Below are 68,972 nucleotides of genomic sequence, written 5' to 3' on the forward strand. Positions count from 1 at the left end.
CTTATTTTAACTTCCAGGAAGTTAGGGCTGCAGTTCCATACCCTTATTTTGAACTCTCCCCTTTAAAATAAGTTGGTGCATAAAACAGAAAGGACAAGCACAACCCAATACTTTGAGAGGTCTTTTGTCCCTAAACAAAATACTCACCCACTCTAGACCTTGATAAAGCACAGTTAGGGTGTGGCGGGGGTCACCTTTTCATTATGAACCAAAACTTGAAGCAGCTGAGCAGTGAGAGGAGGCAAATAGCACATTTAAAAAAAACAAATTGGCTTTTCTTTGGGACTAAGTGCTGGAGTAGAGGGGTACGCGTTATCACACTGAGATACATAGCAGAGTTTCAGTGGGCAGGATGAAGCAGACAGCACCATCCAGCTCAACAGCTGGCGTTTGGCTAGGCTGCAGTTACAGGGAGAAGACTGTCCAGAGTGCAGGCAAACATGTTGTTGTTTTGTGGTCCTGTCTCATGCAGGCAAGTCTGATGGCCTCTGCTCAGGGCATCCTTGTGTTGGTATGGTCACAAATAAGGACCTCTCTGGCCCTTTACAAGAAAAGGGTTTATGGTGCATTTATTTATTTTAACCATCAGTGGCTTCCACCCATGTGGAACAACAAACACTAGTAAATCAAGTCTGGCTTGTGTTCCACTTCCCCCCCCCCCCATGCCTTAATCTGCAAAGGTTGGAAGATTGCATTGGTTAGCAGGTAGCTTCATATAGAAGAAAAAATGCATGTAGAGAAATACTAAAGTTAGGACTATAACTTGTGTAAAAGATATACTCTTGAGGCCACTGCTGCATGAAGAAACACTTTGTTAAGGAAATAACACCAGTGACAGGAAAGCCTAAATTCCTTGAGTCTATCTACAGGTAAGAACCTATGACGTGCTCTTCTCTGTTAGGGAGAGTTAATGAGTTAGTTAAGAAGAGTTAGTTAAGATTGCTTATTCTGAACACCACAGGTCAGAGTCAGAAGAAGAGGAAAAACGGATCAGAGAGGAGTGGAGTTGATGAATGCAGGCAACAGAGTGGAGGTGTAGGTTTAATTATGAATGAAAGAGCCACAATGCATGTCAGTGTTTATAAATCAGTGTCAGAAAGCCTGTTGTGAATTGTGTGAAAGTATTCTGGTGTGTTCAATGGTTGTAAATGGCCATCGGCAAAGTGCTGTGTAATCTGGAAAAGAACCACCTAATCGCTATTTAAAACATTAGAAACATTTTCAAAATATGCCCTAATGTACTCAGACATCAATTTGTTCTATACAGAAAGTAATTCAGTTGCTGAAATTCTGCTTTTATAGAACTTTATTAATTTTCAAAGTATAGTTAAAATACAAAATATAAAATATAGAAGACAGAATATAGAAATAAAGAAAAAACTATAAAAGTGAAGAATTAGATAGAAAACAGAAAATGAAAGTGACTTCCAACCTTCTCCAACACAGATATAAATGCATATTATATAGATATACTCTCTTACCATTAATTAAATCTTAGAAACATTATTTCTATAAGATCAAACCATTTAATCATCAAAACCCAAAATCAAAACCTCATTTTTTTCAGACACAAGGTTGCCAAGTAGATGCAAATCCAGACATGGTATTTTCTCTTATCAGCATGGTTAACTTTGCCATTTGAGCCAATTCCATTAATTTAACCATCCATTCTTCCATTGTGGGGATTTGTGGATCTTTCCATCTTTGTGCATATAAAAGTCTTGCTGCTGTTATCATATATAAAAGCAAAGTTCCGTACTGTTTCTCAAGCTGTTTATCCATCAGTCCCAAGATAAACAATTCTGGTTTCTTCTGTAGAACCACTTTAAGAATCTTTTGAATGCTAACACCTATTTGATCCCAATTTTTTTTAGCCTTCTCCGGTTGCTGAAATTCTTGTAACCCTTTCCTTTCAATGTATCCTGATAAAGGAGATTGTAAGAATCTTGCTTTGAGTTAACTTCTGTCTGCCAAGAGCCTGACAGAAAATAAGACTCCATAGGTTAGGGATACTTGCACGTGATGCTCCAGTGTAAGTTTTGGGAAAAAATGGTTGTGCAACATCCTGAATAAATGTGGCCTGGGGAAAAACATTTTGTTAGGTGGCATGAATGGATGGGAGATAAGATTACAGAAAAAAAAGTGAGTGTCAGGTGGAGATCCAAGAATGAATGAAAATGGCAACTGCTTGGGGAACATCTGCTTGGAAAAAGTCTGTTTCAAGACCATGATTTAAGCGTAAGTTTGTTGACATGTACACCTGGAAAAGGAATGCATCGAAAGGCATAATTTATTTGATTGCTTATTCTGAAAGAGCAAGAGATTTAGTGAAGGATATAAGACGGATGAAAAGTTCTAAATGTGAGACTGGCCATAATTTGGTAGTATCAAAAATGGATCTTGGGAAAGCATGGATATGGGAGAAAAATATGTGAAAGAACCTACACTGAAGGTGCAATGAATTCAGGAATAGGAAGTATGAGTCCTGTATGAAAGAGTCAGATAGCTCCCAACAAAATAAGGGAAAATGGTCTTTAAAAGGATGTGAAAGCTGCATGGAACAGAGTGAAAAGAATTATGTTACAGGTAGTCCTTGTTTAGTGACCACAATTGGGACTGGCAGCTTGGTCATTAAGTGAAGTGGTTGCTAAGTGAAACCATGACTGTGATTATGATCTTCAGCTTTCTTTTCCTTTCCTTTACAGTGGCTGTGGATGAGAAACCTGGCCACTGAGATGTAGTCAAGAAATCATGAATAAAATAAATCATAGCTTAAATTATACGAACTGAGCCATGGTATGATCAGAAATCCTGCTTTTTGTTTATTCCATTGGAAGTGGAGTTAAATTTTTTTTAATACATTCTAGCTGAACTGTTCTGCAATGAGACTGGTCTTTGTAATTCTTTTTCTCGACGTTAACTACCATGAGTCAGTGACAAAGCATGCTAGTGTTGAAATGATCTCCCACTGTTTTTTTGCACTTCTTGTTGGCTGTTCCTAATATATCCAGTCTCCTATTCCATCATTTACCCTATAATTTGTTGGGCTTTTGGGTGCTGAAACACTTCTAGTGCAAAAAATAAGCATTAAATCTGGCAGAGGGTCTCAGACCTGATAATTAGGCAAGATAAAGTATCTGAGAGGAGAAATAGAATAGTTTGGGACATGCCACCCAAACAATTTCTGTCTGGCCATAACAACCATTCTGTGAAAATGTTTTGATGTAATTGTTTTCATTTCTACCATATAAACTAGGTGTTGACAACATGAGGCTGGGCATTGCCTCTTAATTGCTTTTTTGTGGTTCCTTGAGCAATTTCCAACCACATTTTTCAGAAATTAGTGCTACAGTTTGCCATTGCCTCTATCCATCATGACTTCTACCAATTTTATTCATCTGAAAGTTAACCAACCTGCTCTTCTCTTACATTAATATTCTCATATCTGCCTAGCCTCCAACTGTCCTAATAGCTTTCTTGCATCCATTTCTTCCAATATTTTGCACTGATCCATTTTTCACCCAATTGCTGTGCCGCATGCCATTATTGCTACACTGCCTTTGTAAACCAGATTTTTTTTTTTCCTAAAGAAAATCTGATTAGAATGGAAAATTAGATTTGCCATTTGGAATAAATATAGAAACGAAATGTGAGAAAGTTATCATGAACAGGCTAAGAATTTTGTTGTGATTTTGTAATCTTGCCTTTCCCCGCCCCACTTAATATACTTTTGTAATCTGATATCACCATCACCACCATCACCATGAGTGTGTGATGCATCCTAGAGTGGAGCTTATCCTAGATGCTGCAGTATAGTGAATGTATTGAGTTTGTTACAGCATGGCAGTGAAATCACTTCTGTTCTTGTTTCTCCTGTTCTGGAGTCTGTGGATGCCCTGAAATGCCTTCCATCTGGAACACTGGGGGCAGAACATGGAGGAAGGGAACGGGCCCTGGCAAATCAACATACAGAAGACAGGCTACTTGTTTGTTATGGAAGCTTTGCTTCTCTCTCCCCTGCCCACTAGCATGGTGTCAGCTGCTCTTGCTTTGAAGGGTGAGCAGAAAATGGTGCTGAGAAGAGCTTCCAGCTGAATTTCTAAATTAACTGATTTTCTCTGTTTATTTGAGATCAAGTCAATATAAAGCGTATAATTGCTTGACTTTTATTAATCAATCCAAGCCTTGTTAAGAACCCTGATACAGATAAGAAAAGAAGCTGTGGCTGTTCCCATTGAAAAGAAAAGGGGAGATAGGAGCAGTAGTTAGAAAACACAGAAGCACTGCCAGCAGAAGACCGCACGGTGCAGATCTTTAGAAAATTCCACAAACAAGGGAGAACAAAAGTCATCATTTGGAAGCTGCCATCATCCCAAGAAATGATATTTCTGAGTAAGGGTTTCAAAACAGATCTCCCCATTGTAGAAACCAGTGTCTGGTTTGTAAATAATCCACAATTGCTTGGTTTCACAGAATCTAAGTTTCCAAGTCACAATGACTGGGGTCACAGTCACTTTTCACAAAGCCATAACATGATTGGTTCAGTTTAACTTCATGACCTCTCCAAACCTGCAAGCACCATGGTATCTTCTGCCACCAGTCAGATCATAGCACACCCTTATTATTCTGGATTTGCTTGGTGAAGCTGCTGAAGCCAATCACTTTCTCCTAAATCATCTTGCCCATCTGCCTGCCCACTGTTACAAAGTCTGCTTCCTTTCCTGCAGAGATGGATTTCTGGATCACTGGCTGGGATTGTTTACCCTGAAGCTGAGGATGTACTGAGTCTTTGTTGTATCAAGTACTTAGTTACGGAGATGTTTTGATGCTTTGGGATTTAGGTATTGTGAAAGGGGTGGGTAAAACAAGGAGTACACTTTGTCAAGAGTCAAATCTATCTGGGGAACAGGATCAATATACTAACTAACTAACTAACTAGGTGTTGTTTCTCTGAAAGGCATCCAGAGACAATCCAATGCCTTTTTATAGTCAGAAATGGCACAAAGAATGTCATAGCTGTAAAGGAGAGGTCAAGGAAAGATGAATTATGAAACATGCACAGCAGTGTTGTGATGTAAATTTGGCTTCTTTTGTACATGTGACACAATGTTGCACACAAGTATGTAAGTGAGAGAGAGGTACTGTTGTGGCATCATCACACACCATTTGTCATCCCGTTGTTGGAAGGCCTGGGAAGGTATTTCTAATATTTGCAGAATTATTTTTTTTAATCTTTTTGGGGAGTTTTTTTGTAACTCTCCATAGTTAAGTTAATTTTTCAGCCAAAGCAATTGGCAACCTTAAAGGATAAGTTACAGTACATTAATACCCCAGGTTCACTGCCTTTTCTAGAAAACAAATTAATGTGACTACCTATGTGTCAGCAGTAGATGACATTCTTCAGGTCTACCATCAGGTATCTGCTGACTTTTACTAGCGCTAAATACCAATTCTTACTGTATTTATTTATTCCTGTCTATATTCTAGCAAAGGGAGATCATTTGTAATGTTGTTATCTAACTATATACCCTTGAAAAGTTTTCTATCATTTAAGCCTAAACATCACCCTGCAAGATTAGCCTCTTCATCCTTGAATATGTATCTTTAGAATAACTCAGACAACCCACAATCTGCAGAGAAACATACTATGCCCACAGATGTACAGTAAATCATTTATGACAGTTCTAGCATTCAAATCACCTGCTAATAAAAGATCCTTCTCAGGATCTAAAATCAATTCATCTGGTTATATGGTTTTCTCAAAGTAAAACCTCCTTCAAGTCAAGCCCAACTCCTGGTGACTTCATGGGTATGTTCACATTCTTTTCTTAGCAATAATATTGAAATCCTATTCCCTTCTTCAGAGAGTTGTTTTTTTCCCAACTTCCTAGTCTACTTTACACTCCTGGCATTCCCTGGAGGTACCCCATTCAAATGCTAACCATGTTTAGCTTGCAAAGTCACAGAATCAGCCAAGTGTCCCCACCCAGTGAAAGACTGACTTTTCTAGCTTTTGCCAAATCCCACAAAGATTTGAAGGTTCTGCAGTGGGAAATGGAGTGGTTTGAGACTGAATTATGACTATGGATAACAACTCACAGTCCAGTATGTGGGTGATGACAGAAGCCAGTTTAGCAGGAATATGCTTGAACCATTTTATGATCTGCCTGTCTTATCGCTGAACTTGGCCAAGAATGAACATGCAGTAAAAGCCTTCAAATTAATAGGTCACAGAAGCCAGGTCTCCTGCAACAAAACAATATGAAATTGGGCTAAGCAGTCTCCAAAAGAATTATCTCAAGCTTTCCATGTTCAGCTGGCTATAGTCCATGAGAGAATCAATGATCCCTTTGCACTGTTTGTCCATCCATAAACCTTCAAAGCCTTTTAAAGTTTCTTCTTTAAGGTTTTCCAGAGTCAAACTGCACAGATTCTATGTCCACTATTCCTTGTACAGTCTAACCTGATCACATTTCTTCTCTTCCTAATGATGTGATACTGGTCTTCAGCACTCCATCTGCCTGCAAGCATGGGCTCTTCCCCACATAGATACCCAGCCCAGAGTTCCAATGGACTGTACAATTTTGCTGAACAGGGATTTCAATAGGTGTACTAGAACCTGCACACCTGTCTGATGTCAAACATCGTTGACAAAATATTGCAAGGTCAGAGAATTGCTTTTGGGGCAACCTTTTGGAGACTATTGCTCCATATTCTGTTTTAGGAAGAACAGAATGGATGGTGACTGCCTTTACTATAGGTGCCTTATGCATATGCTCTAAAGAAGCTTCACTAAAGTTCATCTAAGCTTACTAGTATGGAGTGTAGATGTTCTGCTTTGATAAATCACATCTTATCATCAGCAACCCCTGTTGAAGGGAGCCATTTCACTTTCTGGTCTTCACCACTACCTAAATCCATCACATCTTGTCCTCTTTGTGGAAGCCTGAACAATTCTGAAGAAAACTGTTATGGAGTAGCATGGATTCAGGGTCCTGGCTTGGAGTCTCCAAACCCCTTACATCTCAGGTTCCTCAAAATAAATTTTTAAGAAACATCAGTTCAGAGAGTAGTATCGCCATATTGTGAATGGAGGACAGGATGTGCTTTAGCCTTTCCAACCTAGAAATAATCTCTTTGAATTAATGTTGGTTCTCCAAATAAAGGAGAATTAATGAGCTTTCCCTCAGTGAAATCATCAAAGGGTCCTTGGTCATTGTTTGGCAGAGTTTTGTTTCAGATGATTCAAATTCATGTTCTACCGTTACCTCTATCTATCTATCCATCCATCCATCCATCCATCCATCCATCCATCCATCCAATCTATTCATCCATCCATCCATCCATCCATCCATCCATCCATCCATCCATCCAATCTATTCATCCATCCATCCATCCATCCATCCATCCATCCATCCAATCTATTCATCCATCCATCCATCCATCCATCCATCCATCCATCCATCCAATCATCTATTCATCTAAAATTTACCCCGCCCCCTCAGCCTAACAGACTTTCAGCCATTCACAAATATGAACACATAATACAAAACAGCAAAAATAAAATTCACTAATAAGCAGAAAACGTATAACACCAATTATGAGATGAGGCATAATCATGAAGCTAGTGGCCAAACATGAGTTGGTATACTTTGAAATAAGGAAATTTCTCATCTATAGGAACATGAGTGGAATAATAGACTGAATGAAAGGAAGTAATATGTTTTCGGGTACTAGGGAGAGCTGATTCCTTAAAATACCATATATGTGCTTCTGTTCAAGTTCTAATAAAACCATAGAACTACTTTTCACATTGTTTATTGAACTGCCCTATTTCCCTTCTGCCCGTGAACAAATTTTGGAGTTCCTTTTGAAGGGGAACCATGACTTACACCAAACTGAATGTTGAATTAATCTAGACAGGGAGACTGGCAAGTTTTTCTCAAGCGGCTGATAAAGAAATGATTAAAAGTTTTTAAACTTTTATTTATTTTTACAATTCTTTTAACAGCAAAGCTGACTCACTTTTTATTAGACTTTTAAATATTCTAATGTTTCTTCATTATGGTTAGCAATTATTTTACCCAAGTCTTATATCATTGTTACAACTTGCAATCGAAACAATAACAGACTGAATTATAGATAGTAAGACCTGACTGATTTGCAGAGAACAAGCCAGTTTTTTTAGGTTCATTGGTAGCTTGATTCATGTTACTAGAGTACTTCCCTTAGCTGGCAAATGGGTGGAGCAAGTGAAAATGTTTCTGCTCGTCCCTCACTTCAGTAGATCACCCATCTGTGAGCTGATTGGATTGTTTTGCAACAGAACTGGTGGCATAGCCGGCCTACCAAATACTACTGGGTTAACAGTTTGAAGGAATTTTTAAGCTCATTCACATTATTCTTGACTTCAGTAAGCTATTAAAAAATTTTATTAACCATTTGAAGCTGTAACAACCTGATTGGCAACAAAATCTGCTGAAAACCCCTCCTGAGGTATCTTATTGTTCCAATGGTAATATGTTTTGGGGGGGGGATAAATTAAATTCACCATCAAAAGACTAGAATGTCGCAATTAACCATCTGAACCCACATTGTTAAAAAACACCAGGTGTATTTCTTTTCTCTGTTCTTTATCTGAGAATAGCCAGAGCCTGTGTGATTGTTTTCCCCTAAACCCCTCCCTTCAGCCCACTTGAACAAATGCCAAGACATATATACACACCTGCCATCTCTGCTTCCCAACAATGCAGGTGCTGCTCTCAGTCTTCAGGGAATTGGGTTCTGTGTATAAGGAGGGATGTTGATTCCATTCTTCTTAAACTCTCCTAGCATCTATTTTAACTAGGGATCTCCCAAGCTTTGATTGATTACGTGCCATCAAGTTGTTTTCAACTCCTAGTGATCACATAGATAGATTTTCTCCATGATGATCTATCTCTAACCCGTTCTTTCAGGTCTCCATCTCCCAGGCTAGATCACCATATTTTGCCCATGAATGATCATCATAGGACAAAGAATATGGCTCATCAACTGATGATTTACAGGAATATTTTTTGTCTATTTCTGCTTCAAATATGGCAGTGTGCTTCCTGCTTTGCCCCTTGAATAACTTGCAATTACTTGCCAGAATCTTACATGATTGATTTTTTTTGCCAAAACTTGATAACTGGGTGAATAACACTAGATTATCAGTATCTCTGTACAACCTGCAGCTGTTTTTTTTTAAATGCTTATTAAACCAACACTTTGATGCTTGGCACTGAATGTCTTGTTTCTTGCTTTCGTGCTAAGAAAGACAATCTACAATTTGTAGCAGATTTGATACCATAAGAGAGGAACTGTCCTAACAGCCAGGAACCACGCTGAGACAAGGAATAGGTCTCTAGTATTTTATTACTGTAACATAACAGAGAATCCTAACAAACAAACAAAGCGTGGGAAAAACCCAGACATATAAACCCCAAAGGCTAAGGCAGGCCCGATCTGTGTCTCTTTGAATGGCCACCTAATTCCTCAGTGCTACGCATGCGCTTTACAGCCTGGATGGGAGCCCCCTGCTCGCCATCCTCACTCATGACAGGAACTAAGTACAAGCTTTAGGATATATGTGCAATAATTGTCTAATCTCTAGGTCTCTTTTATTCTGCTATATCTTCTTTCAGCCTGCATTGCAAAGGCACTTTAAGATAGATATCCCATTCATAGCTATTCATAAATATCAAACAAAAGAACTAAAGGAAGCTGGTCACTGTATGGTTTACATCCTACCCTCAGAGGTTTCCTTAGTTTAATTCCCTCAATAATCCATTGTGGGTGGTCACACTTCAGACCAAAAGTACATCAATTATTATGCCATGTACAATATAAACTCAGGTCTACTAATTTATCTAACCAGAAACAATTGTAATTTCATTCTTGATTTTTAGACGGACAGCCCAACCCTGGGTCCATACCTTCATGACTAGAAATTATACTCTGGAAGTGTGAATATAGAGACCTAAAATCCATCTAGCTCTGTTCACTATAGTGTTTAATATACAGCATTATTTCTGTTGGCAGCAGAACTTGTGCCTTGCCAGAACCTAGAAGCTAAGCTGAAACAGCTCCTCTTAGCATAAATTTCAGTTTGGGAGTCCATGGATTTGATAATTAATGATTCAGAAGTCTTTCTGTTGTTAGCAAAGATACTCTTCCCCTATTAGCTTTATAACTAAGCAGTTCAGGAGGAATACAGCCTATCTGGTTATTATGGAAACTGCCATAATGACAGTTATTAAAAGATTAGAGTCATGGTTTTAGCTGTTGATTGGCATAGCATTAATTTATGCATATTTCCCTTGGAGGAGAGAATATACATTAATCAACATCAGACTATATCTCTTAAGTTTGATTGATACCATCTGAGCAAGCCAAATACATAATTAAAGGCCAACTACAGAATAGCTTGTAAGTTCTGTTGATATAAAGAAGCTCATACCCCTCTCTGCCCATCCTTTTTTGACTCAAGTCCATCTCAAAGTTGAGTCCATCTCAAAGTTGATGCTTCAGGGACCGGGAGCAAAGCCCTAGTTTTTATTTAAGCATTGTATAAGAATTCATGTTCCAAGGTACTGTTCATATTACAGAATTTAAACTGTAAATTAAAAGAAAATTTTCAGGTGAGGCACCAGCCTTCATTTCCATGCTTTTTATGAACGGTTTTTTTCCCCCTTGCCAATTTACTTTTAAAATATATCTGTATCTATTTCACAATAAATCTGAATTTATACATGGAGTGCTTGGCTAATAATGCACCAATAGAACATACTGAAATGTATTAGAACTTAGCAAGCTTGCAAGCAAGACGCTGATACCTTCTAAAGGAGGACTAATGGTGCCCCTGTGGGGAGGCAGCAGATAATATTTCAGCAGTAACAAAAGTGGACATTTCTGTTTCAGGCGTAGGATAACCCCATGAACTCAAAGCCCAAAAACCTGGGGGCTCACACTACTTCCCAGGACTGCATTACCAGCCTTCACACACTCAGCCAGCTTAGCTCCTGAAAAAAAAGAAAACAAGTGTCAAAATCCACTTCAGTTTAACTAATGCACTACCATCTGCCATATCATCTTCCAATGCCGATAAAGTAAATCTGGGTGCTGTCCATGTATCTGGACTTCAACTCCCAGAACTCTTAGCAATGGCTATGGTGGTTCTGGGAGCTGATTGAGGAAGGCAGCAATAGCTCATCTTCCTTGCCACTAGATGGTCTATGTGCAAATAAAGTATCCTAGCTGTTATTCCCATAGCCAATCTCAAGCACAACTCTTAAAAATATCAGAAGACAAAAACAGCTTAATAGGCATCAACCAAAGTAGAAGGAGATTTAATATATGAGGTTGCCTTAAGAGAAATGAAGCAGTTCACACACTGAGAAACCAAGAAATAGTCAACAGTAAAATGCACTCATTTAGGGTCATCAATCTGGGCTGCAAAACTCCAAGAGCCCACTATATAACAGTAAGTCGTTAAAGTTTTCTGTTTCTCTTTGCAGCCACAGAGGTCCTCTGGATTTTTTTCAAATCAGATCTAATCACCCCAATTAGGGAAGTTCAAGAAAGTAGCAGAGGGAGTTTTTGGAGAATGGGTAAAGGTGGTTCTTTTGATGTCTGCCCAGAGGATAGCAAATAGCTACTCAAGGTAGCACAGATTTATACATTAGGTTTATAAATGGAACTCAAAGTAGTGTACATAATATACACTTGACTAACTGCCCATCACAACAGTTACCCTGTGAAATGAGTTAGGCTGAGAATGAGTGATTGATCTAAATCATCCTGTAAGCTTCCCCAACTGAAGATGGACTTGAATTTGGATGTCTTTAGTTCTACTCCAGCACTATAACCACTAAACCAGTGACTGAAATTGGGGTAGGGTCCAAAGATTAATAAATGTAAAAAAACCACAATGTCAATAAGCCAGAAGGAAACTTCATTTGCAATATACTATTCTCTTCAATGATGAAAAGGGATATTGACTTGTATTACAATTGTACCATTATGTACTGTGATGTGCAAAGAACTAATTTTTCTACTTTCAGATTTACATTCAACTTTCAGATTTACATTCTGTGCAATGCATGGTGTTTGTGTGTCCAAAGAGGTATCCAAAGGATTCCTCAAGGAACTGTGTTCTTAATAAGGGCTTAGATGAACCAGATGCATAGAATTAAATAAGATGAATGGGCACTGCTGTTGGAACCACACTCATCAAAGTGTCTTTTCCATAGGAGGTGAACTGAACTGGTTTCCTGGTGACTCTTGGACACATCCATGTACTTTTCTTGGCAATAGTTTAGAACTGTTCTGACATTCTCTTCTCCTGGGATATTTTTTTGACTACCAGTCTGACTAGCAAACCTAACTGTTTCCCATCCAAGTACAAACCAGGTCTGATACTTAGTTTTTTTTTCATGGTCACTAAAGGGTGCCACAAACCACTATTTCTTATCCCAGCATTGGCTCCTCTTGACCAGCTGCCCACAGTATCTCACCTGCATTCACTTGGAGCCAATGGACAGCTTTTCCTTCCAGCAGCTCCCACTCATCTTTCTGCTCTGCAGCAGTCAAATGAAGCCAGAGAATAGCCAGCACCGTTGCCCATATGTTTGGGTCCACCTGAGAGGGATGGTGTGAGAAGGATATTGAATGAGTCTTACCTACTGTTCCTGTGCAGGTGTGCACAATGTTTGGCCAAATGATGGTTAAAAGTAACTATTCAATAGCTAAATCATATTGTAAATACAGGCTCTTGCACAGAATACAAAACAACATGTTGAAGAAGGTAATGGATACCATGGTTTGCATTAATAACAGTTTAAGTTCTATATTTTCCATTGAATAATACTCAGTTAACGCAACTTTGCTACCTCTCCATCTTTCTATTTATTGGTAACTATCTCTTCCATTCCTGTTCCATTCCATGTCCCACGATAGAGAAAGCTTTGCTTGGTCATCTAAATGCTCTATATTATGTATGAAACCTTGAAATTAAGATTCTACAGGTTTTAGGGAAAGAGGTTGCATAAGTTAGTTCCGCCCTTCCGGTCCCCATCACAACAAAATCAGGGATTAAAGGCAGGGTAAGCATGCAGTGGCCTGTCTCCCCACCTATTTTGACATCTCTCGTGTTCACAAGAATGCTATTTTATACTCTATCAATGTCATGACATTTTTTAGTAACTGCTCACTTAGTTGAGACTCTGGAATTTAGTGTCCTCCAGAACTTCTGGATTACAGTGCATCTGGTTCTAAGATGCCTACCATGGCCCTAATTCTACATTCTATTCCTCCAAACAGTGAAGTAGTACAGCCTTTTCTAACCATAGGCATGCAATCAAATGAATCCCACCTGCGGTGGATACCATAAGATCTCCACAAACGTACATTGGCTAGTGCTTTGTCTGAGATCACAGACTCGCTCAGACCTAGGATCCTGGCTAGGGCAGACCCGTGAGGCCAGGAACCATCTGCATTCTGCAGGGATACCAACTTCAAAAGAGGCGACTCTTCCTCCTTAGGGCTGGAAGGTTCTGACTCTCGGGCTGTCAAGAAGGAGATCTCAATATCACAGCACATTCAGAACCTATCAAAGTTCATACAGTATTCACCTTCAATTTCCTCTTGGCTGATTACTTCACATCGAGCATGTTATCTTAACTGCTCCTCTTACCTCTTGCTGGATTGAGCAATTCTAGCTCGAAATATAGAGGCAAAAATCACAGCTTCAGAGGAGAACGGCTACTTAAGCAAACTCGGGAATCAGTTAGCTTTACCATTTTAGGCCTAAAATCCACATTTATATCCAAAATATATCTTTATAGATCTACTTAACTTTACCATGATCGCTAAGTCAAGTGAAGTAATGTTTAAATAAATCTATCTAATAGAAGAGCTCTCACTGTGCATAAGCATAAATCTTTACTTTTTTTAAACAATGAAATACAGTATATTAATCCAGACTACCTGTGACTGAAACATTACATTTCCAGTTTATTACCCCCAGAGATAAGGCAAGCCCCCACTCTCCTGGCCTTCCGTAAGGGCCTCAAGACATGGCTGTGCCACCTCGCTTGGGGTGGGAGGGGGATAGTTCATCATGGGGGTAGCTGGCACTCTGACGCAGCCTCAGGAAATTTTAACAAGACCGCAATTTCGCCGTCTGGGGTTCATATACTAAATTTTATATCTTACATTTAATATTTTAGAGTTTTTATTATATTTGTATATTTATATTTTTATAATGTATCTTCGTAATTGATACCCAACTGCTATTGTTTTAATTTTTTTGTAAACTGCCCAGAGTCATTTTGAGATGGGCGGTATAAAAATACAATCAATCAATCTATCAATCTGAGTTGAAACCTGGGAATCAAGATCCTTTCTGTATTATTTGGCTACTAATAAGGAACCTTGAAGAGATTTAAAAACACAGTTTTGAGGAGCAAGTTTCTAGATCTCACACTTATCTCACACATTAAACTACTTGTTTCATCCCTGCTTCCATGTCCCTCCCGCCCCCTTAATTTGACTATCTGCAACTTCAGAGATGCGACTTTGGGAGGCACAAATCGCAGGTATCCCCATAAAAGTCCAATGCTGGGCCCCTCCAGTTTTTCCATCTCATTCTCACAAAATCAAAAGGCTGCAATCAGAAGTGGCTACAATATAATCCAAACCAAACATACAGAAACAATATCCAACTTTCCTTATTTTCATTACAAGCTTTGAAGTTATTACTGACACAGGCTAATTCATTCCTTGTCTGACTCTTCCATTCAGTAAACAGTTTGTGTGAATGGCATTATTTCATTAGCTTTGTACAGTGATTCACAGGAATTACCCATCTTGAACCTCGGCGACATGCTGCTCATGGCTGCTGAAAAATCACATCCCTGTGTAGAGAATACTCCTCCCCCAGTTTTTGGCTGTCTTCTTCTATAGCCACCTGCTTCAAAATGAAAATAATCATGGGGGAAAAAGTAAGATAAACTCTTGCAATAGAAACTGTAATATCCAAGATTAATTTTTCCTTCCCTTTCTGTCCATCCATTCCTCTCTGAGCTCTGGTGGTCTAAATTCCAGCAGATGCAGGGCGAGTCAGATGAGAAGTCTGAGGTTGGAATACTAATACTAAACTCCCAAAGAATTATTGATGGCCTGGATTATCTACATTATATCCTAAACTGATCTTAGTCTAAAGATCTCAAAACTTATTAGTAAAATAGAGATGGGCAACCTGCAGCCCCCCAAATCTCTTACTGTGGCAGGGATATCCACAAGGAAGGGGTAAAACAAGTCAAGATGGTGGCTACCATGTGACTGAAGCTCTACCCTTTTTTACATCCATTGTGATGCATGTAAGGAAGGGGTGGGGGCTTTGATTCCATGGTTGTTGACTGCCAGCTTGATTTTTTTGACCCGCCTGACACCTCTGTGTTGTGGCCACCAGATTCCCCCTTTTCTTAGACTTTCTCACCATTCAGCGGGATGAAATACACAAAAGTCACTGCATAAGTACTAAAATAATCACAAAAATCAAGGGACTAGCAAAAATAGCAAAAAAGATAATTTTTAAGTCATATCAGAAAGGTATTTATTAACTTATCTCATTAAAGGAACATAATAAATAACATAATTGGACATAGCTCCCCTTGAAAGTAGGGGAGAATGGGACATGTCAACATACATTTATTTATAATCATTTATATGCTGACTGTTCTCGGGACTAAGGCAGCTTAAAATAAATGGAATAAAATATCCAAATATTAATCATAAAAATATTAAGCAGTTAAGAACACTGAGTACTATTTATAAAAACTGTGGCTACCAATTAGGCCTATCTTCTCAAAAGAAGACTGTCTTCTCACTTTACACAAAGATCCCAGGACAGAGTGACATCTGATTCTAGAGGGTGAGCTATTATCAAGAAAGGATACTACTGCTGAGAACATCATTGTCTGGTACCAAACCCCCAATCTCTTCCAGGATGGGTATCCAGAGCTTTATCTCCCTGCTAGATTGTCTGTGTGTGTGTTGGGGGGGGCAGTAGTTGAAGAAGTTGGTCCCAATGATATAAAGAGCCCAAGCCATAACAGGTTTTATAGGCACTCACCAGCGCCTTTAACTGACTTTGATAGCCAACTGGCACATCCTGCAAAACAAGATCTGTTATTTTGCTAAACTGACTTACAGTGCTTAATAATCTAGCTGCCACATTTAAGGACCGACAGCCTTCAAGTCATCTTCAAAGGCAACCCTATGTAAAATGAATTTCAGTAGTCTAGCTGAGAGATGCCAGTGGCAAGTTATGTCTTAAATGCTGTATTTGTCTTATATGCATTATGTAGCTCTTCTTCAGTGCATTACTAGCCAATTATTTCAGTCCTCCTACACATACACCCCAATTAAATATCACTATTAGCCACTCAGTTTTTCTCTTTCTGCCCTAAAGGAAGGATGCAGGGATGCTCGCAGGGTGTAGTAAAAACAAGTCAAGATGGCGGCCATGTATCAAATGTGGTGATGCACATAAAAAACATGTGGAGCTTTGATCGTACTGTTGCAGCTGTTATCTTGACTTTTTTTTTACTATACCCTGTAGATACCACTGGAGGATGGCAGCTTTTAAGAAACAGATTTACAACTGCCTGCAAGATGAAATTCAAAAGGTCCAGAGAAGTATTGTTTTTCTTCAAGGATTATAGAAAATGCTTACTTCACAGAAGGAAAGAGGAGATGCTCTAAAGCAGTGTTTTTCAACCTTGGCAGCGCTAAGATCCGTGGACTTCAACTCCCAGAATTCCCCAGCCAACATGCTGGAGTTGAAGTCCACACATCTTAAAGTTGCCAGGGTTGAAAACTACAGCAATAAAGTACATATAACTGCTTATAATCAACCAGTCATTGAACAGCAGGTTTCTAGAGCTCATAGTTACTAACTATAAAACTGCCTGTTCCACCCCTGCAATGTCACGATAGTTTAAATTCTGTTATCTGCAACTTCAAAAGCAAGATTTGAGAGGCACAAATGTCAGGCATTCACCAAATGGTCTAATTTTGGACTCAAACAGTTTTTTTCCACCCCAATTCTGCCAGCCTCACAAAATTAACAGGACTGGACATCAGAAGAGGTTACAGCATAACTCAAAATAACCTTATACAAATAATATTCTGCATTTATTTATTTATTGTAATTATTGAAACGAAGTAATGGATCCCATGTTAGAATATAAAGGAAGTTAATAAGAACAGCATTTCTTTTGTTAACTTTACACAACAGCTGACAGGAATTATCTTGTGGGACGTGATGCAAATTTGCCCATAGAGTTGTACCTGGACCTGCAGAGCCGAAGAATGGCACTGAATTTGAAAGTGGTGATGGCATTGCACAGGACATCAATCTTGATGACAAACAGAAACCTGCAGACATTCCAAAGTGAAACAGAGCACAGGAAAAATTCTTGCAATAGGAACTGTAATAAGCCAAGATGAATGTTTCCTTCCTTTTGTGTCCTTCCATTCTTCCCTGAGTACTAGATGTTCCAGATCAGTATTTCTCAACCTTGGCAACTTTAAAAGTTGTGGACTGCAACTCCCAGAATTCCCCAGCCAGGTGAAGTCCACACATCTTAAAGTTGCCAAGGTTGAAAAATGCTAGTCTAGACCCCAGCAGATGCAGAGCGACTGAGACAGCTAGTCTGAGGCAGGAATACAGAAAATCTCCCCAAGAACTACTGGCAGCCTAGATTATCTACCTTACTTCTTAGAATGGCTAGAAACAAGGAGACCATGAATTCTAGTCCTGGTTTAGGCACAAACCCAGCTGGGTGACCTTGGGCCAGCCACTCTCTCTTAGCCCTGGGAAGGAGGCAATGGCAAACTTTTGAAACTTTGCTGAGAAAACTGCAAGAACTTGGCCAGGCAGTTGCCAGGAGTCAACACTGACTCTCAGGCACTCACACACATACTTCTTAGAATGACCCCAGTCTGTAGCTCTCAAAACCGAGAAAATGGGGAATGTCAGCTGCATTTACATGCATTATGTGGCTTCATTCACAGTGCATCACTGCCCAATTCTTGTACCTCCCACTAATCATTAAATGTGACCCTGAGCCACTAAAAGGCTGCCCTTCTGGCCCGAAAGAAGGATGGTAACTTTCTCAAGAGAGATTTGCAGCTGCCCACAAGAGGAAGTCAGAAAGATGTGTGGAAGTTGTTGCCTCCCTGAAGGAAAAAGGGGATGGTCTAACGCAGAAGTTATTTACTGGATTCATTCTTATAATTTTACAATCAATAATTCCCATTCAAATAATAGAAACCAAAGGGCCTGACAGCTCAAGTAGGAGGTAGAAAACCAGCAATCCAGCAAAGCCACTACAAGAATACGAAGGATCGTGCTATGTTGAAACAGATGACACCTGGCAGCCAACAAGAGTGGACCCCAGCCACCCACTCTGCCAACTGCTGGACAGCTGAAGTCCAGAGAGTGATGGCTTTTCAACTGAAGCTCCTCCAGGCAAGACTCCAGATTACCTGGAGAGGCTCAGCTGCAAATCAGACCCCCGTTTGATTCAACAGCCACTTGGGGCCTGGGACTGGTCCGCCCTCTTTTGCTCACAACTCACCTGCAAGGGGGACATCTCGGTGGAGGAGGGGCCCTTGGACCGGCTTGCCCAGCTCTGTGTTCACACCCACGTAGGCTGTCTGGGAACACACCACCCCGGAGCTCAGGCTTGTCTCTAGTGCCAGGCGCCGCTTTTCCTCCACCTCCTCCTTGGCCTCTTCTAGTTCTTGCAACAGTGCCTGAGCTGCAAGACGGTGAACAGGGAGCCTGCGCAGAAGGGGGCGAGATGGGATGGAGAAAGGGCTGCCATCACACCACACACCGAGTCTTAATTTACTGTCAGTTCCTTTTATATCGTGGCTTTCTGCCCAGAGGGTCAGCTAACAGTAAATAAACATAAAGAGTTAACAGTGACTGACTGCTTGGTTTGGATTTTAACTCACTGAAGCTGAAAAGTCTGGGATAAAAAGACCTTTCCTTCTTGTCTCCTTCCCTGAAGAGAGAGAAAGCAGAGCCTGCATGTACCCCTGGGGGAGCACCTTCCATAGCCTGGAAGTAACATGAAAGAACACAAATGTTTTGTTTGGCACTGGCTTGGTCTGCTGTGTTTTAGTCAATGTCAACCACACAATGTCCTTTTGCTGAAAACTGCCGGAACAATTATGAATCCAGCCAAATCTCTGGGCCCTTGGCTAGGGACTGTGAATCCGGAGGGCAAGAGATGACACACACACACCTAGCAATAGAGTGGCTCAAGGTGGTGGCTTCCTACTTTCATTTGGCATTGAAATACAAAGGCCAGGGGATCACGAAGAGGAAATGGCTCTGCTAGGTGAAAGGCACCTTGGTTTGAATCCGCAAAACAGCCACGTCTTTTTCTTGGTTCACAAGCTACTCCTGGCTGCATCATGCGTGAAGAGTCAGCTGGGAGCAGCTTATGAAGGAACTCTGCAAATCTGAAAAAAGAGGCGTCTGCTTTGAGGACTCAGAGAAATACTTTGGATGCGCCCCCACTCACTGTGATGCGCCTCTTTGAAAGGGTTTGCTCAGCCTTGGGTTCTACCTGTCTGTCTCCTCAAGATGGAGTGAGAACTTAGTCGTTTCTGTGGGAGTCTCGTTTTGGAAATTATACCGAACAACTGCTGTCCCCTCCACGGCACCTGATGTCTGTACAAAAACAGAAGACGAAGGGGGAAAAGAAGGGAAATCCTTTCTGAGAATCGGTACGTTCTAGGATGAGAGCTGCTAAGGAAGGGCAACTGAATACCCTTAGCTGAGCAGGCACAGGACACGGAATACACCGCGGGAGGGAGGGAGGGATTACTCAGGATGGCGGACCTCAGGTGGATCACTTGCCTGAAGTTGCCCACGGACCTGGGCATAGATGAGGCAGCGCTGCCCTTGGAAAATGACTTGAGGTCCTGACCCCACCAGGGTGGCCTCGAGGCCAGGAGGCAACTCCCAGCTCAGAGAGATCCCCGTCACTGCTGGCTGAAGGGCCTTCTTCAGACTCTGCAAAGCCTGCAGGAAAACGGGAATCTTGTGAAGAGGCTCTAGAAGATTCTAGGCTCCTCTGAGAAATAAGAGTCAATGCTTACTTTAAAAATGGCAAGGTTGTCACTGCTATAGCTTTGAGATGATGAAACAGTGTCTGCACGAACAGTCAGAGTTTTGGCTAAACAAAATGTTCTATTCTGCCCTACCCCCATCCCCAAGACACAGACGACAAGTCCTCTGGATGTAGACCAGCTCGGTAATAATATTGGCAAAAGAGATCTAACTGACTGAAAACCAAATATGAGCAGCAGCATGATGTGGCTGCAAAGAAGGCAAATGCAGGTTTAGGCTGCAACCACAAAGTAATTTTCAAATCAGTGGAAATAATTCTTCAACACTATTCTGCTTCATATAGACCCCACCTTGAGTGCCGTGTCCAGTTCTGGCCATTACTCGTTAAGAAGGAACGAAAGAAACCGGGGCAGGTTTCAGAGAAAGGCAGGAAAGAAGGTCAGGGAATTAGAAACTAAGCTCCATGAAGAGAGATTGAAGAAGCTGGGTCCGCTGACTCTTGAGAGAAGATGGCTGAGGAGGGACACAGTGGCGCTCCTGAAATAGCTGAAAGGGACTTCAGAGTTGGTGATGCATTGGGTGGCCTTAGAAACATCTTAACAAATAAACACATTGCCTTGAGCTCCTAAGTGAAAGGAAGGATATAAATCCAATAAACAAACAAACAAGACTTACCGTCTCTTGTTCCAGAATGCAGAATATGGAGTAGTGGATTTAATTACAGGAAGACAGATTCTGATTGAAAGTTAGACAAGATATTCTCATGGTAAGAGCAGTTCAAGAGTGGAACTCATTACCTTGAGAAGTAAATGGGCTCCCTTTCATTTGATGTGTTCAGATGGAGTTGAAGCAAATTGGGATGCTTTAATTTGGATTCCTGCCCTGAAAGGGGCACTGGACTTGGTGGCCTAAACAGCCCCTTCTATGATTCTATGAATTATGCCTTGCAACTTTAGTTAATATTTCATCCCATCTGATGGCTTCTAGTCTAGGAAGAGCTATGTCAGAATAACCTTGTTATTAATCCCCAAATCTTCCAAATAACAAGAAGGCAAGTGTGTGTATCTACTACCCAAAAGGATGCTCCTATATTTGTGCCTCATGAAGAATATTATAAACCAAAGTAAACAATGGGTTTCCTTGTTAGTTCTTGTCAGCACCAAAGAACAGAACCCATGTAAAGTAATTTCTGATGCCCCCCTTGTCTGAAAGGTATTAAGCTGCTACAGCTGATATATTAATGCCAATGACACGCAGCAGAGCTAAAACATGTGAAGCGGAAGAGGCCTCACCTTGGCCTGCATGCGTTCCTTGCCAGTGATGAATTCAGCACTGCCTCCAGCAGCTCGAGCAATGCCTTTGATGAGAGCTGTGGAGGCCCCTTCCCCAATGCCAAAGGAGAAGCACCTGTTGAGGGGGAAGGAAGAGGACAGAAGCTGATAGAAGCCAGGGGAAAAGAATATCAAGGAAACAGTTTCACCCTCTTTTCTTACCTGTGGGAGCTACTGTGAAGTCGAACTTCAGCAATGGCCTCGTTCGTATTGGACACCTCTCCGTCGGTGAAAACAAAGAGCTGTGGAGATGGAGAGAGATATGAAGTCAAAAGTCTAACCTAACCACCAAGCTGCTTGGAAGCAGGTGAGAAGAAATTTAATTTGAACTTCCTGTGGCTAATTTCAAGAGATTACAGGACTGGAGGGCAATCAAAATTCTGTCAAACCATCTCTGCATTCCCTAAAACAAATTGGTTCCTCATACGGTGACCTCCTGGCTGTGCCTACAGTTCCTTTCTTTGTTTTTCCACTATAGCCTTAGCTTTATACCTCACCAGTCACTGTGGGTATCAGCAATTGCCTCTGCTGACCTCAGCCCTAAGACAAAAAAGCTGATCACTGTGGAGCAGCATTTTCCAATGAAGAACCCTCCAGTTCTATTATGCTACAACTTATCTTTGATTATTCAGGAGGACATGCCACCAGAATTGAAACTAGACAAACTAGTTCTATTGTGGTAGCCTAGTACTCTGAGTTATTTGGTAGCATAACATCCAGAGATACATACTGCATGTATCTCCATTTGGTGCCCAAACAGATCATTATTGTCCTTATCATTAACAGGGAATGCTGCATGTGGTACAGGTTTGACAAAGGTTGGTAACATCTTTTTTTCAATCCATTCAATTGTGCCTGATTCTTGGAGACTGCCCGGACAAGTCCTTGCAGTTTTTTTGGCAAGGTTTTTCGGAAGTGGCTTGCCATTGCCTCCTTTCTAGGGCTGAGAGAAAGTGACTGGCCCAAGGTCACCCAGCTGGCTTTGTGCCTAAAGGGGGACTAGAACTCACGGTCTCCCAGTTTCTAGCCTGATGCCTTAACCACTACACCAAACTGGCCCTCAACATAATTTACAGTTCTCTTATTTTGCTAGAAAGCCTCAATTGCCCAATAACAAGATGGAAGGTGATCGACAACTATGGTTGCATCTGGTTATGTAGTTGGAGCTGGGCTGACAGGTTACGACCATGTCATACAGAAGATCGTAAGGGGTTAAAAATATAAATTAATGAATGAAATGAAAGAAAAATAGATATATCATGTGTCTGTGAAACTAAGAAAAGGAAAGAATGTAACAGTTTTGAACGTGGCCTGTTTTTGTGGAGTGGGTTAATGAACAATGCAGGAAAGTAAACGTGTAGGTTTCATCATGAATGAAAGGACTAAAATTTTTGTCAGAAAGTATGAATTAGTATCATCTACACTGTTGTAAAAGTGTATGAAGGTAGGAATCCATATATTGGTGATAACTGCATGTTAAGCTCCAGTGCATATGATAACAGAAAAACCAGTGATGATTTTTGGAACATATGTGCAACATTTTAAACTAATGTGATCCAGTGGAATCCAAGAATGAATGAATGGTGACTGGTGAGTTATCTGCTTAGAAAAAGGTCTGCTTTTTTACATATGTGGTTTAAGCATAAGCTTACTCATACATACACATGGGAGAACAATTAATATAAAGCTAAATGCATGATAGTTTTGATAATTTATGATAAATGACAGAGAATTAGTGACATGTTCTAACAATGGAATAAATATTTTTTCAGTAACATCAAGAATGAATTTTGGGGAAAAAATGGCATGGAAAAGAAAGGAAAGAAGTGAAAGAAACTGGAGTAAAAGTAGACTGACTGCAGACAAAAATACAAAATAAAATATAAAAAAAATATTATTAGAAGATTGGTTAATCTCCCAATAGAATAAATGGAAAATGGACAAAAGAAAGAAGATGTGGAAGTTGTTTGGAACAGAATGAAAAGTATTTTGTTACCCAGTGCCTTAGAAATGCATGGATTTACATTAATAGCAGGTATAAAAATGATGCTTGGTAAAATGGTGAAATAGAAGAAACTGTAGAAAAAATGCGTAAGATAAAATGCTAAAAAAAAAAGAGGAGAGAAAGATACTATGTAATATACACATAAAGCAAAAAGCAGTTAAGTTTAAAACAGGCAGTAGGAAAGCGCAGCAATTTTGATGGAAAGAATGCAACAAAACAACAACAACAGGCAATAGGTGAAGAGACTTAAACAAAGGGCTGCCAAGCAGAGTGAATGGAATTCAAATTCAAACTGACAAAATGGGGATGAAACTGAAATAAGGGAGTCCTGGAAAGAGTATTTGAGAGATTTAGATGGAAATTATGGTGACATCACCAAGAATGAAATTGAAACCAAGGCTATAAATGTTAGTGTCAGAGAAGAAAAGGAATGTTAGTGTCATTTTATATGTATATATAAAATGTCTACAGCCTAATATAAAAGTAAATTCTCCTCACACTTCTAGCTATGAACATCATTATATGCTTTTGCTGTAAATCTTACCCTGTTTTGGTATTAAAGGGAAGAAGATCTTATTAGAATTCTGAATACCTGTCGAGGACGTCCTTCAAGGCACGGCTGGCTGTAAATGGCCTTCAGGGGTCTTAAAATCTCTGTGCCTCCCAAGTCAGACTTCAGCTCCTTCACACGTTGGATAGAAGTGTTCATGGTCTCCTGGGTGTACTCCACACTCTGCCTGCAGAGAGTGCCAGAGGGTGAAGGCTATCCCCAAGCTCAGCCAAATTCCCCCAAACAACCTTCTATGTATTCCCCATATCCACAAGAATCATCCATTTCTTCTTCACCATCCCACTGCATTTATAGCCCTAGAACTCAGTGCTGAGGACACATGGGGGATATGTTGACCACCAAGAAGACCGAAGAGGACAACACAGCACCTCATGATCTGGGGTCCGATATGAGATCTGAAGGTCACATATAGGCTCCCAAAAGCTTTGGTTTAACTCCCAGAACCTTCCAATACTTTCCACCCAATTATAATTTTCACTGCAATAGAAGGGGAGACTATTGAATATGTAGGGAAAATTACAAACTGCATTTAATTTATGTAGGCTTCTTTAGATTTAAATCAAATTTAGTTTCTGTCATGGCCTGACCAATTTCTTTGTACTGACATCTCCTTTTTAACTTGGTATTGTTTTTAAAAACAAACTATGCATTTGATTCTTTCCAGTGATACTTCACAGAGATAAGTAGGAGCTGGAGAAGCTAAGCAGTAAAAGGTCTGACAAGAGGCAACTTCTAATACTTACGGGTAGAGTGAGTCAAAAGTAGAGCCAAAGCCATAGATGTTGAAGTAACATCCCAGAGGGAGACTCTTTAGCAAGAAAATCAGGGTCTCCTGAGATGGAGGGGGAAGTAGATAAACATCCAGAGTTAGTTTCCATGTATATCAAAGTATTATCTCTACTTTTCTTTAGCTCTTTTACAAAACCTGTTCTGTCTGGATACAGGTTTGGGAGACTCAGGTTTCAATTCTCATCCCTAAGCCTCATTTTGTGACTTGTTTAGTCACTGAGTCTGATCTACTTCCCAGCGTTGTTATAAAGAAAGGACCATGGACATCACGTTGAGCATCTTGGAAGGCTTGAGGAAAATCCTAAGCATGCAGTAAAAAACTGTACTCAGCTTATAACTGTAGTAGATTACAGATCACTATTTCAACCCATCTATCAATCCATCCACCTGTCTATCCACCCATAAGGTACCTTGGCACTCTGAATGCGTGATGGTGAGGAGTTCTGGTTATCCATGGTGATATCCATGCTGCCAGAGCGATCCAGCAGGAAGATGAACTCTCCAGCAACACTCTGACCTGGCTTGACAGTGGGAATGTTGGGGTATAGGGTTAGCAGAAGGGCCGGGTCCCCCATCAGAGAACCTATATTTTGCAGGAGGAAATGAGATCAATAAGCATTTTCACTCAAGGCAGGGCCCTTCCAGTTCTCAGGAACCTTCCACTTCAGCCACATGATAATCTTATGCCAAAGATGAGGAACTTGTGTTCCTCAAGATGTTGCTGAGTTACATCTCTCAGCATCCTTCACTGATAGGCATGCTGACAGGGATTGCTGAGAGTTGTAGTGGAGAGGCACAGATTCCCCACCTCTGCCTTCAACTTTGCTCACCTGGGGCAGCTCCAGACTTCCCAGCCTCTAAAATGGCACTGGTCTTGTGAACATCTTCATAATATATCAGCAGTTCCACATCACGGTCAAACTGGTGCCCTTTAGCCAAGGAGACCTGTGGGAAGATAAGCAAAACCAAAGTGCTTGCAGGTTGCAATGCTGTAGACTCTAGGCCATGATTTTTCAAATTAAATGCCACAGAAGAATGTCTAGGATATAAGCATGAATTGCTAAGTATCTAAGCCAAGGAGGCTGCTCAAGTTTTTATTATGTAAATATTGCCTTGCCTTCTCCATTAAGAGAGGATCCCTTTGAATTCTGATAGGAGCACTGATAGGAACAGATCACCCAGATACCTAGCCAAACTTCCCCTTTAAGAGGAGTTCCAGAAGACGTGTTCAGCCCTGCAAGCTCACCTACTCTTCATATGAAACCTGGTATCTCCCATTTGGGTAAGCCATGCTTTCTGGGAATGATGGGACTGGTAGTGCAAAATGCCTGAAGGCTACCAGGTTGGGGAGCAGGCAACCGGTAATCTCTTGGCCAGCCCAGTCAGCCCCTGGAGCCCCCAATATTGCAGCACTGAGATATGAAGCGAAATGGCAGAATCATTTAGTAGGAAATGAAAAGAGACAGGAGCATTAAGCTTCTGATGGACTTAATGCAGTTCCATCTCTACCTCAATACAACCTAACAAACCCACTGACTCTGGTGATGCCATTTACATCACTGTCCAGCCTGCTACGACCTTTATATGCTGAAAAATAAACCTGAAAGTCCAAATCCTGGTTGTAGAAAAGTTGCTTACGCCTGGCCTAATGATGCAGAGTAGCACTAAGAGGTTATTGGCAAAATGTCCTCTTTCCCTCTAACTCATGTCCTGCAATATAGTCCAACTCCCCAGTTTGTAATCCCCAGGATCCTCTCTCTTGTTGCTCTCTGGCAGCAACACAACGCCCTTTTCTTTTTATCTTATGGAAGATTTTTGGCATTTTGCAGACCATCACTGCAGTCATGCCATACATCTGAATATTGGGGAATAAAGATTATTTGGGAAACCATGCAGTTGTATTCTGCAGCATGCCAGTTTTTTTCAGCAGTTCTAAAAGGAACATCTGGCGACTCCTGTGCATTTAGAGCCCTCTAGTGGGGTAGTGACACCTGCTTTACAGCTCAGTCTTAATCCTGCATCCTATTTCTGTTTTTCCTTCTAAAAGCCAGTCCTGGAAACCCAACTGGTATGAATAACCCAGTATCTCATTTGGTTGTTCGGTCCATACAGACAATCGATGTGGAGTTTGAGGTGTGTAGGAGCTGGAAAAATAATATATATATTTTTTAGAAGTTTCTTTCAACTCAAATCCTTAAGTCCTGAGCAGCAATACCTGGGCAGCAGTGTGGTCCTCCGTCATATACTGCAGAGGATCAAGACTGCATTTTGACTCCATGCGGTTGATGCCGTAGGGGGACTCCACCCTGGCGGTGAGGCTGAGTGTGTAGGGCAGAGCTCCTGTGGGCATTCGTGGTACCCGCTGGGAAACAGTGCCCCCTTCTGAGCCTGCCAAGAGAAAACACGTGCAAGGCTCTGCCTATAGAAAGTGGGGAGGCTCCTGAGGGGATTCCCAGAGGGTAGCTGCATGAGTCTGGGGCAGCAGATGCCAATCAAACCAGGAAAGGGGCACCGTGGTGCTGTGAGTAGTGGGTTGGACCAAGACAGCCCACGTTCAGAGCCCCATTTGGCCAAAGTCTCCCAGCAGATGCTTTGCCTGGACTCCAAAGCTGCACAGGGATAGATATGGTTACTACTTGGCTACCACTGAAGAAAGCAATGGTAAAGCACTCCTGCCAAGTGCAGGGGGTGTCTATGAAGTCACAAGGAATCCTGCTCAACTTGAAGATGATCTTATCTTGTCTCAATCTCTCAGCCTGCAAACCTAACCTACTTCATTAAGATGGCGTGAGAAGAAAATCGGAAGGGAAGAAAGGCACCCGATATCAGTATTTTTTTTAAAAAAAATTGGAAAGGAAAATAATGGGATGTGATGGCTGAAAGTCTCTCACTTTGAGTTCTTTGCACCTTCCGATACTCATCTGGAGGGCACCATCTTGCAAAAGTCTGGTCTAATAACTGCACACAATATTAAGCTCTATACCGTTAACAAAAATAAAATAATAAAATTAAGCGGAAAGGATCAGTGGCAGCCTGCCTCTTTCTCAAGCTTCTTACTTCAAGAATCTGTTTTTTTTATGGCAAACTATGGCTGTGTTTGCACAATGTGACTGAATCACTGCTAGCTGCATGTCCACAATGACTGTACAGAACATGTCAAGCCACATGCATCATCCTTTATTACGGCTACATGTTTTGTACAAATCCAGCCACTGTTGTTGTGTTTTAAGATGTGGTTCTTGAGTTCCAGTCTTAGACGTAAAGTAAAGGGGCCTGGGAGGAAGAGGATGAAAGTGCAGCCAAGTTATCTGTTCCATAACGTCCCAGCGCTTGGAGCCCCTGAGCAGGGAGGGCTGGGAAGGGGCCTGGTGGAGGCTTTGCTTTGGGGGCTCCATCTGGACTTGGGAGCACAGACAGTTACCTGCAGGAACATAGCGGGGGTTCAGGACAGCGGGCAGGACAAAACGGACGGCACCATCCGGTTCCACAGATAGTGCTTGAACATAGCGCAGTTTCAGTGTGGCCTCCCCACCAGGAGGAAGGTTGCCCAGGCTGCATGTGAAAACGTCACTGGTGTTTTCTTCTCTCTCAAGCAGGAAAGCCTGACGGCCTTCGCTCAGGGCATCCTCGTATTCTTGCTCTGCCTGTATTGGAGAAGAGGGAGAAACCGGCAGGAAGAGGACAAGATCACAGATCTCCTCCTCCTCCTCCTCCCAGGTCCTTGGGAAGGAGTTGACAGGTGGTCAAAAATGCCAAATCCAGCCTAAATATCTGGCTGACTGTGCAACCAACCATAATAAAATAATAACAACAATAATCTATATTCTGCCCAACTTTTTTTGTCATTTTATTGGTTTTCTGTGTTAAGAAAATTAGCAGCACATTCCGTCAGGACAAAAGACAATGCACTTTTATTTTAAAATTCAGGAATTGGGAGAAGTGCAACACAGACATGTCTCTCTTGCTTTGTTACATCTATTCAACCCTTTACAGGATTTTGTATACTGGTAAGACTTAAAGACAAATAGGACAATGCAAACAAAAGTAAGGAAATTATAGAAGCAATACAGAGGGGCAGGAATAGTCAGGAAACTGAGATATTAGCAACAATTTAGGACATTGTAGACACAATGATTCAAGATATTTATTGAGTTATACGCACTTAACACATATTGAGAAGTGTAAATAAGGATATAGTCAAACAATGCATTTTAGTAGTCAAGTAAAGGTAAATGTGGAGTTCTCTCTGAGATACTTAACCACTTAAATACCTTTTAAATGGCACTGCTGGGGGAATGACCCAGTAATGTTGAAGATGTAACAAAGAGGAAAGCAAAATATGGAAGTAGGGTTGTTCTTTTCTAAAACCTAAGATGGCCATGAGTAAATATTGCAATGTAAGCAGCCCAGCAACAAGTTAAACAAGGAAAAATGAGATGAGTGATTGTAAGAATAACATTCACAGGCCACTTAAGCTCAGACTAAGAACACAGTTCTTGGAAAATGAAATACTGTTTAGCAATTGGCAGCCTTCTTTCCAAATTGAAAACATACTCACCACTTAAAAACTGCTAATTATTGTAAACATATAAAAACAATTAAGAAAATATACTAAGACCTACTAAAGGAAGTATCTGTAAACATTAGTACAGTTGATTCTAAGAGCAACATGTAGAATTCTTGACATACAATTTGGGTGCATAGATGAAATCTCTGTTGGCTCCACAAAAAATGATCTCTAAATCCCTAGATATATTATTACTCTGCACCTGCTTCTTCTCTCGGATCTGGGCCTCAATCCGTGTCCCACCGATCAGACCCTCAAAGGCATATACTGCAGCCTCATCATCCAGAGGGAAGACAAAGGTGGCCTCCACTGGGCTCTTTTCCTCATTCTGGTACTGGAGTTCAGACACTACGTCAGCCACGAAACCGCGGACAAGGATGTCCACAGAAATGCTTTTCAAAGGCACTGGGGTGTGGAAATAGCAAAAAGAGGATATTTAACTCAATATCTGGCCTGGCCCAGAGCAGAAAACCCTGAGCTCAGAGTTAAATGCTGAAGGCATTGAGAAGGAATTCATTGCAGGTACTGTGCACCCCCTTCCCCAACCTCAAAGCCACCAAATAACCTACAAAGGTACATAATTACAGACTGCCAGTTAGAAAGTACCATAATTTCATTTTTAAGCAGCATGCAACTGGCCATTTTAGAGAACACTAATCAGCAATCCTAGATATTCAAGTTACCTGGCACCTTAGAGGATGTGAGAAGGCCACATCTATGCATAGCTGATGCCCACATATTGAGAGGAAGCCACCTGTGGAAGACAAAAGTTACAATCCTATTTTTATTTTGATTTAAAGAAATAGCTACTTTCCCAGATCATGGTAGGCAAACAATCATTTCAGCTAATAAATTGATTTATTGAAAAAGCCAGAAAAGACTTTGGGACAGTTTTCAGCTGAGTAATTTCCTCATGCTTGTCCGGCTGATTCAGGGTATGAACTGCTTCATTTATAGCCATTCTTGCTTTGCATTTCTATGGTTTAGCTAGATTTGCTGGGGCACAAAACAAACTAGGAATAAGGCCAAAAAACCCCAACCTGTTTGCACATAGCATTACACCACACCTATGATCAGGTAGCTAACAAATAATAATAGTTTACTGCTATAAAACCATGGTTTATTTTCTGACCTTGTATGTATATCATGGTAAACCAAAATAAATATGGCTTAGTTTTATTGGGGTGTTTTTTGTTTTAATTAAAAAATGTACTGTGTTTTTATTCTTGTTCACTGTCCAGAGTTCACTAGTAGATGGGCAGCCACATAAATTTGTTAATATGAAATAGACATATATGAGAAACAGGCCACATCTTTTGAAGGATTTTAAAGGGAAAAAAATAGAACAAAGTAAATATAACATCACCTAACCACTGTTGAAGAGCTATGAAGCCTGCCTTTTTTACTATAATTTTAGTACAATGACGACTGGATGCTGGTAGCAGCCATTCACAGATCCCCGTAAGGATGGCTTGAAGATGTCTTGCTTGTTCTTTAAGGACATGTCCTATAATGCAGACCATCTCATCTCCAGCCCATAGCTGAGGCCACCTAACTTGGTATTTATCAGAGCCAATGAAGAAGTGGTGTTTTTCTCTTCTCCTGACATGCACATTTCTGGTACTTTGGTGGCAACTCTGGTGATGATGCCATGGGTGCTAGGATCTGCCCACATCCCATTCACCACTTTCAGCTGTTGCTGACATGTCCCCTCCTCTCTAGTCACTAGTGACTTCCTTTCATGGCCATCTTGGCTTTGGCAGAGATCAGCAACCAGGCAGTTGCCCATGTAATGTCAGATGGCTGAGGAATTCTAGGAGTTGAAGTCCACACAACTTCAAGCTGCCAAGGTTGAGAAATCCTGTTGTAAAGTGCTGGCCATGTTGGTTCCTTATCTATATGGCTGTAGAGGCAGATTAAACAGTGGGAGTCTCCCCTGCCTGATGTTTTGTGGTGCAAAATGCTTGCCAGCCAAGGTATTAAAAAAAAACACATGTCTACTGGTTTCACACAAGACTGTCAGACCTGTGTAAAAAAGGATCTCAACTGACATGCACATGGAAAACTCCCTCCTGTTTCAGCTAGCACCACTCTGCTGTTTGATCTGCAGCATTTCACCCCAGGCTGACAAGATAAAGCTTCACCAGGTAGCCTCCATCATTTGACCCCAGTGGATCAGGCAGCTTCCACAGAACAGATGGATGGAGGAGTAGAACACGTTCCTGTTCATCCAGGTCCACTCCACTCCACTGAGTTGCCTGTCAGTCAGGGCATTTCTCCCCAGGCAGGCAAAAGAAGGGAGGATAAGTGGCTTTTCTACCCCTCTTCTTCTCCTCACCGCCGTCACCACAGAAGAGAGTGAGAGCGCCACCCCAATCCCCACCTCACCACCCAATCTCCATTGATGAGGCTGCACTGGTGATCTGTGGATGGTGACGGGTGTTATGTTTTTTCTTAGCTATTTTATATTCCACTCAAAGGTATTAAAGCTGATATATTAAGCCTGGCTGAGTAAAGAATATAAATCTCCAAATATGTTCTCCACCATAATTTAAAAGAAAAGACAGAGTCAGTATTTGGGTTATCTTATTTCAGATCTATTGTAAGAATTAAAATATATGCAGGAAGATAAACCATTAATGAATGAATGAATGGATCAAGACATAGCAAAAATTATTTCACATATTACTCAACCCCAGGCAGTCTTCTTCTGCAGCTTAGGGAGATGAATCAGAGAGCTCTCAATTCATTTTTACTTTTGCTTTTTATTTTAATACATGGGGATTTTTTTCTTATTACAAAGGATATTTGCACTCATGATTTTACTGCCACTAAATAATTATTTCTTAAAGGGTCAGCATAAATAACAATGGAAGAGTTGATGAGCTTATCTCATGACCTAGTTTCTCTTCCTAATTTGGGGAGCTTGTAACAGCTGATAGATAGATAGATAGATATTTATATTTCTTAGAGAAGCTGTAATGACTTCTTTGACCTCCACAGCTAAATTGGTTCTCTACCTCTTAAGAGAAAATAGATAACCAGTATAAAGAAATAGGTGGCCACTTGATTCTTCTCTGACTTTAGTCCTAAGAACAATTCAGTATATAAACCACATTGTTTCTTCCTTTCAACCACTCTTTTCCAAGAAAGGTTCCCTGTCTATTTTGTTTACCAGGAGGGGCTTCTCAGTAAAGCAGGAGAGTTTGTCCTGCTTAATCTGAAAGTCCCTATCAACACTTTGCATTAGTGTTTGGTAGATGAGTCTTTTTTTGCTGTCTTCAAGCCAGTCTAGACTCCTGGTGACTGCCTAGACCAGTCCCTGCAGTTTTCCTGGCAAGATTTCAGAAGCGGTATGCCTTTGTCTTTTTCTTCCTAGGGCTGAGAGTGAGTGACTGGCCCAAGGCCACCCAGCTGAGGACTAGAACTCACGGTCTCCCGGTTTCTAGACTGGTGCCTTAACCACTATACCAAACTGGCTCAGATGGGTCAAGCCATCTGTTAAAACTTGCCTTTTCTTCTAGCCCACAAGGAGAACAAGTGCTTATTTTTACCAGTGGCAGAAGAATCCACCAACTGCTTTTCTTATCTTCTCTTGGATTAAAGTATATACAAGAACAGATGTTGATAAATGTACCGGTTGATAAAAATAATAGTTGATTAACTTTGATGGTTTTGTATGATTTTTGTTACAAATCAGAACAAGATACCTGAAAGCAATGTATGTTAACTTTTGGTCAGTGACCTGACTACATTAGGGATTGTGGCACCGAATAGCACGGAAGACAGAGCCTATTATGCTTGCAACAACAACAACAACGATAATAATAACTGGATGAGTACTAGAAGACACTAAAGGCTGCTAGTGGAGAAATGATTTCTGTTGCTCAAGGACAGCCCTGTTTCTCAGCAAAGGTTACTGAACTCTGCATCATGTTTTACGGGATTAGAAACTTCCCTTTAGTACAATCATCTCTGGAACAGATTAGCTGTCCTGTACTTGTTTAAAATACCATTTCCTTTTTTTCTCAGCTGTCCAGCACTAATCTAAATGCAATTACTTTGATTCTTGCTTTAGGCTGGAAAAATCTACCCTGGCTCTACTGTTAGGCAAACATGTTATTTCTTTAAGAATTTTGTGTTTGCACACAAGGTGGCAGGAAGTTGTGTCTATGAACAAATGTTTTTAGAATAAACACAGAAAATAGCTATTGATCTGTGGCAGGTTATGAAAAAGGCAAAAACCTTGCCTAACTCTAATCACAGAAGAAATCCTGCTACCAACAGGCTGAGGCTTTGTCTTAAAGCAACATCTAGTCTTTGCAAAATACAAGATAGTTTATATCTTGCCTTTTGTCTAGGCATTGTATGCTGTACTCCTGGCTCTATTTTTTTCCCATAGCATCAACCATGGGAGGTAGGTTAGCCAGAGAGACATTGACTGGCCCAAAGCCACAGTGAGCTTCTGTAGCTGAGAGTGGACTAGGATTTGGGTCTCCCTGATTCTAGTCCAATATTTTAACCACTATAGAGGCCCGCATTTCTGAAAGCTCAGACAGACTATATCCAGAAACCTGTGGAGGTGAAAATAATATTTTATAATGCAGTTTTAAAATATAGGTGTATTCTCCAAATAATATCTTTAATCCTATTCACTGTATTGTGTAGCTATACATCCTTCTATTCTGCTGTTTTTCCTAAATCCCTCTATTCTGGCTGACCAGCAGGGGAGGGATAAACAGAGGATAATAAAACAGCTGAGGGGTGCAGACTACAACTACCAGTTGATATCATCTTAGAGCTAATAAATGGAAGCAAGCTAAAGGCAACGTGTATTGCAACTGCATGGGCAGGATCAATAAACCAGGACATGTATTGTTTTATAAAGGAACTGAAAACATCAAAAAGGAAGGAAATGGACCAGGCAATAACAAAAGTGAAAATTAACACTGATTGTGCTAATTAGCACAGTCCTAACCTATGGAATATAAAGGAAAGGACATAGGGTTGAAGGGCTGAAATTCTTCTACAAAGAGCTCTTTGGAAGCTCTCAACTTCCTTCGGTCTACTTGGCTAGTGGAAGAGAGGACAACCTCTTGCTTTCTTACTGTCTTATTTCTTCCCTTCTGGTAGGCATCCTATGTGTGCTTGTAGAAGATAACCAAATTAAGTAGTTAGAAAATGGATTGTGCTCTTGGCTTATTGATAGGACCTCTGGTGCCTATGTGGGGCCACTAGATGAAAGATCCTTAAAAGTTCTGTAACAATGCCACTTGATACAGAACACTCTTTCCCAATTAGCCTCTATTCATGAGAGTTGGACTACAACGCCGACCATCTACAACAACACTGTCTGGGAATATGGAGTCTGTCTAACACCCTCCAAGGTGGGGAGCAGGGAGATTTAGCATAGAGTTAACTTCTTTTTTCGGTTTATTAAAGGGACACCAGTACTAGGAGAATAAAGCTGTCAGCTGTGATTAGGGAGACAGGCCACTATCGACGTAGAGTGAGGCAGTGCAACCGCGAAATAAAACATCGGGCTGCTTCCTCAAGGAGCTGGAGAAGGAAATCGTTCTCTAAAGATTCACAGTGCGAGGCTACAAAGGCTACGGGACACAGGATAACCTTTTGTATAAGCGAAGAAGTAACAGGTACGTCAGAAAACGGAGGGAAAACTCCCTCCCGCAAGGGAGTTTCGCCTACCTACCTTCGAAGATACGAAGTTGCAGCCTCCTCCTCTCTGAAGCAAAAGCGAAAGTAAACCTTCCTTGCAATTCCTCCCCTCCCTTCCCCTCTCCTCCCTTCCCCTCTCCTCTCCCCTCCCTTCCGGTACTAGAGAACGTCCAAGATTCTTCGACCAAACAAACTCCAATCAGCGCGGTCCTGACTATGCTCAGTCCGAGAGTTACACCTGACGGAACCAATCAAGGCAGCGGGGGAGACTTCTTGGCCGCGTCGCTCCCCCCGTCCTTTCGTGACGGTTCCTGTTGTGCGCTCTTTTCCTCCAGGAGCTCCGTGGTCTTACCGTAGCCGCCCTATTCTCTCTCCCCCCGCCCTCCGCTTTAGTAAAGAACTGATATCCTACAAATCCCGTATCTGACGATCCTCGGCCGTACTACAAGGACATCTGGATTACAGCTCCCATAATCCTCACTCACAGGACTAGCGGGCAGATGAAGGCCAAAATCCACCGCGTTATTTACTCAGGGCGAAACGGAGATTGGAAGCCTGTACAGCCTTTCTCGATCTGCCTGCTTTGTAACCCAGCTCGGTTCAGGGAGGGACTTCATGGTGGGAAGAGAGGATCAGTCCCTCGCTCCCCACCTACCATTTGCACGAATTGGTTTTTCAGAACTTCATAGCCGCGATCTGAAAGTGTCTCCTCCCCGCGGGTGATGCAGAAGGGGCTTTTCCTGTATAAGATCTTGTTGGGCCAGCGTGTGTATATGCATACATTCAGCCTGCCTAAATTGGATAATCTGTTCCTGGGGATCTTTCTGCTCCCCAACAAACCTAGCGTTAGAACAAACACCTGCCAAAGATCAGGCACAGTGTAAGAGCATGCGGATACCTCAAACAACTGGGTGAAGTCAATCTTTCAGCAGTCACAATGCCCAGGTGAGCTCACCTTTTAAAATGAGATTTGGGTGTTTATTTAACTATGCCCTGATTTCTGCCTATACAAATCTTTAATGAGGACAGGAACAATCAGTGAGAGGGAAGTACTGCACATCCTCTTCCTCCCTCCTGTAATCCTTAGTTTTCTATTATAGCCCATAGCCATCCCTGAGTCAACAAGACAATGGCTGTCCCATAGGCAGTCTCTATCCTGCCTTGGCTGCCACTCCTTCAAGTTACTGCAGTCACCTTTCTGGCCTCCAAGTGAATGAGCAGATTTACCCAGTTTGAGGCTGTGCCTGGACTGTGTCAGAATAAGGGAGGAGATACTAGGGCTGTGCGACACTTTGGATTTGAAGGGAGAGGGAGTACACAGCTCATGTTGTGAGCGTCAGCAACTTGTTAAAGCAGTGGCCTTATTTCCAGAATGGCATGATCTTTTGCTGCAATGCAATCCCAGGAAAAGGCACTTTTGGTTTAAGGAGTTGCTGACAGATGCTGTGGTCATGCCCATATGTTTTGGAGCTTCTTGTCCTCCTTGAATACAAAAAACATGGCATATTCTTTAACACTGGCACAACTAAAGCTGATTTGAGCCTCTCTAACTCATGGGCCTTCAGCAAAGGATTGTTACCTTGTCGTGGTGCTGGAGCTTGAGCACCTCAATGATGCCATGAGCTAAACCGTGAAGGGCCACCCAAGACGGGAAGGTCATGACAGAGAGGTCAGACCAAATGCGATCCCTGGGGAAGGTAATGGCAACCCACCCCAGTATTCTTGCCGTGAAAACTAAATGGATCAGTACAACCAGAGATATGTCGGTATACCATCGGAAGATGAGACCCCCAGGTCGGAAGATGGTCAAAATGCTACTGGGGAGGAACAGAGGATGAGCTCAACTAGCCCCAGACGTGATGACGCAGCTAGCTCAAAGCCGAAAGGACGGCTAGCGGCCGACGGTGCTGGTGGTGAACGGCGAATCCGATGTTCTAAGGATCAACACACCATTGGAACCTGGAATGTAAGATCTATGAGCCAGGGCAAATTGGATGTGGTTATTGGTGAGATGTCAAGATTAAAGATAGACATCCTGGGTGTCAGTGAACTGAAATGGACTGGAATGGGCCACTTCACATCAAATGACCACCAGATCTACTACTGTGGACAAGAGGATCACAGAAGAAATGGAGTAGCCTTCATAATTAATAGTAAAGTGGCTAAAGCAGTGCTTGGATACAACCCAAAAAACAACAGAATGATCTCAATTCGAATTCAGGGCAAGCCATCTAACATCACAGTGATCCAAATATACGCCCCAACCACAAATGCTGAAGAAGCTGAAGTAGAGCAGTTCTATGAGGATCTGCAGCACCTACTGGACAACACGCCTAAAAGAGATGTTATTTTCATCACAGGAGACTGGAATGCTAAGGTGGGCAGTCAAATGACACCTCGAATTACAGGTAAGTATGGCCTGGGAGAACAAAATGAAGCAGGACATAGGCTGATAGAATTTTGCCAAGACAACTCACTCTGCATAACAAACACTCTCTTCCAACAACCTAAGAGACGGCTTTATACATGGACTTCACCAGATGGACAACACCGAAATCAGATTGATTACATCCTTTGCAGCCAAAGGTGGCGGACATCTGTACAGTCGGTAAAAACAAGGCCTGGAGCTGACTGTAGTTCAGATCACGAACTTCTTCTTGAACAATTTAGGATCAGACTAAAGAGATTACGGAAGACCCACAGATCAGCTAGATATGAGCTCACTAATATTCCTAACGAATATGCAGTGGAGGTGAGGAATCGATTTAAGGGACTGGACTTAGTAGATAGGGTCCCAGAAGAACTCTGGACAGAAGTTGGCAGCATTGTTCAGGAGGCGGCAACAAAATACATCCCAAAGAAAGAGAAAACCAAGAAGGCAAAATGGCTGTCTGCTGAGACACTAGAAGTAGCCCAAGAAAGAAGGAAAGCAAAAGGCAACAGTGATAGGGGGAGATATGCCCAATTAAATGCAAAATTCCAGAGATTAGCCAGAAGAGATAAGGAATTATTTTTAAACAAGCAATGCGCGGAAGTGGAAGAAGACAATAGGACAAGAGACCTCTTCCAGAAAATTAGAAACATTGGAGGTAAATTCCAGGCAAAAATGGGTATGATCAAAAACAAAGATGGCAAGGACCTAACAGAAGAAGAAGAGATCAAGAAAAGGTGGCAAGAATATACAGAAGACCTGTATAGGAAGGATAACAATATCGGGGATAGCTTTGACGGTGTGGTCAGTGAGCTAGAGCCAGACATCCTGAAGAGTGAGGTTGAGTGGGCCTTAAGAAGCATTGCTAATAACAAGGCAGCAGGAGACGACGGCATCCCAGCTGAACTGTTCAAAATCTTGCAAGATGATGCTGTCAAGGTAATGCATGCTATATGCCAGCAAATTTGGAAAACACAAGAATGGCCATCAGATTGGAAAAAATCAATTTATATCCCCATACCAAAAAAGAGAAACACTAAAGAATGTTCAAACTATCGAACAGTGGCACTCATTTCACATGCCAGTAAGGTAATGCTCAAGATCCTGCAAGGTAGACTTCAGCAATTCATGGAGCGAGAATTGCCAGATGTACAATCTGGGTTTAGAAAAGGCAGAGGAACTAGAGACCAAATTGCCAATATCCACTGGATAATGGAAAAAGCCAGGGAGTTTCAGAAAAACATCTATTTCTGTTTTATTGACTATTCTAAAGCCTTTGACTGTGTGGACCATAACAAATTGTGGCAAGTTCTTAGCGGTATGGGGATACCAAGTCATCTTGTATGCCTCCTGAAGAATCTGTATAACGACCAAGTAGCAACAGTAAGAACAGACCACGGAACAACGGACTGGTTTAAGATTGGGAAAGGAGTACGGCAGGGCTGTATCCTCTCACCCTACCTATTCAACTTGTATGCAGAACACATCATGCGACAAGCTGGCCTTGAGGAATCCAAGGCTGGAGTTAAAATCTCTGGAAGAAACGTTAACAATCTCAGATATGCAGATGATACCACTTTGATGGCTGAAAGTGAAGAGGAACTGAGGAGCCTTATGATGAAGGTGAAAGAAGAAAGTGCAAAAGCTGGCTTGCAGCTAAACCTCAAAAAACCCAAGATTATGGCAACCAGCTTGATTGATAACTGGCAAATAGAGGGAGAAAATGTAGAAGCAGTGAAAGACTTTGTATTCCTAGGTGCAAAGATTACTGCAGATGCTGACTGCAGTCAGGAAATCAGAAGACGCTTAATCCTTGGGAGAAGAGCAATGACAAATCTCGATAAAATAGTTAAGAGCAGAGACATCACACTGACAACAAAGGCCCGCATAGTTAAAGCAATGGTGTTCCCTGTAGTAACATATGGCTGTGAGAGCTGGACCATAAGGAAGGCTGAGCGAAGGAAGATCGATGCTTTTGAACTGTGGTGTTGGAGGAAAATTCTGAGAGTGCCTTGGACTGCAAGAAGATCCAACCAGTCCATCCTCCAGGAAATAAAGCCAGACTGCTCACTTGAGGGAATGATATTAAAGGCAAAACTGAAATACTTTGGCCACATAATGAGAAGACAGGACACCCTGGAGAAGATGCTGATGCTGGGGAGAGTGGAAGGCAAAAGGAAGAGGGGCCGACCAAGGGCAAGATGGATGGATGATATTCTAGAGGTGACAGACTCGTCCCTGGGGGAGCTGGGGGTGTTGACGACCGACAGGAAGCTCTGGCGTGGGCTGGTCCATGAAGTCACGAAGAGTCGGAAGCGACTAAATGAATAAACAACAACAAACTCATGGGCTGGAGATAAGATGGACACGACCGAAGAAAGTTGCCATGCCATGTCTGTGTCATAGCTAGGTAGAAAATAGGTCTGCGCCATTATGTAAGAATTGCTGGGAGAGCTAGATGAAAGCTGGTCTCCCTTAATCAAAGGTTCCTGAGAATTTGTAGAAACGTGTGATAGAATCAGGCTTCACCCATGTCACCAAAAGAAGGAAAAGTCATCACATGGTTTGTTCAGTGTTAGTTTGGCATTGTAAGCAAATTCAGTTGGAGAATAGCTCAAGCAACATCTTAACCCAAAATCAAAGAAGTCATATACAGGTTAATGGATTGTGCAAACCCAGCTTGTTGTGATTCATTCATAAAACTATGGTTAATCTATGGTTTATTGCACATAAACCAGAATACTGTGCAAAACTGGGATGGACAACCTGACGTTTCAGATCTGATTTGCCTGTGAACTTTGATCTTTGTTTTGCAGACTCCTTAGTGCAATCGTTGAAAATTGGCAGTGCATGCTATTGGCATGTTGAGGTAAGGTATAAAAGTCCTAGGGTGTACATCCTAATAGAGCTGTAATATGGTTTAGAAACCAAAGAGACCTTTCAAATACTCCCCCCAAATTGGGGGAGGAGAATCTGGATTCCCAGCTTTGCCTTGCCCACTACTTTCTTGTTTTTTAAACCACTGATTTCAAGATGGTGTTCATTCTTAGTGGCCTCATAGATAGACCTTCTCCAGGATGATCTATCCCCGACCTGGACCTTGACGTCTTCCAGTGGTGTACCTGTCCCCACTCTAATCAAGTGCATCCACCTTGCTGCTGGTCATCTTCTCTTTTCTTCCTTTTAAAACCATATTATAGCTATATTAGGGACGCGGTGGCGCTGCGGGTTAAACCGCTGAGCTGCCGATCGGAAGGTCGGCGGTTCGAAACCGCGTGGCGGGGTGAGCTCCCATTGCTCGTCCCAGCTCCTGCTCACCTAGCAGTTGGAAAACATGCAAATGTGAGTAGATCAATAGGTACCGCTTCGGCGGGAAGGTAACGGCGTTCCGAGTCGTCATGCTGGCCACATGACCCGGAAGTGTCTACGGACAACGCCGGCTCTAAGGCTTAGAAACGGAGATGAGCACCGCCCCCTAGAGTCGGACACGACTGGACTTTACGTCGAGGGAAACCTTTACCTTTACCTTTTATAGCTATATTAGAGAATACATTGGGATATGTCCTGGGATTTCTCTTGTGTTCTGGGCATCCTCTTTCCCCAGCACTAAAATAAGATTAAACTACTAGTTTAGTCAGTCTTAGTAGCTGGAACAGAAGAAGATGCCATCTTGTCTTTAAGAGGACCAAAGGTTTGGGCTCGGCCGGCTGTATCATAGTCCCATGAATGTGTACAGTTCCTGCAGAGTTTTGAGAGGCTCTTAGAGTTTTCCCAACCTTATTATAGAAATATGGTATGACTTGTGAGCTTGAAATGTCCATATATGATAAAAGGCATCAGCTCTTTTCTTTTTGATATTGAAGCATCATTGTTAGAAGGCAACTTCGTATCAGGAAAGAATAAAACCCACAAGATTAAGATTACAGAATCTATCTATAGCAGGAGGGGAACTATCACCAAATCCCAGCAGTTTTTTTATGACAGTCCTAAGAAGACAGGAACTCTAGAGATTCCTTAGATATTAGCTGTTCACATGACATGCTTGGGTTCTATACCAGATTATTAAGGCCAATGTACCACCATCTTACCTCCTGTGGCAGGCAGCTGTTTAACCAAGGTCTGAACAATGTGTGTCATGTGAACTTGGAGCAGCTGTCAATTTTGGTCAAAATTGAGTTCACAGAAGATGCTAAGCCAGGCTCAAACAAACCATATAATAGCTCTGTTTGGCCATTTGCCATGAAAGGTTGAGACCAGGGTTCTGTAAAACTTAAGTTAATGGAATAAACCATTTACTGAGCTCATATATGTTAAACTAAAGCGAGCAAAGCAAACTATAGTCTAGTGATTTCTGTGGACCCAGATAATTTTGCTTTGTAAACATTGGTTTATTTATTTTATTCAATTTAGGCACCACCTGACACCAACTGACTTTGATTTATGGCTTGGTATTGTGTGAACCCAGACAACTGTAACTTATTCCATAAATCTTGCTTCAATAATCCATTTTTAGAATGGTATGAGAAATCAGCCACAGTTTATAAAACTGCCTTTCCCAGGTTGGTGCCTTCAAGGTGGCTTCTGCTCACATCATTCTTAGCCATCATAATCAATGGCTAATGAAGGTTGAAACTGAACTTCACAGTGGTACAGCAAAGTTGGGGAAGATTGCTTTAAAAAGGTAATGGATACAGTAGTCAATTTATTTATTGCTTCAGCAAACCAATGTGAACATTTTGGGGGAGTTTGGAACTGAAATTGAATGCCTGCTGAACAAAGAAAATACTTTTTCACACAGCACATACAGTACCGTTTAATTAAACGGTAGAATTTGCTGGTGATAATTGTAATGACAGATGATTTGAGTGGTTTTAAAATGGCACTAGACAGACTCTTACAGGGTCAGGGTATTAGTGTTACTGTTTACACAGACTAGATGAACTAATGGCATTATCCAGCAGGGCTCTTGTCATAGTCTTAATGGGCCACTCTGCCAAGGCCCAGTGGCATCGGTATCATGGCACATACATTGCTGAGGGTGCAGACAGTGGTGTGCTGATGCCAGCTTATACTAGATCATGAGAGATTATTAAATTTTCTGGAATTTTGTGAGCCAGTTAGCAGCAGAGCTAAGCTACTCTCCCTATTGTGCTGATCAGCTGTTCCATGACTAGTGATACAGCACAACAGCAGCAGTGGTGATGGCAGAGCCAGTCCTTAAACATTTACCAGCACATCACTGGTAAATTCCTAAAAGTCACTGAGTAAATCTCATGAAATGAAATTGAATAGAAAATATATACAAACAGTATACAGTATTACATATATTGCAAGAATGTTAATGTCTTTCTATGATATGTATGCTGACAGTTTCTGGAAGTGTGCTGATGACTCACCCACTTTTCAGTATGCACTGTCAGCATGATGCTAATGTTCCAATTTACCAACACAATTTCTGGGAAACCTGCTCTTCCAGTGCTTTGAACTTTGATTCTCCCCTGGGAGGTCAGCTAGGACAGGAAGGAAACAGAATGGAGACTGAGTTTATACAATATTTACACTGCATTGGAGGAACAGTGATTTTCAAGTATATATCAATCTGTATTTTAAAATCCCACATGATCTTGGTTTCATTTTCTAAGACTTTTTCAGGTACGCAATCTCAGTAGTTTTTGTTAACAGTAAAGCTAAACTTTCTACATAAATTCAAATGTGTGCTATTTGCAGTTATATCAATGTATTATAATTATTGTTGTTGTTATTTAGAGCCACTGTAGTTAGCTTATGGTTCAGTGTATTGCATGAATCCAATCAGGTTAATTCAGTGAGCCACGATTAAGCCACATAGTACAAATTCAACCCATATGCTAAACCATAACATGCATACCTGAAACAGTACTTCATGGGAGTTTGGCTTGGTTGTATGAATCCAGTCTTTATAGTCTATAAACAACAGCTTGTTTATCATATGAACCCAGCTAATAATTATTTAGTATGATATATGAATTGGGTGTTAAGTGCCTTGTAACCATGCCTCTTTATGTCTTGAACCTAAAAAATGGCCATGTTTTTCTAGGAATAGATAGTTCATCTTTGACTTGGCAATTTCCAGAGACATTGGGACTATATATCCCAGGGTTCTTAGCCATTCCTTAGGTATCTTGCTTCAGCCTTGTTTAAGGCATTAAAACTTTTGCGTAGTGCCTGAAAACAATATAACATTAATTCTTGAAGTCAAAATGGTAATAGATACAGCTTTTTCTCTTACCTTCAATAGCAAGCTGCTACCAGATAATTGTTCATATTAGTCCAAATTACTTACCATTTCACCCCACCCAGAGGTGGAGATGGGTTATGATAGCTTGGCTTCCGGCCGGTGAGTAGGTTGCTCAACTTGCCCCACTGGGGGTGGAGTGAGAGAAGGATAATACCCAGCAGCTCAGGTCTTCTTGGCAGTCTCCTTGGTATTGAGCAACAACCAAGAAATTGCTCCTTTGGTGCTCTGCAAGTCCTGGGTGCTTGACCTGAGCATCACCTCCCAGGGTGCTGTTCCTCTATACCTGATCTGCACTAGGGCTGGATGACTGAAGGCTGCTAGCCCTGGACAATGCTGGCTTTCTGTTGTTCCCAGATTGTGCCTCTATTTCTGTTGCTGAAAGGTGGGTAGCCAGGACAGAAAGTGCTCTCTCTCTCTGTATGTGTGTTTAGAGGTGTTCTTCTGTAATTGTAGGGACAGTACTCGATCACCTAGATTAGTGTTGGGGAGTACAGAAACAGTCTCTGTTCCATTTGAGCCACCAATTCCTGTCTTGAAAAGAAAGATTCAAAACAACTAGGTCATCTGAGAAGGTGGTAAGAAAGATGAAAATATTTGGGAGAAATCTGAGAAAGTGGTGAACTACAGCAGGGGGATGTAAGAGCAAGGGATGCCCTAGGCTTGCCAGGTGAGTTTCAAAACCAGAGACATCAGAGAACAGTGCTTGCTTCTGATGAAGATAGGAAGTGGATTGTTCCAGTGCATTAGAACAGAAAGACCGGGAACTCGGAGGCTGATATTACATTCTTAACTCTAGGTACCAATTTCTTCCTCATCCAGGACTTTGGTGCCTTTTTACAGTGGCATAGATGGCAAAACTTCCAACAAGTATTGCTTTTCTGCTGGTTAAAAAAATGTTGCTGCAGAGGAAAAAATAATTGTGTATTTCACTTGTCAGAATACACGTAGTAATCCAACTTTATAAGGAATGTGCATATGCACAGATATTCCTGCATTTGGAATGCAGATGGGCTTTATTTTCTCTCCTTGTGGCCCTTACTTAGCAATTGACCACTTTGCTGTATTACACAATTAGAATGGTGACAAATTACTGGACTGTGTAGACTGTGTAGACTGTGTGGGCTCATGGGAGGCTTGGGTTACTGCTTTGTTCCTATTTCTGTAACAATATGCTAGAGAGATCAGATCTGCTGCTTATCAGTCTTTAGAGGAGGATCCATTTCAATTACTGACTAAGGAATTTCCTTGGTGGCATATCTTTTACTGGCCTGGCCTTACTTGCCATGCTTCAGGCCTAGATTCAATTACATTTCCCTAGTAATCAGGTTTGGGAAATATCTGTGCAGGCTTTGGTGAGTCAAAACAATGCAAATCCATGCCATCTGATCTCTTCTCACATTCGCCTTTTGGATCAAAAACAAGCGAGAGGTTTGTAGCATGGATCATATATACTCACAGATGTTGTTGGGAGAGGAAATGGTAAGAGGAGAGGTGACAGTCTAAAATAACCAGACATTGAGATCATTAAGAAAAGAATAGCTGTAGCATAGTCATTCTTTCACTGACGAGCTGGTTAGCACATGCAGAGAGTCTTCATAGAAGATGCTTAATCTGTTTACTGATTAACATCTTTTCTGGTTAACCAAATAGCTAACCAAATTTGGGTCCTCACAGCCCAAAGCCACTAAAAAACCTAACAAAATCAACATTAACACTAACCAAGCTTATCATGCTGTATAACTGTGACTGCTAGGTCTTTAACTGACCCAGTTAAACATTTTATTTTAACATGGCCATGTTTAACCCATTAGACATGATGGTATAGCTCCTAAAGAATTATTAGTCAGCTGTTTTGTAGTAAAAGTGGCCTTTTCCCCCCTAAAGATGGCAACCTTGCTGTTGATGACAGCGTGTTCTGGGAAGTCAAAACATGTACCCACTGTTTTTTGGCTATCTAAATCCTGATCTCTATATTCTAATAGTAATAGTCTCTCATTCCATCACTCTGACTCCATAATTTGTTGTCCTTTTAGGTGTGGAAAATACCGATGCTCAGAAAGGTAAGAACATACCTAGATAAAGGAGAGTCAGCCATACCTAATAATGGGGAAGGAAAAGCCTAGAGAAGGGATAGTGAATAACTTTCAGACTTACGAATAAGCCTACACATATACTGTTTGAATAAATGGACTCTTCTCAATAAACACTTTTTTAGACTTCTTTCTTGTGATAAGTTTTAGGTTATGGCCAAGAGATTTAGAAAGTGTGACAGTTTATAAACATTCTTTAGTTTATTAGGAAATCCATACATATTTGAGTCTCCTTTTCCCAGCTCTATGTGATGGTCCACATGGTGCAAAAACTGACTTGTTTTCAAGATAAGCATACAGTATATAGTATGCTTTTGCTTCAATATAATGCAGAGATAGTCACGAAAAGGAAGGGTGTGTGTGTGTGTATGTGTGTGTGTATATATATATATATATATATAAAGAGAGAAAGAGATTAAAAATGCACACCCTTGCAAATGCAGTGTAGGCTGGGGATTGAACGCCTCCATGTGGGCAAATCAGTTGAACATGGATGAGAAAAGACCCACATCTGCTGTATAAAGAGAGTAAAAATCTGGGCAGGCTGTGTATGGATGCTGTGCACCTTATGGGCCTGTTGCCCATAATGAACATACCTGAGAGCTAGGTAGGTAGCACAGTCATATGTTCTCTGTATGGTAAAAAATGCTCTTTCATTTAATTCTACTGTTTACATTTCTGTATACTGTTACATGTGGCATAGAACCTATGAATATTGCTGAACTAGAAATTCCAGCATCCCTTATAATTGGCCATGATGGCTGGGGATATCAGGAGCTGTAGTTGAGCAAAATTTGGAGGCTATCTCCATCTATCTATCATTGCTTGATCTACACCCATCTATCCACATTCTTTCTACAGCTCTTTCTGTCTAGTCTTAGGTATAATTTGCTTCAGTGTAATTATTTCTGGGTGTGACTCATCCTACTCTGTAAACTCAAGGCAGTTGTCAGCAACACCTAAAGTCTTGGCTAAGCAAACATAAAACGTTTTTAAACAGCAGTAGATAATCTGGTACCCTTTGAATATATTTCCCCTCATTCCCAACTAATGGAATGGCAGGTGATTAAAAGAGGTGTCTAAATCACCTGGAGGAGTCACCAGTTTGCCTATTTGTCTCTGACCATTTTTTAAAAGATGTCTGGAGGCCCCAGATATTCTATCATTGAAACTACCTTGAGAATACCTATTTTTCTCACGTACCTATGAGCAAAGGGTTTCCTGGCAAGGCTTGGATTGTATTGGTTGTGGAATGGCAGTAACACACCCATAGTATGATCTCAGCAATTTCCTACAGCTCTCGTCTATGTCTCACATCTCTCTTCTGGTCCTTTTACAGTCTGTGGGCACCCCAAAGTACATTCCCTTCGAATTGTTGGTGGAGAGAAAGCTGAGCAAGGGGAATGGCCCTGGCAGGTCAGCATACGAGAAAACAGGCTTCACATATGTGGTGGAAGTCTCATCTCCTCCCAGTGGGTGGTGACAGCTGCTCATTGCTTTGAAGGGTGAGTGGCAGATTTGCATTGAAGAGACTGTATCTCAGCCTGTTTCTCTTCTTTAAGGGCATCAGTAATTGAAGATAAAGCTTTAGCAACAGGGGTCAATGGCAATTCAGTTAAATTCAACAATTTGGCAATGGACCAACTTCATCTTGCTTACATGAAGGTAGCATATATGTATAAATGATGCCCTCCATAATGCTCTATGGACAAGGCAGAGCAATTGCATGGTAAATACCTTGCCCCAAAGCACCTTCATTTGAAAGCACCAGATTTCCTGTTGAATTTCAAAGCTGAGCAAGGATGGTAGAAGACTGATTTTTCCTTGGCTCCCGCAGGCCACTAGTTCCATCTAAGTATCGAGTACACCTGGGGGAGTATGAACTCCCCAAACCTGCACCCACCATGGTCTCATCTGCTGTCAGCCTGATTGTAGTGCATCCATATTATGCTGGAGATGGGCTAAGTGCTGATATTGCGTTGGTGAAGCTAGAGGAGCCTGTCACTTTCTCCCGAACCATCCTGCCTATCTGCCTATCCAGAACTGCTGATCCTGAGCCTTTCCCTGCAGGGATGATGTGCTGGGTCACTGGCTGGGGGAACCTCTATCCAGATGGTAAGAAAGAGGTGGGGTCTTCTTAGATCAAGTGCGTAATTCAGGCCTCTGCAAGGCATAGGGAATATGGTCTCCATCGGGGGATAGAGGACTTTCCCCCCACAATGTTTTGAGGGCATTAAACTGCATTAAGCCTTATGGAGGGTTAACAAATTTATATTCTTGCTTATTGCTGTAAAAAAAAAGACAGAATTTTTACAGTTACGATTTGCCCCTGAATTTTGGTGGCATGATTTGGAGGCTATGGGATCTGTAGTAAATGAACTGTGGGGCACATGTAGCCCATGGCTTACTCATAACAGGGCTAATTATATCCGTTGTTTTTGCAGTTGCATTGGGTTTTTTTTAAATTGACCACTTAATGCCATCAAGGGTGTAGTCGGAGGTACAATGACATTATTGCAAAGGGTGTGGAACCAACAACATTTGGTCCATGGCCTGGAGGAGTTGGGAGAGATTTAAAGTGATGAAAAGGATCCCTAAAGCCTCACAGATGCTTTGGTTTTTCCCTTTGTCCTTTAAAAGCAAATGAGGGAAGACTCCACCCTTAAGTGCTTAGGAGTGGATGTTCAGTCTCAGAACCTCCCTTTTTTCGCACCAGCCTCTTTCCTCACTCGGACTCTGCAGAAGCTGGAAGTGCCAATCCTAGATGTCGATAAGTGTGATGCAATGTACCATAATGACTCCAGCAGCTCTGACACAGATACTGAAGCTGTGCCAAAAGACTACAGGCTAATCTATGATGACATGATCTGTGCTGGATATCCAGAAGGAAAGAAAGATTCTTGCCAGGTAAAAATAGGGGATCAGAGTTGTGGACCAATTAAGACTTGCCTCACATAGTACACTAATACAGAATGTGGTTTGTTTAGCATGAGTTGTAGCGTGTTCTGGGAACTTGGGCATTGTAGTTTATTCCATTACCATGCTGAGCACAATGTGTGAATCCAACCAATGTATATAGGGTGGAAAAAGAAATCACTGGAATCTTAATACTGTGTACTGGGAATCCTTGTGGGCAATAATAACCACAAGTCCTCAGCTTGTAAGTCAGTGTTTACCAGTAATATGAGTAACTATGACTGACAATATGAAAAATTAGTAAGGATGTTTAAGTAACAGCAGTGATGGGCATGATAATAGAAATAAGCAGCTTAATACAACTGAAATTCTGGTACTGTAGCATTGATTTCGCTCTGAGCCCACCCACGTTTTCGCCAAGCCCCTTATTTCTTGTAGTGAAGCCCCAGATATGCTCTACTTCTTGAACATGGCCTCTGATCCAAAAAATGGTTGCCAGTACCTGCTAATTGATGTTCCTTAGTGGGCTAAATGTTAGTATGAAAGTGGTAGTTCATCCCAATTAAGAAGCTAAAGGTTTTCTGTATTTACAGGAAACACTGGGTAGCTGCAATGAATTGCAGTACATGTGCTTTTCTTTGGGATCCATCCCACCCAACCATTTTTTCTTTCTCCCCTTCTACAGTGTTTGTGTGTCATTGTGTGATCAGTGAGCATGCTCAGAGGTCATTAAGTCTTTACCTGCTCCTCCAAACTCTCTATAACTATTTTTTTTCTAATAATTTTGTTTGTTTATTCAGTTCATAATCTACAGGGATTTTAACAATAACTCATTTTTGCACATGCATTTTCATAGCCAACCCATTTAAAATAAGGAGGCTCATCTAGGTGTTCCCCCCACCCCCCAAACCTAACAATAATTGATCACCTTTTCCTCCACCTCATTCTTTCTCTAAGTAGATTAGGGCAGAATTGTTTTTTCCCCCTATTTACTGTATATTTATAGCATGTCTTAGAATAATGACCAGCCTAAAGTAAATTTGGTAAGCTTTTGATTAAGTTTGAATTTAAACACACATATTCTTTAAACTCAAAAGAATTTAGACTTTCCCAGTCTAATACTTTGACCATACTGGTTCTTGCAGTACATCCTTAATGGCAGTGCCTTTTTCCCCATAAAACAATTTATCCAAATTTTCAAGTGGTTTTGCATATTCCTTCTGAGGCAGATAGTACCACAAAGCAGGAAGGAATTTTTCTCCAGTATGTCTCCAGTGATGTCATGAATTACTGAAAGCAGAGAAGCAAAGGCCCCTAAGCTTGCTGAGGGTATGCTTAGCCAGCCTTCAAACCCCATGTCAAAGACATCGAAGGTATAATATTGGCTCCCCACAGGATTGTTTTCACATTTACTTTTAAATCACCATTATTATTTTCCCCTTTTCAGTATGGAAAAGGCTTGGCTAAATGAAATTTAGAGGAAATGGTGAATGGCTATATTCATCTCATCTGTTTAAATTTAATAAACTCAGAATGCATGTTATTGCCTGATGTCTTCCTGGAGGAGTGTTCCTAGTTAACTTCTTTCTTGCTTTTTAGGGTGATTCTGGGGGACCCCTGGCCTGCAAGGTGAATGGTACATGGTTCCTGGCTGGAGTTGTGAGCTTTGGATTGGGTTGTTCTGAACCCAATCGGCCTGGAGTCTACACAAGAGTCACCTCTTACCTGGACTGGATTCAGCGCACCATAGAAAAGAACTCAGCTTCCAGGGGTGGTATCCCTCTCTCCAATGGGACTTCTGTTGTGTTTCTCTTGTTTTTAATCTTTTTCCTGGGCCCTTTCCATCTGAGTGCTATTCTTTTATAACCAGTTGGAAATGTAATTGTAACACAAGTACCACACAGCACTTAATATAGTATTACCATTCAGCTACAATGCAAATATACCTAGTTCCAAAGAGAAAAATATATTTATTCCTATTACATATAATAGGAAGCTTCCCAGAGAATAGACTACGTTAGCCTTTTTTTTTACATGTGCCATGAGACTTTCAGACTTTCCAAGTAAAATGTTCCTGGTCCCAAAATCATCTTCTAGGAGTCTCTTCTACCAGCTACCCAACAATGGACATGTTCAGACAACATGGTAACCTCCATCATGGTTTACTGTGAATGTGTGATCATGGATTGTCTGATTTGTTTTATAGTTCTCTCATCTGTTAATTTCTGCCCCTTGCTAAGCACACATAGACACATGCACATCCAACACCTAAACAGCCTACAGTTTACTTTGGTTTACTTTTCTCTTTAGCAGTAGGTAAAAGTTGGTAGTAGATGACACAAAAATGCTAGAACAAACCAGTGTCAGCCAGATGAGATTTTTGGGTAGTGGGGATACCTAAAAGACTTTGCATATGACACTGACAGAAGAAATCTATTCTATTTGCAACAATCAATTGCTGGCAAGTATTTGCTGAGATTTGAATTACTTTTGGGTTTCCTTTTTTTTTAACCAAGGTTGCAGGGAAGAAGACCTACAGTTAAAGTTTCTTGAGTTACTTTGTTTCATAATTTTTTCGGCTCCCCCCCCTTTATTCCCGTATTTTTTCCATTATCTTATTAATGATAATTTTGAAATTACATTAGGTAAAGGTAAAGGTTTCCCTTGACGTAAGGTCCAGTCGTGTCCGACTCTAGGGGGCGGTGCTCATCTTCGTTTCAAAGCCTTGGAGCCGGCGTTGTCATAGACACTTCCGGGTCATGTGGCCAGCATGACTCACGGAACGCCGTTACCTTCCCGCCGAAGCGGTACCAATTAATCTACTCACATTTGCATGTTTTCGAACTGCTTGGTGTGCAGAAGCTGGGACGAGCAACGGGAGCTCACCCCGCCGCGCGGTTTTGAACCGCCGACCTTCCGATCGACAGCTCAGCGGTTTAACCCGCAGCGCCACCTTGTTAATATTCTATACATCTATAATTTTTTATTAATTTAACATAAAAACAATAAAAATAAAACATGTGGAACCTGGCAGAAAAGTGAACATGCATAACTGGACAGTGTCGCACAAATGCACTTTTTGTATCCTGTGCAATATTTATTTTCTCTTACTTCTGTTCTGATATTCCCTTCAGGTCAGTCACTAATAAAATGGGGTAGAACAAGGAAGTGGGATGATGTAATCTTTAAATAAATTTAGAATAATATTTCTGTGTGGCCAGCCTGACCCTAATGTAGCCAGTTGAAGAAGAACAGGACTGTTAGTGCACATAACATTGTTTTTGCTGTGGCATCGTTAGGCCAATAATCTCTTCTGCTTTCAGAAGTCCATAAGACCCTCCTTATGGTCATATACTTCATGCTTCTTAGGAGAAGCAGTGTATTTGCAAAGTTATGTAAAGTGCCAAGCATATAGCAATAGTTTTGTAAATATATAACAACACAATTACAAATTATTCTGTTCAACAATATCCCAGGCTTACCCCCATTTCCCCCTTTTATTCCTTCATTTTTTTATTTTCATCTTGATTAATATTTTTGAAGTCATACTATATTGTTAATATTACTCTATCCTTGTGCTGGTTAATGACCGCAATAAAGACTACTATAATATTACTCTATGAATCTATACTTTTTTATTAATTTAATAAATAGTAATGAAAATAAAAATACGAACCTTGCAAGGACCACCTATAATCCCCTCTACTTTCAGAAATTCTGATTTATTCTCATGGATCTGTGCACTTCTCTCCTCCCCTTACTGTTATACACCACATGCTTCTTAAGAGCGGCCGTCTGTTTACAAAGTTATGTAAAGTGCTAAGCACGTATCAGTAGACTGATAAATATATAACACAGCTACAGATGGGAATATGGGATATTTATGGTGAAGGCTACTTCCTGTTTGATATAGGAAGCATCTATGCAATAAGTTAATCCCCTATTATTGCCCAGGAAAGCAGGGTACTCAGCCTACATTTCTAGTAATTTCCCTCTCCAGACACTTCCGAGATGGGGGTAGATAGCTCCTGCACACCAAACTGGAAATAACTTTTAAGTAAAGTATCTAAAGTATAGATTAAGACTTATGGCTAAACAAGAATGCTTCGGAGTCTACTTGTTTTTTCAGCAGATACAGTATATCTTGCTGGGCTTTGAAGATTCTGAAAGCTAGGGAGGTGTTCAGCTGATGTCCTCAAACACATCAAAGGACTATTTATTACTAAGGAGCCTCTTCAGGGCAGCTTTTACCTCCTTATTCCTCAAAGTGTAGATGAGGGGGTTGCAAAGGGGAATGGCGACTGTGTAGAGGAGGGAAAGTAGCTTGTCAACCTTAATGGAGTCTGTGGTTTTGGGACGGAGGTATACCAACATTGCAGAGCCGTAGAAAAGACTGACCACAATCACATGAGATGAACAAGTGGAGAAAGCCTTCCGGCGCCCCATGACTGATGGCATGTGCAATATAGTCTTGGTGATGCGTACATACGAGGTCAAGATGAGAACAAATGGAGCCAACACAAATATGACATTTTCCATATATACTACCAACTTGTTGGTATAGAGATCAGCACACGCCAGACTAAGGACTGGTGGGATGTCACAGAAGAAGTGGTCCATTTCATGGGGGCCACAGAAGGGAAGGGAGAAGATGAGTCCAATTTGTACCAACTGCATTGGGAGGCTAAGAATGAAACAACCAGACACCAGCCCTATAAGCATCCTTTGATTCATTATGGTCATATAGCGCAGGGGCAGGCAGATAGCAAGATAGCGATCGTAGGACATGGCACCTAGTAAGAAACACTCCGCCCCACCCAGGAAAAGCAGGAAGAACATTTGGGAGGCACAGGCTTCCAAGGATATGGAGTGGTCTCCCGTGGCCAGGCTGGATATCATCCTGGGAAGAGTGACTGAAGTGTAACATACCTCAAGCCCTGATAAACTTCTTAGAAAAAAATACATAGGTGTATGGAGGGCAGGGTCCCTTGTTGTCACAATCACAACGAGGCCATTGCCTAGGAGAACAGTCAGATAGATAGCAAGAAAGGCAGCAAAGAAGAGCATGGGGTGCTCACGAAATCCCAGTAAGACAAACTCATTTACAGCACTTTGGTTCTCCCAGTGTCTGTCCAGCTCAACATTCATCTAGAAAAGAACAAAGGGAGGTGAAAAGGACGGAACTCAGGGAGTGTGACTACTTATCTAATGACTGACTTAATAATCAGAACTCTGGAGGCTAGCTTTCCAAAGCCTGATATTTTCAGATGTGCCAGACTGGAACTCCCACAATTTATCTTGCCACGATGGTATTAAGAGATTCTTGGAGTTTCAGTCCAACGTATCTGGAGGCAGCAAGTTGTGAAAGACTGTTCTAGCTCCCCTCGCTCCTCCCAGATACTTTCTTATGAAACTGAGGTTGCCTATGAAATTGATTCACCAGCACATCAAATTTGAAATAACTTTCAAGGGCTAAGTCAAATAAAATCTAGCCTGATTGTATTGTTGGGAAAGAAAGCAAGAAGGAATGTTGGGTCAGAATAAAACCAAAATGCAGAAGTGACGTTCCAATAATTTCCAGTTCTTAACCTTTAAAATTATGCAGTTTTCTTATTAGTATCCAGAATCAAGCAATGTGCCAGGCACCCTTCATTTTCAGGATCCCTGGAACTTTTTAAATAAAAATTTGCATCCTTTCTTAAACCATATCTGTAACTCTTGGTAAGTAATTCTTGTTAAATAAGATAGTTCGTTTATGCTCTGCAAATACTCTTAACATCACCTGAAAATAGCACCACAGAGTTTAACAAAACTGTGTATAGATTGAGCAGGAACACTTTCCTGAGCCTTTGAACTGCCCCAAGGTGTCCCTTTTAAACTGGAAAAAAAAAGTATTGTAAACCATCCTGTAATATATGAAAAATTAAGCCATAATGATAATGTACATATCTCAGCTATGCATTTTTCCAGAGTATAGGGTTCCATTAGCACAACATTCCAGAGTCCACCTACCTTCTCTTCTTCCCATCTGGTATTACTGCTGTTTCAGCTTTGGTGCAAACAGCTTCAATAGTTGTAAGTGGACAAAATTCAGTGAACTTCCTTGGATGAGTTATGGAAGTACACCACACATACTGATATTCAGGATGGCCCAGGGGGTTCATTTCTTAGGTACCTTCTGCTGAGGTTTTTATGGTTTAATTTCCCTTCCTCATGCATGGAATTTTATAGGGGTTAGAAGTCGTCATTGCTTTCCATTGGCAAAGCTTCGGTGTTTTCTCTGTCTTCTTTCTAGCTATTGAAAAACTTTAAAGAAGAAAAGATAGAATAGCTAGAGCATATCTTTTGATCGATAGTGCTAGGAGCCTCTCAGCTGGAATCACCCTTGACCTCAGTACTTGGAGCCTCTGGAATCAAATAATTTTTCAGATTGGATGAAATAATTTGCCCAACTCAGTTATCTGTTGCACATATCTCCAAGGAATCTGCCACAGATTGTTTGCCATGTGTATCTCCAAGGAAACATCTATCTTGAATCGATGCATTTGAGTTCATATCAACTACAATTACATACATTTTAAAAGTAATAAGTCTAGGAATTATTCTGTTTAAGAATATTCCACGCTTACCTCCCTTCCCCTTTTATTCCTTTAATCATTTTTTATTCTCATCTTGATTAATATTTTTGAAGTCACACTATATTGTTAATATTACTCTCTGAATCTGTACTTTTTTCTATTAATTTAGTAAATAGAATGTACTAAAAATAAAAATATGACTGTTGCGGAGACGTGACCCCATACAACTAAGTATATTTGCTATTAACCATGTGCTGCACAAATGCTCTTTTTGTGTACAGTGAACTATTTATTTTATGTGATGCTCCTTTCACATCATTCACTGATAAAATCACTTAGACAAGGAAGTGGGAAGATCTGAATCCTTAAATTAAGTCTAGAATAATAGTTAATATGTGGCTAGCTTGAGCCTAATGCATCCAGCTTAAGAGCTGTACAGTTATTGCTCATAACATTGGTTTTGCTATAGTACCATTAGGCCAGTACAAGTAGTCCTTGGTTAATAGTGGCAATTGGAATGGAATTTCCATTACTAAGTGACACAGTTGTAAAGTGTGATGTCACATGACCATGTCACTTAGCAACAACAGTTCTGGCACTTCCCGATTGCCATTGCTAAGCAAATCCCACGCTGTCATTAAGCAAGGATGTCATGTGGTCACCATTTGTGACCTCTTGCTGGCTTCCTCTTTGACTTTGCTTGTAGGAAGTTGGCAAAGAAAGTTGCAAATGGTGACTATGTGACTGTGGGATGCTGTGATGTCGCAATCATGTGACCGTGGGGACACTGCAATGGCTGGAACTTTGAGGACTGGTCATAAGTACCACTTCTTCAGTGCTACTGCAAATTTAAACAGTCACTGAATTAGTGATTGTTAAGCAAGGACCACCTGTAGTCCCCTCTACTTTCAGAAATTCTGATTTATTCTCATGGATCTGTGCACTTCTCCTCTCCTCCCCTTACTGTTATACACCACATGCTTCTTAAGAGCGGCCGTCTGTTTACAAAGTTATGTAAAGTGCTAAGCATATATCAGTAGATTGATAAATATATAACACAGCTACAGATGGGAATATGGGATATTTATGGTGAAGGCTACTTCCTGTTTGATATAGGAAGCATCTATGCAATAAGTTAATCCCCTATTACTGCTCAAGAAAGCAGGGTACTCAGCCTAGATTTTTAGTCTGTCTCTTCATCCTTGTCAGTCCTGTTTGTGGCAAACACAAATATGAAGGAACTTGTAATTGAGGTGCCAAACAAGAAGATTAATGAACAAGAATGCCCATAATAGAACAATAATAAAACAAGGGTAGTTTCCCTCTCCAGACACTTCCAAGATGGGGGCAGGTGCCTCCTTCATACCAAACTGGAAATAAACTTTAAGCTAAATGTCCAATGTTCTTTTCTCTGTTTGTTTTGAAGGAGGCATCCAGAAGCCAATTACTTCTAGGGCAGATCACAGCCATAAGTAATGAATTAAATTATATTTTTGAGCCAAACACATTTTAATAAGGAAAAAACCACATGTTGTAAAGCTCATTTTCCAGAGGCAAGCAGGATATTATATGTATCAGTCATATCATTCTTTACTTAAGTAAAGTATCCAATGTTCCTTGGAGAAACCACATGCTGTAAAACTTGTCTTCCAAAGACAGTCTTGGTGGAGGCATATATATGAGTCATTTGATACCTGACAAAAGTGGAAAAAGACAACCAGGTCATTGTTTTAAAAATTTCTGAAAATGGAGCTACAAAGCTTTGGACCTCTGCATCCATTGAGAGGCTTCACAGGAGAACTGATGCACCATCTAAACAGTGGCAAAAAGACTTTTTTTTCCTTTTTTTTCTTCCTAGCATTTTTCCTGCATGGGAAGGCTCTGCTTTTTTTCAGATCAGCTGAATGGCAAACAGACATATCCAGATTTATATGGCAGGGGAAGAAACCAAGGGTTAAATACAAGATTCTCCAAAATGCAAAGGAAATAGGAGGACTGGGATTATCTGATTTTAAACTGTATTTTGCTGCCTGCTGTTTGGTTTGGATGAAGGGGTGGCTGTTGTTAAGGAACAAGAGACTTTAAGAATCAGAAGGACACAGTCCAGGGTTTGGGTGACATGGTATTTATGGTATGATAAAGTTAATGTAGGTTTAAAAAAATTATTTATTTATTTATCCAATTTGTCCCCGCCCATCTCCTCCCTTCGGGGGACTCTGGGTGGTTTACAGTAATCAATTAAAACAACAATTATAAAATCCACAATATAAAATTACAATAATAAATAATATAAATAAAAGTAAAGAATAAATTATTTTATCAGGAATGCCATATTATGAATATAGAGTAGATACAACCCAGGCTATGCCCCCAAAATAATTTTGTTGGTAAGAAGCAGTTACAGAAAAGAGGTAGTGGGCAAAGAAAAATAGTTAACATATAAATATTCGCTAGTATATAAAAATGGAGAGCTTCAGGTGAATTGACTGCAGAGGGATTTAGTTTTCAATATGCCCAATTGAGAGAAAGATTTAATACCATCAAAAAAGTACCAGGAGTAGAATATGATAAAACAGAATTTGAAAATGAATTAATTACAAATGCTGAACACATGATTGCTAAAAGGTTTAAACTTTTCCTGAAATTTGAAATGGAAGAACAGCACGTTAAAGAATGTATGGTAAAATGGGACAGGAAGTTTGGTTATAATATTCAAGTGGCTCAGTGGGAGAGAATGTGGTTAAAAAGGTTGAAATTCACATTGTCTTACAATTTAAAAGAGAACTTTTATAAAATGATGTACTGTTGGTAAATGACACCAGAGAAATGTCTAAGATGTATAGAGGCTATTATATGCACAAAGATGGAAGCATACAGAAATACCCATAATGGAAGAATGGATCGTGAGGACGGCAGAGCTTGCAGAAATGGCTAAATTGACTTGTTTGATTAAGGAGGGAACAACAATTACTTTTATAAAGACTGGAAATCCTTTATGGACTTTTTGCTGAAAATGGATGAAAATGAATTGGTGATTTCAGGATTTATTAAAAATATTTGTTTATGGGAAGGCAACCATGATATGTAATTTGGGAGGGTGGAGATGGCAATTACTGTGTAACTGCTGCAAAAAAGATTGGAAGTCGCTTCCTTAGATAACTTCCTTTTTCTCTTTCTTTCTCTTTTGTTATCTTTTTCTTTTTATTCTTTTATATCTTCTTTTTTCTACTTTTCCTTTTATGAGTCCATAGTTTTTAAATCTTATGTAAAATCTTATTTTAATAAAAATTATATTTTTTAAAAAAATATGAGATGCTTCACAGGGGCACTGGAAAAGGGGTGCTTAGCAAAGTTCAAAGTTAGGAAACACTCACCTGGTAGCCAAGACTTTGGATCTTCTAGAAGCATGACTAGGCTATGCATATCTGAGGACTGACACTAAACCTTTGTAGTTTTGGCATTAAGTAACATGGTGTCAGGGACGCGGTGGTGCTGCGGGTTAAACCGCTGAGCTGTCGATCGGAAGGTCGGTGGTTCGAAACCGCGCGGCGGGGTGAGCTCCCGTTGTTAATCCCAGCTCCTGCTCACCTAGCAGTTCGAAAACATGCAAATGTGAGTAGATCAATAGGTACTGCTTCGGCGGGAAGGTAACGGCGTTCCGAGTCGTCATGCTGGCCACATGACCCGGAAGTGTCTATGACAACGCCGGCTCCAAGGCTTAGAAACGGAGATGAGCACCGCCCCCTAGAGTCGGATTCGACTGGACTTTACGTCAAGGGAAACCTTTACCTTTACCTTTAACATGGTGTCAATACATAGGGGTGTTTGTGTAGTAGTTAAAAGTGTTAGATTGTAACTTAGCAAGTTCCCAGCTCAACACTGAAAGCTGCTGGTTGATTATGGGCCAGCTACCATTTCTCAGCTGAGTATGTCACAGGATTGTTTTTGCAGGGATAAAATAAAAAGAGACCCCTCTTGAAATTACTTTGAGCTACCATTGGAAAAAAAAATACAAATGTAAAATACCAACGTATTTTAAATTTTCTTCATAATAAACTGGCACCTGTAAGAAGGCTGTAATGGAAGATTGTAGACCATGGCTCAATGAGCTGGAAAAAGGCTATTGCCAGTTTACTTAATCAAAGATATAAAAATGACAGTCATAGTTCTAGAGCAAAAAAACTTAATTTGACAAATAACTTTCCTTTTCTGCTCTCAGTTGTAATACTTTTTAAATGCCCTACACTGCCTCCTGCTGACAATCTTAAATATTTATTCAGATGCAAAAGTTCCTCAATGGGAAAAATTACAAAGTCGTGTTGGTTTAACAGGTGGCACTATTAGTGATTCAGGATACAACCAAAAAGGAGGACTACCAACTCAGGGCTTTCTGTATCAATGTTTTCAGGAAATAGGAAACCAAAGGCTATTGCCAACAACCCCAACTAAAACTGGTTCTAAACAGAGGTCTCCACCCAAGTTCATTCAATACCTGGAAAATCACAATTGCCTTCTTGCTCATTCCTGTAAGTCTCCACTGCTGAGTTAAAACAGAAGGAATTCTTGAGCAGGATCCAAAGGGTTCTTTTCATTTTCATTCCCTCATTGCTTGAAAGCCAATATTTTCAGGTTAGTAATTAGTCAATGTCTGTTCAGTAGCATGACTAGTATATCCCAGAGTTAGGTGACCTAAGGGAAGGGGGCATGATCCTACTTGGTCAAGACACACATGGTCACAGCTTACAACGTGTTGTTTGACCAATCCACCCTGAAACATGGTGGTGCAGCACTAAGGATTGTTTCACACATTGCTAATGTGGTAGATCCTTATCAGCTTAGGTGGGAAAAAGGAATTATTTTCAGGAAGAAGAAAAGGAGGAGAAAAGATCAGCACAAGACTTTACATTCTGAGTTTGAAAAAAAAAAAATCAGGCCAATGTCATGTGATCAAGGTGGGAACATTGAGGTTGTCAGGACTAGATTGTCCACTAGATAAATGGAAGATTAAGGAAGGATGTAAACTCCACCCCTTGTTATTAATTGCAGACTTTGGGGAAGAAAAAAAATATCCCCAACATTTTTTTTTTGCTCTCCCCCACCTTCTTTCAAGTTTTCTTGTTTAATATACAGGATGATAAAGAAATCTGTAGAATGGTAAAGCTTTCACTTGACTAGATGCCATTTTGGTTGGAACTTAAAAAAAACATATTGTAGAAGAAAAGACATTACTGACAAACTGGAATGGGTTCAGGGATATGCAACAGAACATCATCATAGCAGGATTGCTTGAAAAGACGGGATATGAACTCAGCCAGTGTCTTCTCATTCCCTACAAGCTTGTTCTTTGATTTCTGACTTGCACACAGAACTGGCTTGCTATCTCTTCCTGCTCTGGAGGGGGGAGATAAAACTCAGTAATCTCTGCCCATCATCTATACCTTTTGGAACCCGCCATCTCAGCGGCACCAGTTGCTAACTATATTCTTGAAATATCTTAAGAGATATTGTTATAGCAACCCACACGGAGAGGCCTACCCAGAGAATATACAGAATGAATAATCACAAGCATCAACCACACACATCATAAATGCCATTACAATACACCAAATGCTTTGTTGAAAGAAACCCAAACAAGGAGGTGATTGATGACTTGGACACTTTATTCTTGGAAAGGAGTCTGGTGCCGAAATCATGCCAGAAAGTATCTTCTGTCATACCAGTTCAGATGTTGTAAGTTTGACCTCGTGTTTCTGTGATCTGATTTCATCCATCACTTTAAGCCAAGATGAGGTTTATGTGGGTTGGCTTAAGCATTTGAAAATGCAAAGATCCCTCTCCAGAGATCTTCTGTAAACCTGTGATATTTTGATCTTTAAAACAATTGCTTATTACTACCCTTAGTTGACATATTTGTTTACTTACAGCAATTGATTAATCAGGTACCTTAATCAAGAAAACATTTAAAAACAAAACAAAACTCCAGTAAGTTAACTGCAAAAAAAAAAGCAACTAAAATATGAAGACTGAATGGAACAGATTTTATTTTATTTTTATAAATCCTTGCCTAAAAGCCACTAGTGAATGGGAGAGGAATTCCAGAGGTGGAAATGACAGTAAAAAATGATGGGCCAATTTGATGGCTCTGCAAGGCCTCTGTGATTGAACCTGGGGCCTGGGAAAGTTTATGTTGGTGCAAATGGTAAAGTGTTAAGGTGTTAGACAAGAAAGTACACTGGGTGAATTCCCTTTTCAGTATTTCTCAGCTCCATCTAACTCAAGGTAGTTTTGGTGGGGACAAATGTGGTGGGGACAAATGTGGTGGAAACAAATATTCCCATGCTTATGTCATTCCATGTAGTTGCACACTGTCAATGGTAGTCCTATCCTATCAGTTGTAGCCTGAACTAATTTTGCAAGAATGTATGAGTGACACTAAAGGCATAGGACAAATAGAATACTACTAGTAGTAATTCTATTAGTAATCTAGAATTAAGGGCTTGATTAAACTTTGGAACTGAAGTAAGACCTGTGGCTAAACAAGCATGCTTCAGAGTCTACATTACTTGTTTTTTCAGCAGATATATCTTACTGGGCTTTGAAGATTCTGAAAGCTAGGGAGGTGTTCAGCTGATGTCCTCAAACACTCTCCTTGCCTACATCAAAGGACTATTTATTACTAAGAAGCCTTTTCAGGGCAGCCTTTACCTCCTTATTCCTCAAAGTGTAGATGAGGGGGTTGCAAAGGGGAATGGCGACTGTGTAGAGGAGGGAAAGTAGCTTGTCAACCTTAATGGAGTCTGTGGTTTTGGGACGGAGGTATACCAACATTCCAGAGCCATAGAAAAGACTGACCACAATCACATGAGATGAACAAGTGGAAAAAGTCTTCTGGCGCCCTGTGGCTGATGGCATGTGCAATATAGTCCTGGTGATATAGAAGTAGGAGGTTAAGATGACAACAAGTGGAACCAGAGCAAATATGATATTCTCTGTATATACTACCAACTCATTGGTATAGACATCAGCACACGCCAGACTAAGGACTGGTGGGATGTCACAGAAGAAGTGGTCCATTTCATGGGGGCCACAGAAGGGGAGGGAGAAGATGAGTCCAATTTGTACCAATTGCATTGGGAGGCTAAGAATGAAACAACCAGACACCAGCCCTATAAGCATCCTTTGATTCATTAAGGTCATATAGCGCAGGGGCAGGCAGATAGCAAGATAGCGATCGTAGGCCATGGCAGTTAGTAAGAAACACTCAGCACCACCCAGGAAAAACATGAAGAACATCTGGGAGGCACAGGCTTCCAAGGATATGGAGTGGTCTCCTGTGGCCAGGCTGGATATCATCTTGGGAAGAGTGACTGAAGTGTAACATACCTCAAGCCCTGATAAACTTCTTAGAAAAAAATACATAGGTGTATGGAGGGCAGGGTCCCTTGTTGTCACAATCACAACGAGGCCATTGCCTAGGAGAACAGTCAGATAGATAGCAAGAAAGGCAGTGAAAAGGAGCACGGGGTGCTCACGAAATCCCAGTAAGACAAACTCATTTACAGCACTTTGGTTCTCCCAGTGTCTGTCCAGCTCAACATTCATCTAGAAAAGAACAAAGGGAGATGAAAAGGATGGAACTCAGGGAGTGTGACTACTTATCTAATGACTGACTTAATAATCAGAACTCTGGAGGCTAGCTTTCCAAAGCCTGATATTTTCAGATGTGCCAGACTGGAACTCCCACAATTTATCTTGCCACGATGGTATTAAGAGATTCTTGGAGTTTCAGTCCAACATATCTGGAGGCAGCAAGTTGTGAAAGACTGTTCTAGCTCCCCTCGCTCCTCCCAGATACTTTCTTATGAAACTGAGGTTGCCTATGAAATTGATTCACCAGCACATCAAATTTGAAATAACTTTCAAGGGCTAAGTCAAATAAAATCTAGCCTGATTGTATTGTTGGGAAAGAAAGCAAGAAGGAATGTTGGGTCAGAATAAAACCAAAATGCAGAAGTGATGTTTCAATATTTTCAAGTCCTTAACTATCAGCTTTTGTTCCCACCTCACTTTGACAGTGAAAAATATGTACCATTATACAGTTTTGTTATAGATAATAGTATCCAGAATCAAACAAAGTGCCATACATCTTTTGGTGTAAGGATCCATGGAGCTTTTAATAAACATTGTCATTCTTTCTTAAATCATCAATAACTCTTGATAAGTAACTCTTGTTAAGTTCAGTAGTGAGGTCATATAAAATGTGATCAGGATAGTATGTTTATGTTCCCCCAACCCCCACTTCGTATCCTCTGAAATTTTTACCACAGGATGTAAAGAAAACTGTAGACATCATTAGTTTGAGCAGGGAAGTCTTTCCTGAGCCCTTTAACTTTCCCAGAGTGTCCTTTTTAAACTAAAAAAAAACCACGTATATCCATCCTCTAATATACGAAAAATACAGCTATAATGATAATGTACTGTATGCTATGCATTTTTCCAGAGTGACCAGGTTCATGTAGCAGAATTAATCATTTCTAGCCCATATCTAGAGTCCACTTACCTTCTCTTCTTCCCATCTAGTATCACCACTGTTTTCTTTTAGATTTATGCTGTACCATAAATCTTGGCAGCAAAATGTCAATGTCTGTGGACAAAATTCAGTGGACCTGCCATGGAAGAGCTATGAAAGTGCATTGCCCACTCTGATCTTCAGGAGGGTGTACAGGGGTTCACTTTTCAAGTGTGTCCAACTGAGGCTTTAATTATTTAATTTCTCTTCCTTGTTCAGGGATTTTTATGAGGTTTCAGAATCATCTTTACTTCCCATCTGCAATTGTTTTGTGTTTTCTCTTTCCCCTTTCTTTCTTAGTATTAAAAAACTTTAAAGAAGAAAAGGTATCTAGACCATATGGACAGTGCTAGGAACTAATCAGCTGGAATCACTTTTGGCCTTACAACTTGAAACCTCTAGAACCAAGAATTATGTAAGATTGAGTGAAATCATTTGCCAAATATGCCACAGAGGAACTCGCCACAAATTGTCTGCCAAGAACATCTCCAAGGAAACCACTATCTTCTACCTATTTATTAGAGGTGATATCATTCTACCATTATATACCCTTTAAAAAAAAGAAGTCCAGTTCTTTTTACTGGATATCCAATTACTATCTAAGAAAGTAGAATGAAATCACTTACCTTTGATGTTGCCACCCTTATTAGCTGGGCAGAGTTGACTGGGTTTTCTGTATATCTCTGTTTTTCTATCGTTGAACTGTACTACCTTCAAAAGGAAGAGATGAGATAGACTGATTGCTTTGACTGGCAATCATTAGACAAAATCAAAGTAATGGATGAATAAATGGTATGGGGGAAAAAAAAGACAGGTTCATTTCTCTTAAAAATTCTTACCAAAGTGCCATAGAGCAGGAGGAGTATTTACCATTTTTACAGCTGACATGCTCCTACTTTCTGCTCCTACTTTTCTAGCTGTATTTTCTCCTTCTGGTCCTAATTAGCAAGTTTGTTCTGCCACCCCTTCACAGTGATCAGTAGATATCTAGGGTTTGTATAGATGTTCATCATAGAAAAGCTGGCTACGGGAATTCCATAGGAATTGATGGCCTTTGGGAATAAGAGAGGGAGAAAAGAGATTGAAATAATTTTTTAAAAGCTCCCCGCTTTATACATTTGGGAGCATATGTGTGGAACATAAGTGTATAACTTGTCCCTGTGGTTGCCAAACTCCAGCTATATTCATGGCACACAGAGAAAAAACCTTCAAAAAGCTTAAGCCATTAAAAGTTTCATCTATTTAAAGTTTCTGTGCTGAGATACTATTAAAGCTGGGGGGTGGGAGGGAGATAACACTTTTGTTGTTGTTTATTCATTCAGTCACTTCCGACTCTTCGTGACTTCATGGACCAGCCCACGCCAGAGCTTCCTGTCGGTCGTCAACACCCCCAGCTCCCCCAGGGACGAGTCCGTCACCTCTAGAATATCATCCATCCACCTTGCCCTTGGTCGGCCCCTCTTCCTTTTGCCCTCCACTCTTCCTAGCATCAGCATCTTCTCCAGGGTGTCCTGTCTTCTCATTGTGTGGCCAAAGTATTTCAGTTTGGCCTTGAATATCATTCCCTCAAGTGAGCAGTCTGGCTTTATTTCCTGGAGTAAGGACTGGTTTGATCTTCTTGCAGTCCAAGGCACTCTCAGAATTTTCCTCCAACACCACAGTTCAAAAGCGTCGATCTTCCTTCTCTCAGTCTTCCTTATGGTCCAGCTCTCGCAGCCATATGTTACTACTGGGAACACCATTGCTTTAACTATGCGGACCTTTGTTGTCAGTGTGATGTCTCTGCTCTTAACTATTTTATTGAGATTTCTCATTGCTCTTCTCCCAAGGATTAAACGTCTTCTGATTTCCTGACTGCAGTCAGCATCTCCAGTAATCTTCACACCTAGAAATACAAAGTCTTTCACTGCCTCTACGTTTTCTCCCTCTATTTGCCAGTGATCAATCAAGCTGGTTGCCATCATCTTGGTTTTTTTGAGGTTTAGCTGCAAGCCAGCTTTTGCACTTTCTTCTTTCACCTTCATCATAAGTCTCCTCAGTTCCTCTTTGCTTTCAGCCATCAAAGTGGTATCATCTGCATATCTGAGATTGTTAATGTTTCTTCCAGCGATTTTAACTCCAGCCTTGGATTCCTCAAGCCCAGCATGTCGCATGATGTGTTCTGCGTACAAGTTGAATAGGTAGGGTGAGAATATACAGCCCTGCTGTACTCCTTTCCCAATCTTAAACCAGTCTGTTGTTCCATGGTCTGTTCTTACTGTTGCTACTTGGTCGTTATACAGATTCTTTAGGAGGCAGACAAGATGACTTGGTATCCCCATACCACTAAGAACTTGCCACAATTTGTTATGGTCCACACAGTCAAAGGCTTTAGAATAGTCAATAAAACAGAAATAGATGTTTTTCTGAAACTCCCTGCTTTTTCCATTATCCAGTGGATATTGGCAATTTGGTCCCTAGTTCCTCTGCCTTTTCTAAACCCAGCTTGTACATCTGGCAATTCTTGCTCCATGAATTGCTGAAGTCTCCCTTGCAGGATCTTGAGCATTACCTTACTGGCATGTGAAATGAGTGCCACTGTTCTATAGTTTGAACATTCTTGAGTGTTTCCCTTTTTTGGTATGGGGATATAAGTTGATTTTTTCCAGTCTGATGGCCATTCTTGTGTTTTCCAAATTTGCTGGCATATGGCATGCATTACCTTGACAGCATCATCTCGCAAGATTTTGAACAATTCAGCTGGGATACTGTTGTCTCCTGCTGCCTTGTTATTAGCAATGCTTCTTAAGGCCCATTCAACCTCACTCTTCAGGATGTCTGGCTCTAGCTCACTGACCACACCATCAAAGCTATCCCCGATATTGTTATCCTTCCTATACAGGTCTTCTGTATATTCTTGCCACTTTTTCTTGATCTTTTCCTCTTCTGTTAGGTCCTTGCCATCTTTGTTTTTGATGATACCCATTTTGGCCTGGAATTTACCTCCAATGTTTCTAATTTTCTGGAAGAGGTCTCTTGTCCTTCCTATTCTATTGCCTTCTTCCACTTCCACACATTGCTTGTCTAAAAATAATTCCTTATCTCTTCTGGCTAACCTCTGGAATTTTGCATTTAATTGGGCATATCTCCCCCTATCACTGTTGCCTTTTGCTTTCCTTCTTTCTTGGGCTACTTCTAGTGTCTCAGCAGACAGCCATTTTGCCTTCTTGGTTTTCTCTTTCTTTGGGATGTATTTTGTTGCCGCCTCTTGAACAATGTTGCGGACTTCTGTCCATAGTTCTTCTGGGACCCTATCTACTAAGCCCAGTCCCTTAAATCTGCTCTTCACCTCCACTGCATATTCCTAAGGAATATTAGTGAGCTCATATCTAGCTGATCTGTGGGTCTTCCCTAATCCCTTTAGTCTGATCCTAAATTGTGCAAGATGAAGTTCGTGATCTGAACTACAGCCAGCTCCAGGTCTTGTTTTTACCAACTATATAGATGTCCGCCACCTTTGGCTGAAAAGGATGTAGTCAGTCTGGTTTCGGTGTTGTCCATCTGGGGAAGTCCATGTATAAAGCCGTCTCTTAGGTTGCTGGAAGAGAGTGTTTGTTATGCAGAGTGAGTTGTCTTGGCAAAATTCTATCAGCCTATGTCCTGCTTCATTTTGTTCTCCCAGGCCATGCTTACCTGTAATTCCAGGTGTCATTTGACTGCCCACCTTAGCATTTCAGTCTCCCGTGATGAAAATAACATCTCTTTTAGGCGTGTCGTCCAGTAGGTGCTGCAGATCCTCATAGAACTGCTCTACTCCAGCTTCTTCAGCATCTGTGGTTGGGCCATATATTTGGATCACTGTGATGTTAGATGGCTTGCCCTGAATTCGAATTGAGATCATTCTATCGTTTTTTGGATTGTATCCAAGCACTGCTTTAGCCACTTGACTATTAATTATGAAGGCTACTCCATTTCTTCTGTGGTCCTCTTGTCCGCAGTAGTAGATCTGGTGGTCATTTGATGTGAAGTGGCCCATTCCAGTCCATTTCAGTTCACTGATGCCCAAAATGTCTATCTTTAATCTTGACATCTCACCAATAACCACATCAAATTTGCCCTGGCTCATAGATCTTACATTCCAGGTGTCATGCGCTGCCTACCTCTGAATAATGCTCAGACACTGGTTCTGTGGAACAGGCTCTGATTTATTCACGGTGTAGGTACAGTATAGGAAAAAAGCTGAGAGTGACAGGAGCGCGCCGGTGCGGGGTTTAAATACCCCGCGCTGGTCAGCGCCCCCTCACTCGCGGTTACGTCACCCCCCTTTGTCCAACACGTTGTCCTGCCGGTAGGTGAGGGGTTGCGAGGCCCCGCTGGCGTTCCGGGATCGCCCATCATCGGTTTCTCCATTCCTCCGGTGATTGCTGTCAGCTGGGCGATCCCCGTTGCGTTAGCGCTAACAGCTTGGGTGTGCCTCGCGATCCGTTTAGCCATTGTTTCTTGTCCTTCAGTCTTTGTGAGTTGATGGCTACTTATCTTGAGCCCCTTCCCCTGTTTCCTTGCTATTGTCATGTGTGCCATTGCGCTGATGTCTTCAGCTCAACGGCACTCATGACACCAGGTTCCGATGGTGTGTTGATCCTTAGAACATCGGATTCGCCGTTCACCACCAGCACCGTCGGCCGCTAGCCATCCTTTCGGCTTTGAGCTAGCTGCGTCATCACGTCTGGGGCTAGTTGAACTCATCCTCTGTTCCTCCCCAGTAGCATTTTGACCATCTTCTGACCTGGAGGTCTCATCTTCCGATGGTATACTGACATATCTCTGGTTGTACTGATCCATTTAGTTTTCACGGCAAGAATACTGGGGTGGATTGCCATTACCTTCCCCAGGGATCGCATTTAGTCTGACCTCTCTGTCATGACCTTCCCGTCTTGGGTGGCCCTTCACGGTTTAGCTCATGACATCATTGAGGTGCTCAAGCTCCAGCACCACGACAGGGTAACGATCCTTTGCT

General features: G+C 41.1%; 5 protein-coding genes across 8 annotated transcripts; 1 reads left to right on the forward strand and 4 right to left on the reverse strand.

The window, feature by feature from the left end:
- Positions 1 to 10,711: 10,711 nt before the first annotated feature.
- Positions 10,712 to 19,826, reverse strand: LOC134495523 (von Willebrand factor A domain-containing protein 5A-like). The gene is made up of 7 exons (XM_063301028.1): positions 19,671 to 19,826; positions 18,669 to 18,874; positions 17,377 to 17,463; positions 14,876 to 14,992; positions 13,429 to 13,586; positions 12,537 to 12,660; positions 10,712 to 11,042 (listed from the first exon to the last, which is right to left on the reverse strand). The coding sequence occupies exons 3-7, from the start codon at positions 17,438 to 17,440 to the stop codon at positions 10,963 to 10,965; spliced, it is 543 nt and encodes a 180-aa protein (XP_063157098.1). The 5' UTR covers positions 17,441 to 17,463; positions 18,669 to 18,874; positions 19,671 to 19,826; the 3' UTR covers positions 10,712 to 10,962.
- An 86-nt stretch (positions 19,827 to 19,912) lies between these two features.
- Positions 19,913 to 35,221, reverse strand: LOC134495521 (von Willebrand factor A domain-containing protein 5A-like). Of its 4 annotated transcripts, none has more exons than XM_063301025.1 (12): positions 35,150 to 35,221; positions 30,123 to 30,193; positions 29,642 to 29,844; positions 28,294 to 28,516; positions 27,088 to 27,263; positions 25,703 to 25,817; positions 25,283 to 25,455; positions 24,827 to 24,915; positions 24,105 to 24,249; positions 21,670 to 21,749; positions 21,469 to 21,583; positions 19,913 to 20,128 (listed from the first exon to the last, which is right to left on the reverse strand). In XM_063301025.1, the coding sequence occupies exons 2-12, from the start codon at positions 30,175 to 30,177 to the stop codon at positions 19,928 to 19,930; spliced, it is 1,575 nt and encodes a 524-aa protein (XP_063157095.1). In that variant the 5' UTR covers positions 30,178 to 30,193; positions 35,150 to 35,221; the 3' UTR covers positions 19,913 to 19,927. The 4 variants fall into 4 exon arrangements, with proteins under 4 accessions (XP_063157095.1, XP_063157094.1, XP_063157096.1 ...); XM_063301024.1 differs by having other exon boundaries at positions 35,146 to 35,214; XM_063301026.1 differs by lacking the exon at positions 35,150 to 35,221 and having other exon boundaries at positions 27,088 to 27,260.
- Positions 35,222 to 44,153: 8,932 nt separating this feature from the next.
- Positions 44,154 to 51,463, forward strand: LOC134497374 (serine protease 27-like). Its single transcript, XM_063303029.1, has 6 exons — positions 44,154 to 44,205; positions 45,857 to 45,883; positions 47,253 to 47,418; positions 47,751 to 48,028; positions 48,630 to 48,820; positions 50,429 to 51,463. The coding sequence occupies exons 1-6, from the start codon at positions 44,154 to 44,156 to the stop codon at positions 50,693 to 50,695; spliced, it is 981 nt and encodes a 326-aa protein (XP_063159099.1). The 3' UTR covers positions 50,696 to 51,463.
- Positions 51,464 to 53,041: 1,578 nt separating this feature from the next.
- Positions 53,042 to 53,977, reverse strand: LOC134495533 (olfactory receptor 10A7-like). Its single transcript, XM_063301044.1, has one exon. It carries the CDS (start codon positions 53,975 to 53,977, stop codon positions 53,042 to 53,044), a length of 936 nt encoding a protein of 311 aa, XP_063157114.1.
- Positions 53,978 to 62,073: 8,096 nt separating this feature from the next.
- Positions 62,074 to 63,009, reverse strand: LOC134495534 (olfactory receptor 10A7-like). Its single transcript, XM_063301045.1, has one exon. It carries the CDS (start codon positions 63,007 to 63,009, stop codon positions 62,074 to 62,076), a length of 936 nt encoding a protein of 311 aa, XP_063157115.1.
- Positions 63,010 to 68,972: the final 5,963 nt, after the last annotated feature.

Source organism: Candoia aspera, chromosome 4 (assembly GCF_035149785.1).
Source record: "Candoia aspera isolate rCanAsp1 chromosome 4, rCanAsp1.hap2, whole genome shotgun sequence".
Taxonomy (NCBI): Eukaryota; Metazoa; Chordata; class Lepidosauria; order Squamata; family Boidae; genus Candoia; species Candoia aspera.

What these genes read in the sequence shown, in the direction of transcription:
- LOC134495523 (XM_063301028.1), bottom strand. Translation starts at nt 17,440, where the DNA reads ATGTCCTGTGCAATGCCATCACCACTTTCAAATTCAGTGCCATTCTTC. An exon ending in CTTCGGCTCTGCAGGTCCAG is followed by an intron (nt 14,993 to 17,376) that starts GTACAACTCTAT and finishes TTCATTTTGAAG; the next exon opens with CAGGTGGCTATAGAAGAAGA. An exon ending in TTGGCTCCAAGTGAATGCAG is followed by an intron (nt 11,043 to 12,536) that starts GTGAGATACTGT and finishes CTTTTTTTTCAG; the next exon opens with GAGCTAAGCTGGCTGAGTGT.
- LOC134495521 (XM_063301025.1), bottom strand. Translation starts at nt 30,177, where the DNA reads ATGTGGGCATCAGCTATGCATAGATGTGGCCTTCTCACATCCTCTAAG. An exon ending in GAAGTCTGGAGCTGCCCCAG is followed by an intron (nt 25,456 to 25,702) that starts GTGAGCAAAGTT and finishes TGCAAAATATAG; the next exon opens with GTTCTCTGATGGGGGACCCG. An exon ending in CACGCATTCAGAGTGCCAAG is followed by an intron (nt 24,916 to 25,282) that starts GTACCTTATGGG and finishes CCTCCATCTCAG; the next exon opens with GAGACCCTGATTTTCTTGCT.
- LOC134497374 (XM_063303029.1), top strand. Translation starts at nt 44,154, where the DNA reads ATGCTGGCTTTCTGTTGTTCCCAGATTGTGCCTCTATTTCTGTTGCTG. An exon ending in AAATACCGATGCTCAGAAAG is followed by an intron (nt 45,884 to 47,252) that starts GTAAGAACATAC and finishes GTCCTTTTACAG; the next exon opens with TCTGTGGGCACCCCAAAGTA. An exon ending in GAAAGAAAGATTCTTGCCAG is followed by an intron (nt 48,821 to 50,428) that starts GTAAAAATAGGG and finishes CTTGCTTTTTAG; the next exon opens with GGTGATTCTGGGGGACCCCT.
- LOC134495533 (XM_063301044.1), bottom strand. Translation starts at nt 53,977, where the DNA reads ATGAATGTTGAGCTGGACAGACACTGGGAGAACCAAAGTGCTGTAAAT.
- LOC134495534 (XM_063301045.1), bottom strand. Translation starts at nt 63,009, where the DNA reads ATGAATGTTGAGCTGGACAGACACTGGGAGAACCAAAGTGCTGTAAAT.